Here is a 72,089-nt window from a genome sequence, read left to right on the forward strand (position 1 = left end):
GTAGTTCGTTAACAGGGACAATAGATGCTGGGTAGGAATTCGCGTCGGTTAAAAATATTTACGTTATGTAATTTAAAGTTGATATTTGTTAACTGATACTGTCTAAAATCGAGGTATATCAGTCTCTTTATGCCTAGTCAAGAAAGACTGTTAATTTCCGTCAGCCACGAAATCTTAGACTGCACGACCTGGGTTTGAATCCATATGCAGAACGAGGCGGTTCGTTGTGTCATTTGAAGTTAATACCTATTCTCAACTAGCTGTTTGTGAATAACGTAAATTTTTAATGTGACATTTTGTGTTAAATAACAAGTATGGTATGTTACTTTCAAGAGGAAGTCATGAATTCGACGAACTTATTACGTGCATTACCTATCTGACGTAATAATGAGAGTGCTAACATTTCAGTTATGTCATTAATTGCAATAAATGTGAGCTTACAAGCCTTAAGGACAGTCTTATCTGTGATGAGGTGTTCCCTGATATTTGTAGTATCGTGGTATTACTTTTCATCTTGAGTTATTGCGATACAGAGCAGTGTTTTCTAGTGGTGACTTGATGGAACCATTTTCAATAGTCAAACGACTGTACCAAGGAGCGATCAGAGGACCTACTAGACAGCTGCTTTATGTAGGTTGCATGAGAATCAGGCGAAATGCAATTCAGGTCATTCGGATACTTTTGAGCACGACTGTACATTAAATCAGTAGTTAAGTATCAAATGTTTTCACCAATAGCGAGATGCTGGAAACTTAAATGACGATAGAATTGTTTTTGCCTGACTGGGATTCGAACCCAGCATCTAGCACCGTTGTTTTCTAGCCAGGAACAGACGATAAATAGCTATTGTTGGTTCACCAGCAGCGAGATGGGCGCATGTTTAGCTAGACATCAGCCGACGAAAAGTTCTGTGCTGAATGGAATTCAAACTCCGCACACGTGGTCATGAAGAAACTTGAACTATCAAATTCTTTTCCAATAATAGCTAGGAATGGCATGTTTGTACTTTCAATGATGTGATGGAAAATACTCTGCTGGCTAGAAATTGAATCCGCAACATATCGTTGTTGGTGATCACAACGAACACAACGTCAAACCCAAATCCGTTTTCACCAGTAGGATGGAGAGGAATGTTTGAACTTGAAAAGATGTAAGGAAACGTTTGATCTTGTAACGTTGTGATAAAAAGCTCATCATGTGGCTGTGATTTGAAACGAACACGTTACAGCTGACAACGCACGAAGAGACGTTGAAAATGCAACTATTTTTCACTGTTAGTTCGGAGTGCACATGCTAGGGCTTGAAATGAAATAATGAATATTTTGTGCTGATCAGGATTCGAAACCAGATAGGTACCTTTCGAGGACGCCTAGAAGAGTTTGCAATCCTCGGGACCACAATGAAATCGAAAAATGGTTCAAATGGCTCTGAGCACTATGGGACTTAACATCTATGGTCATCAGTCCCCTAGAACTTAGAACTACTTAAACCTAACTAACCTAAGGACAGCACACAACACCCAGCCATCACGAGGCAGAGAAAATCCCTGACCCCGCCGGGAATCGAACCCGGGAACCCGGGCGTGGGAAGCGAGAACGCTACCGCACGACCACGAGATGCGGGCAATGAAATCGAATTCTAATCGCAGTCCAGCACCACAATTTTCAGCGTCTCAGTTTCAAATAAAGTAAGAGCCTTGTGAACTTACATGACCATTGGTTCATTAAATGAAATACGTTTTCTAGTTTACGACGGCTTGCTGGTGACAGAGTCTCTGCCTTACGGGGTTTCTCCATCTGTCACAGCTCAAACGAATGCCACTCTTCCGCAGTCGGCAGCGAAGGGGTGTTATCTTTATTGCGGATATTGAACTACGGAGCTTACTGGTGAGCTACTTGTGTGTGTTAAAAATCTACGCCTGACGTGAGATGCGAACCTACACGTTTTACCCGTCAATACAAGATTAATCCACCAGACCACAGAACCCCCTGCCAAGCACATAATTTTGAATTGCAGAGTATTCATTTAGATGTAGATGCAGATATCAAGGGACGCGTAATAGGAAGGAGGGCGGGATCTGGGAATGGATGAAGTGCAGAAGTGCAAAATATAAGCGTGAAATGCTTGCAAAGTATTGCTTACTTAGATGTGTGCCACAGTTCATTTTATCTTAGGACCGAGAGATAAGGAAGCACTTTTCTCAGAACGAAGAATGGGTCATAGGGAAGGAGAGATCAAAGAATACGGTTTCATAGGTGTTGAGAGGAATGATAGAGAGTAAAGACAGCAGTAATTAAAAGAGAAAATTTAGCGTCATTGGAAGCAGCTAGATTTGTTTATAAAGTTTTGGGGGAGTGGAATAGAAGGGCACTTGCGGCGATAGTGTCAGAGAGAGAGAGAGTGTGAGAGAGAATAGAGGAGATATTAACAACGAGTAAACATAAATGTTCAAATGTCTGTGAAATCTAATGGGACTAAAGTGCTAAGGTCATCAGTCCCTAAGCTTACACACTACTTAACCTAAATTATCCTAAGGACAAACACACACATCCATGCCCGAGGGAGGGCTCGAACCTCCGCCGGAACCAGCCTCACAGTCCATGACTGCAGCCCCTCAGACCTCTCGGCTAATCCCGCGCGGCGAGTAAACATAATATGAAACCGTTTGTGTATTGTGTGGGGACGGAGGGTGTATTCATGGATGGAGGGGAAGAGAGAGACGTATTTGAAATAACAAAAACTACTGTGACAGAGTCCATCTAAGCTGATTAGTTTGTAAGTATGTAGACAGGGTATAAATGAAATCAAAATAGAATACTTAACAAACTGTATATTCAAAAGAAACCCACTTGAATTAAAAGGGCAACTCCAAGGAAAGCCAACCCCTATTGTATCTTTTCTGTTTCCATGCGATCTTCCAGTAGCTCCCAATGAAGAAAAATGACGAAAAAGAAGACATAACAAAACATTTTATGGACTCTAATATGTTATCCAGAATCCTTCATTATTTTGTACTTCTATCACGCGTCTTGGCATAGAATGTATAAGCCGTCGGACGTAACAGCATGAAGAAGCAACTTCCTCCCGAGCTTTCAGGACGCAGTCCCAAAGAGCGTCCGCAGTAGTTGGTCGGTTTCGTGGCCAGTTCTCTGTTAATGTTCTGGCGACCTCAGCCCACATGTTTTCCATGGAGTTCATATCAGCCGCCCGTGGTGCCAGTCCATGACGTTGACGCCAATTGTGGAGAGCCGCTGCTGTTCAAATGCAGACTTGTAAATGGGAGAACGGTCCTCTTCCAATGTGATGTTTCCTTCTGCGTACAGCATTCGCACTGACGGAAGCACCAAATTTTCCAATATGTGGGCATACTGCACGCTGTCCAGAGTTCCTTCTATCCTTTGAAGAATTCCCGCCCCTCTCGCAGAAATCCAACCCCAGCAGGTAACAGATAGCCGGCCACTTCTTCTCGTCGTGGTTACATTTTCACGTCGATGGCGACTCCCTTGCGGCCTATAAACGATTCGTGGACCGTCGTTATTGGTGGAAAACAACTTCTCATAAGTGAAAATGACGTTGTCCCACGACGCCCTCAGATGGAGCTCCGCAAATGCTAGCCGGCATAAAACGTTGTCTTCGCTGAGCTCTTGTTTCGCGGCGGATCGTCGTGCATGCAGTCCAGCGTCCCTCAGCCTTCGGCGAATCGCGCCACTGGAGCCGGGGAATTTGGTATCCTGCCGCAACTGCTTCGCGTTCAGAAAGGGATTTTCTCTGCTCCTAGACACTAGGTCCCTGTCTTGCTTCTGTACGCTCACTCTCTTCCTGCCTGAGCCAGGAGCCCTGTTAGTGGTGCCTCTTTCAAGGCATATCCTCCACCAACTCGTTGCAGTGGAATGTGGTACGCCATACGGTCTGGCAGCTTCTCTGATGGAACATCCTCCTCTATCCCCTCTATCTCGAATAGACCTCTTCCAATGAGCCATTATGGCAGACAGACTGATCTGTATTTCTGCTTGCCGCTCTTATGCCAGGAGAGGAGGTAAACATATTTACATCAAACGGAGCGGCAGAGGCAGAGGCATGCGGCTCAGCCGTGCTGGCTCGTCCCGGGTTGTTGGCCCACCAACGCCACCGCCAGGTCGCTCACTTCCGTCTCGCCTCCGCCAGCCTGGCTGGCCCGTAGCTCGCGAGCCGCGTCTAGTACAGACCCGGGCCGCATGGCCACGATCACCCCTCGAAGTATCAAAAGTTACACCTAACCTACCCAAGTCTGTAGTATAAACTAACGCAGCTACAGCTATTATGCTATAACATGTGCAGGGACACCTACAGTTGACGATTCATTCAAATATTTGACGAACAATACTTTCAAAAATACATTCATTTTAAACATAGCTACCACAAAATATTTCACCTAGCTAGCAATAGCATGACGCAGGAAATTATACTTTCTTACAAGCGCTGTGCATTAGATGTAGCCTTAAGAAAACCTGTATTCAACCACGACAACTAAGCGGAATGTAAAAGTAAACAGGTTTGGCGGCAGCTTCTCCAAATAATAGTATATACTTAGTATATAATACACGTTTTGTGCGCTTATAACATGTACTCAGTGTGTCTGAAACAATACGTGCTGCACGACGGAAATTACTTTCTGCTGAGGCACTTCATTTACATCTCAATGATACACGACTACTAGAGAACATTGCTCTTTACGGCAGTCAATCCACTTGTAAATTAACATCATGATATCGCGGATATTAGGCAACACGTTACTAGGAATGAGGTAAGCCTTAACGTTTGCAACTAAACATGCTACTCCTAGCTACTTCTGAATATGAAGTTGATTATTAACGTGTCTCCATAACCATGTGTGCGGCGTTCGACTCTCAGTCAGCATAAACGTTTTCGTCACCTTATTTCTAGTTAAACGTGTGCACATCTCACTGATCGTGGACCAACATTTGACATTTCTCATCTGTTCCTGGTTAGACAGCGACGGCGGTAGGCGCCGGGTTCGAATCCCGGTCAGGCAATAGAACTTCAGTCGTCATTTAAGGTTCCAACCCCACTACTGGTGACAAACTATGATTTCTACATTCTGATTTTACGTACTTATTCAACAATCTGATTAGGTCCTGGGTTCACATCCTTGTCCCCAGCATTACGTGATGGCATTTCAATTTCAAACATGTGCATCCTTTGTTCCTTAACAATGCAACACGATACAACGTCTTTCGAGGTTAATGACCAAGAAGGTAATTGTCATGTTAGGGTTCCTGCTTTCGTACAAACATTATCGTCATTTACGTTCAAGTTGAGAACTGATAACTGATACTGGTGCAAACGTCAATATTTGACGTCTCTTTCTGCCTAGTGATCGAGTCTCGATAAGGCACAAAGCTTTGCTTGGTTAAAAATGGTCTTACATTCTGGGTTTGCATCCAGATCCAGAACGAAGACGTTGGTCATGTCATTTAAAGTACAACTTTGTGTACAAGTAACTGTTGATGAGTAATGTGAACAATCAGAATGAGATTTTCACTCTGCAGCGGAGTGTGCGCTGATATGAAACTTCCTGGCAGATTAAAACTGTGTGCCCGACCGAGACTCGAACTCGGGACCTTTGCCTTCCGCGGGCAAGTGCTCTACCAACTGAGCTACCGAAGCACGACTCACGCGCGGTACTCACAGCTTTACTTCTGCCAGTACCTCGTCTCCTACCTTCCAAACTTTACAGAAGCTCTCCTGCGAACCTTGCAGAACTAGCACTCCTGAAAGAAAGGATATTGCGGAGACATGGCTTAGCCACAGCCTGGGGGATGTTTCCAGAATGAGATTTTCACTCTGCAGCGGAGTGTGCGCTGATATGAAACTTCCTGGCAGATTAAAACTGTGTGCCCGACCGAGACTCGAACTCGGGACCTTTGCCTTCTGCGGGCAAGTGCTCTACCAACTGAGCTACCGAAGCACGACTCACGCGCGGTACTCACAGCTTTACTTCTGCCAGTACCTCGTCTCCTACCTTCCAAACTTTACAGAAGCTCTCCTGCGAACCTTGCAGAACTAGCACTCCTGAAAGAAAGGATATTGCGGAGACATGGCTTAGCCACAGCCTGGGGGATGTTTCCAGAATGAGATTTTCACTCTGCAGTGGAGTGTGCGCTGATATGAAACTTCCTGGCAGATTAAAACTGTGTGCCCGACCGAGACTCGAACTCGGGACCTTTGCCTTCCGCGGGCAAGTGCTCTACCAACTGAGCTACCGAAGCACGACTCACGCGCGGTACTCACAGCTTTACTTCTGCCAGTACCTCGTCTCCTACCTTCCAAGCTTTACAGAAGCTCTCCTGCGAACCTTGCAGAACTAGCACTCCTGAAAGAAAGGATATTGCGGAGACATGGCTTAGCCACAGCCTGGGGGATGTTTCCAGAATAAGATTTTCACTCTGCAGCGGAGTGTGCGCTGATATGAAACTTCCTGGCAGATTAAAACTGTGTGCCCGACCGAGACTCGAACTCGGGACCTTTGCCTTCCGCGGGCAAGTGCTCTACCAACTGAGCTACCGAAGCACGACTCACGCGCGGTACTCACAGCTTTACTTCTGCCAGTACCTCGTCTCCTACCTTCCAAACTTTACAGAAGCTCTCCTGCGAACCTTGCAGAACTAGCACTCCTGAAAGAAAGGATATTGCGGAGACATGGCTTAGCCACAGCCTGGGGGATGTTTCCAGAATGAGATTTTCACTCTGCAGCGGAGTGTGCGCTGATATGAAACTTCCTGGCAGATTAAAACTGTGTGCCCGACCGAGACTCGAACTCGGGACCTTTGCCTTCCGCGGGCAAGTGCTCTACCAACTGAGCTACCGAAGCACGACTCACGCGCGGTACTCACAGCTTTACTTCTGCCAGTACCTCGTCTCCTACCTTCCAAACTTTACAGAAGCTCTCCTGCGAACCTTGCAGAACTAGCACTCCTGAAAGAAAGGATATTGCGGAGACATGGCTTAGCCACAGCCTGTGGGATGTTTCCAGAATGAGATTTTCACTCTGCAGCGGATTGTGCGCTGATATGAAACTTCCTGGCAGATTAAAACTGTGTGCCCGACCGAGACTCGAACTCGGGACCTTTGCCTTACGCGGGCAAGTGCTCTACCAACTGAGCTACCGAAGCACGACTCACGCGCGGTACTCACAGCTTTACTTCTGCCAGTACCTCGTCTCCTACCTTCCAAACTTTACAGAAACTCTCCTGCGAACCTTGCAGAACTAGCACTCCTGAAAGAAAGGATATTGCGGAGACATGGCTTAGCCACAGCCTGGGGGATGTTTCCAGAATGAGATTTTCACTCTGCAGCGGAGTGTGCGCTGATATGAAACTTCCTGGCAGATTAAAACTGTGTGCCCGACCGAGACTCGAACTCGGGACCTTTGCCTTCCGTGGGCAAGTGCTCTACCAACTGAGCTACCGAAGCACGACTCACGCGCGGTACTCACAGCTTTACTTCTGCCAGTACCACGTCTCCTACCTTCCAAACTTTACAGAAGCTCTCCTGCGAACCTTGCAGAACTAGCACTCCTGAAAGAAAGGATATTGCGGAGACATGGCTTAGCCACAGCCTGGGGGATGTTTCCAGAATAAGATTTTCACTCTGCAGCGGAGTGTGCGCTGATATGAAACTTCCTGGCAGATTAAAACTGTGTGCCCGACCGAGACTCGAACTCGGGACCTTTGCCTTCCGCGGGCAAGTGCTCTACCAACTGAGCTACCGAAGCACGACTCACGTACTCACAGCTTTACTTCTGCCAGTACCTCGTCTCCTACCTTCCAAACTTTACAGAAGCTCTCCTGCGAACCTTGCAGAACTAGCACTCCTGAAAGAAAGGATATTGCGGAGACATGGCTTAGCCACAGCCTGGGGGATGTTTCCAGAATGAGATTTTCATTCTGCAGCGGAGTGTGCGCTGATATGAAACTTCCTGGCAGATTAAAACTGTGTGCCCGACCGAGACTCGAACTCGGGACCTTTGCCTTCCGCGGGCAAGTGCTCTACCAACTGAGCTACCGAAGCACGACTCACGCGCGGTACTCACAGCTTTACTTCTGCCAGTACCTCGTCTCCTACCTTCCAAACTTTACAGAAGCTCTCCTGCGAACCTTGCAGAACTAGCACTCCTGAAAGAAAGGATATTGCGGAGACATGGCTTAGCCACAGCCTGGGGGATGTTTCCAGAATGAGATTTTCACTCTGCAGCGGAGTGTGCGCTGATATGAAACTTCCTGGCAGATTAAAACTGTGTGCCCGACCGAGACTCGAACTCGGGACCTTTGCCTTCCGCGGGCAAGTGCTCTACCAACTGAGCTACCGAAGCACGACTCACGCGCGGTACTCACAGCTTTACTTCTGCCAGTACCTCGTCTCCTACCTTCCAAACTTTACAGAAGCTCTCCTGCGAACCTTGCAGAACTAGCACTCCTGAAAGAAAGGATATTGCGGAGACATGGCTTAGCCACAGCCTGGGGGATGTTTCCAGAATGAGATTTTCACTCTGCAGCGGAGTGTGCGCTGATATGAAACTTCCTGGCAGATTAAAACTGTGTGCCCGACCGAGACTCGAACTCGGGACCGTTGCCTTCCGCGGGCAAGTGCTCTACCAACTGAGCTACCGAAGCACGACTCACGCGCGGTACTCACAGCTTTACTTCTGCCAGTACCTCGTCTCCTACCTTCCAGACATTACAGAAGCTCTCCTGCGAACCTTGCAGAACTAGCACTCCTGAAAGAAAGGATATTGCGGAGACATGGCTTAGCCACAGCCTGGGGGATGTTTCCAGAATGAGATTTTCACTCTGCAGCGGAGTGTGCGCTGATATGAAACTTCCTGGCAGATTAAAACTGTGTGCCCGAACGAGACTCGAACTCGGGACCTTTGCCTTACGCGGGCAAGTGCTCTACCAACTGAGCTACCGAAGCACGACTCACGCGCGGTACTCACAGCTTTACTTCTGCCAGTACCTCGTCTCCTACCTTCCAAACTTTACAGAAGCTCTCCTGCGAACCTTGCAGAACTAGCACTCCTGAAAGAAAGGATATTGCGGAGACATGGCTTAGCCACAGCCTGTGGGATGTTTCCAGAATGAGATTTTCACTCTGCAGCGGAGTGTGCGCTGATATGAAACTTCTGGCAGATTAAAACTGTGTGCCCGACCGAGACTCGAACTCGGGACCTTTGCAACTCCGCTGCAGAGTGAAAATCTCATTCTGGAAACATCCCCCAGGCTGTGGCTTAGCCATGTCTCCGCAATATCCTTTCTTTCAGGAGTGCTAGTTCTGCAAGGTTCGCAGGAGAGCTTCTGTAAAGTTTGGAAGGTAGGAGACGAGGTACTGGCAGAAGTAAAGCTGTGAGTACCGCGCGTGAGTCGTGCTTCGGTAGCTCAGTTGGTAGAGCACTTGCCCGCGGAAGGCAAAGGTCCCGAGTTCGAGTCTCGGTCGGGCACACAGTTTTAATCTGCCAGGAAGTTTCAATGTGAACAATGATATTACTTGTGATTCGCTGTTAATGTTGGGATTTCCATAGAGTGCTTGTCGCCATTAATCACGTTTCCTTTTAACTGCTTAGTATTACATAAAGCTGATGCGAAACCACTCCCCGTTGAACGTTGAATGACGTTCAGCATGTGTTGGGTAAACCTTTTAGACAGCAAAGAACTTGCTTCCAGTTGCGATACAACGTTATAAATTCATATACTGTCTCAAATATTTAATTGTGCCTAAGGATTACTGAACGATTTATGTGATAAAACTAGTTGTCCCATAACATTTGAAATGTCACTTATTGTAATTAAGTTTAGTTTACAAACGTTAAGGACTGTCTGATCTCTTCTGTAGTATCGTGGTGTTACTTTACATCTGGACGGACTGTCATAAAGACTGGTGTTCTCTAGTGGTCTCTAGCGGTACCCATTGTGTATCTTACAATGACTGTACTGTGGAGGGTTGCGACGGTGTGCAACACAGTTATGCTATGTTGGTAGCATACATTCAGGTGCAGCCTACATGTTGGAATTCAGGCGTGACCCACTTTTTTTGCTGTCGGGTGTACATACAATCTCTGCTCGTCTGTCATATCCTGAGGACGTCGGCTGGTAAGTACTTTTCAATGTATATAGCTGTTGGTGAAGTTTACTGACATTAAAATATACATGTATATGTTCGATGTCGACACACGGATTGTATATGTTTCCGATATATTGGAAGAGAGCGTTGCGGTAAACTCTTATAGTGTTCTCCAGCAGGTGATGCTAGTGAAACTTTTATAGTTCTTAGTTTTACTCCATTAGATATTACAAAAATAAAAGAGAGAGAGAGAGAGAGAGAGTGGACTGTAAACTTTCTTTGATCAGTGTTGTGTAAAGATATATGTAAAAAAAATAACATAGGTTCGACAATGTTCATTTGTAAGGGAGGTGTAGATTTCATGTTGAAACGTCCCCTTTGAACAGTTACAAACGACTGTGCTTAACCTGACACACAATATTTTGTTAGCGCAACGCAATCTGACTTTCAAAATTCCCTGCAAAACAATGGGCCCTGACTAACAGTAAACTACACCTTTCACAAATCACTTACCTCACAAAAATCTTCGCTGCTCAAGCTACTGCAATACAGCGAGCGCCACTACTACCAGCTAAATAAAAGATTCAAACTATGGAAGGCACTAACTACTGATAGGGATAGTTAGCAAATGAAAGATATTAATAGAGAACAAACAATGTATTTACCTTGATATCATCATATATAAATATAGCAGTTCATGACAAATTTCAAAACTCCGCCATCTCTCTCCCCACATCCACCACTGCTGACGGCTCACCTCCAACTATGCAACGCTACGCGCTGTTCACAGCCAGCTGCCTAACACTACAATGGCGAGTATTACAACAATGCAAAGCAGCCACAGACTGCACACAGCACAGCCAGTGATTTTCATATTGAGCGCTACGTAACGTTGCCAACAAGAAAACATAAACAGCCTACTTACATAGAGAAAACATAAACAGCCTACTTAACGTTGCCAACAAGAAAACATAAACAGCCTACTTACACAGAGAAAACATAAACAGCCTACTTACATAGCCCCCATGCTCCCCACAAAAAATTTTACAAATTATTGTGGGCAGTGGCCAATAATGATTTGATAAAATTTTTCATAATTACAATAACAAAGAAATCAAATGCACACACTTATTGATACAATGTTGGTCAAAAGCTAAAATTTTCTCACAGTCCATAAAGATAGTCCTGATCATTCATCATAATAGTAATTACAGGTTTTTTTTCACAAAGTCTCATTAGTAAAAGAAATTGCACACAGAAGTAGTGGATTTCCATGCAGTCTTGAAGAAGTAGTGTTGTCCTTCCAATGGAAAGACAGTGCTGACTCTTGACATGCTGACAGGTAATGGGCCACAATGGAGCAAACCCACAGCAGACTCATTCGAAGTTTTGAAGAATATTGGTAGGTAGGTCATCACAGAGCAGACCCACTGGAGTCCTGGTAGAGATTACGGTATTGGTGGGCCACCAGAGGTGCAGACCCACTGTAGTCCTTGTACAGATGGCCAGCAGCCATCTGTTGCGATTGTGCAGGTGCACAATCACCATCGAAGAGTCTTGCGGAGAATATAGCAAGTCCATAAACCATCACTTGTGCACTCACAAAGTTTTTGGAATTGTCCTTAGAACCAGCAATGCTGTTATCCAGTCCCTTGCTGAATTAGTAACACACGTGCAAACACGAACAGTCCCAACTTCTCACATATTATCCATATACTATGACCAACAGAAACGTGTGCAGTGAAATGTAACTAACAAGTTAATAATATCATGAACTGGTGACAATTACAAATTTATAACATAAGAATACAATAACAAAGGTACAAAATACATCATTAAAAACATAACAATACAGATAACATTTGTAATAATATGGGCTTTACAAAAGAATCGAAATAACATATACATCAGTGTTACAGAAATTACGACATAAGTAAACATATAAAAGATCAGAATAATTATTGAAACATCAACTTCACACATGAGCATTAAAAAAAAACAGAATAAATAATGTGTAAACATCTTTACAAAGTAAATAACATATTATTAATGAAAATTATAATCGAGGATAACAGTATTCCTCATCATAGCTTAGTATTAGAAGAGGAAAAAATTCTATGAAACTACACAGAGACAGGAAGAAAACAAATACACAAGGGTACACAAACACATAGTGGGATAACACAAAAGGAAAGGACAGGGTTTGTTTTCAGTGTAACTTTTGGTACTGCAGTATTTTGTGAACAAATCTTTTTTGTTCTTGGAGATCTCCCTTCGTTCATCATTATTCCCAAAAAGTCCTATCTGTACCTCTTTTCTGTATTCTAACCATATTTCTTTCAAAATAAATATGGCTCATTGTACAATACTCATTTAGGCCCAAATCGTTTTCATATAACTTTCAAAGCATTCTTTCCCTATCCTCCATAGTTAGGTTCTTATATAGTCTACCCCCTCTTAAGCTAACTTAAATCTACTGAGCTCAGATGCTAAACTAAGGGACAAGGCAATGCAGCAGCACATAAAACAATTAATATAAACAGCAATAAAAAAAATGGAAAATCGCAAAGCAAGCTACAGTAAATCTAAATTACCAAGCAATTCAACATTACAACTAATATGAGGCAATGCACAGCAAACAAGAAAAATAAATCTGGCTTAGCAGAGTAACACAAATTGAAATTCAGCAGCACTATGCCTGGCAAACAGCAGCTTATATCTAAACATGACATAGCTCAAGCAGAAAAAATAGTACACTAAAGATAACAATGCAGATAAGGGAAATGTATAATCACATCTTAATGTCTAAGTAATTAAAGTGGTGCACCACAAGAAGTTATTCTACCAAAAACGTTACCAAGTACTTGAAAAGTAAATTATGTATGCAGTTCCTGTTATTAGTCCCTTCTTATTGTTCTCTCCATTCCAAGAGCTCCTTTTTCGAAGAATGTGGATCAGAAAATACTTATTTAATAAATCTGTTGACAGAAAGTGTTCACATTAACAGATGCATTTAAGTTTATTTTATAAAACCAATGCTGCAACACAGCTGGAAACCAGATATTAAACAAAATGAGCAATCTCTTAACTACAAAGACTATAGATGTAAAATGTTTCTAATCATTTCATTAGGCATTTTAGTAAATATCATAAATTACGAACCTACAGTGTAATCATGTTTTCAAGTTTGAGGGTGTCGTATTTACGATGCTTTCTACAAAGGAATGTCGATAGCGAGGATAATGGCCTCCCGCTTTTTTTTTTTTTTCTACCACCTAATGGCTTTTTCTCAAGGCGTCTGGCACACCTGGCCGCTCACAACGAATTACGTCACGGTCACTTACCTTTCTTACCCAAATATTTACGACAGCAGTTTTCGCTACAGTGACAGTCTCATATAAAAATATTTCACCAGTCGAGAATTTGCGTTCAAATGTGTAGAAACAAAATCCTATGAATATAAGAGAGTACAAAAAATTTTCGTCGGCATTGTGATACATTCACACATTTACACACACATTTCATAACTCTTAAAGTACGATTCTTGGTTTCCAACAACCTTTTCATAAATCAGAGTCCCTAACCACTACTCATTATTCCTTACCTTATTACACATATACATATTCGTCGACACTTCTTCAATATTTCATCCTGAGAAACAAGTAGCATAATCAAATTCCTCATATACGGTATCATCATCTTATTGATCATAAACATACCTCAACAGCATAATACATATCGTCATTGTAAAAATAACATCATAACACCTCAGTCAAATCTCAAAATCGTCGTAGCTTGCTGCAATAATGTCAAAACCTAAAGAAAATTCTCTGCTCATTTCAATAGTGTCATCTACCTCAAACGTACTTTAAAATCATGCTCTCATACCAAATACATCATTCAAAGCTCTCATAGTATCACAATGGTTCCGAAAAATGTGAGCATTTCTCAAAGTACAGACAAAATACAATTTCATAAGTGTGAAGTTATCCAACTGTGTAATTGCGTTAACATCTGTCACTGATGTAATAAAAAAAGTTTATCTCTTAGTTACATGATCAGATAGCTGTGTAATTTGTGTGTTAGAGAAATATGGTACCGATGTGTAAAGTTGTATAAGCAAATACCATATTAGCTAGGGTTCCTTGTGGTTGCCACACACATGGTACACAAAGCAAGCGTGTACCCCCCTGAGGATTAATGTAATTATACCCTCAGGTGTTACAGATTACAGCAATGGAATGAAATGTATCATGGAAAACCTTTGTATCATTGTACTCCAAATATCTTTAAAAATAAATATTTTAAGTACAAAATCAATCACTCAAATACGTGTCCTGTAGCGCTAAATGTGCGTCTTGTTGAAAGATAATCACTGTGGAAGTGTCGTAGTTATCGTCCTCCGAAAGCAAAGTTCTGCAGAAGTCAATGTACTTAACTCATGATACACAAAAGTGAAATGCTTTGCGTATAAATGTCTTAGTTATTACGCTTATTGTCGTGATGAGGACAGTACTGTGCTGTAACGTATTGTTGTGCTACGGAAAAGGCAGTCTCATTGTAACTATACCACAAAAGTTACTAATAAAACATGTTTTGCTTTCCAGAAGAATTCAGAAAAACTGTGCAGATATAAAACAGATATAGCGCAAAAGCAACATTGTAAATTGTCACTCATTAGTAGCGTCGTGATAAAATCGTGTATCTGTCAAAGAAACCAAGTGCTAAGTCATCATTAATCCCACAGAAAGTACTTCAAATAAAGAACGTCTTTTCAAGTAAACCAAAATGTTGCATTAAAATCTCATTAGCAGTGCCGGTATATGTTCTAAGTATGTGAGCCTGATAGTTGTTACGTAATCGTGCAACTAACAAGCAAGAATGTACACACACAATAACGCTGTGACGTCTGTTCACTATAACAATGCATTCGTCATTTCTGTTTAAATAAGTTCTCTTGGTTCTTGATTGGATATTTAACTTCAAACACTGTTGCATGTTAACAGATACTAAGTCTGACAAAGCATACTGGTAATGTAAAGTGAAAAGCTATATGGCAAAAACAAAGTTAAAAGCAGATTATCTTTCAATAAACGGTTTTACATGTGAAATGTGGTGTAAACCTTTACTCTTCCTAGTACGCAGAGTTTCAACTGGAACGCAATTATCATGCGGTATACGTCGATAAAGAATACTGGAATTTTTCTCAAGGTTAGCGTCTATGTTATTTTTCTCTGAGCCAGCCGGCGCACGCGGCTGCCTGCGGTGTGAGTCATTGTCTGTCTCTTTGTTGGCGCGCGTTGTTATTGGGATTAGGAGACCGAACTTCTACAAATTCGCCTTGCCGAGAGGGCCCAGCTCTGTTAGAATCCCGCCAGTTCTGATGAAATTCACGTCTGTCGTTATGATTATATCGTCTGTCGTCATGTCGGTAGATTCCACAGTTTCTTTCTTGTCGGTCACATGGTGGAGAATTTCTCCCTGAATCGTAACTGCGCGCTGAACTGTTGCGTCTGAAGTTATTCTGTCTCCCGTGATAATAATAGTTCTGGTTGCCATATTGTCTGTTTCTATGATTGTCTCTGTCAGATTCATTACTACGGAAATGCGAACTTTCTCTGTAACTATTACTCTGCCAGTGGTTGTCATACGGGTGGTGTCTGTTTTGGTCACGATTTGTGTTGTGAGAATAGCCTCGTCGTGTCCAGTTATTATTTCTTTCATCGCGGAATTCCGACGGATATGACCTGTAATCGTTGTGTTCCTGTTTCCGTGTTCCGCGATTGTCAGTGTCGATTTCCAGTTCTTGTAACAGTCCCTGAAAAGCCTCAATGTCTTCTTTGCAACGTCCTGCTAAAATAATATGTCGTAAATGTTCAGGCAATTTGATTAAGCAAATGCGGATGAGTTCTGAGGGGCTGTATGGGTTTGACAGGTACTGATTCTTATGCAACATGTCTTCAAAATATTTCATAAGACTGGAAAATTCAGATTGTTCGAAATGTTTCATCATTATGATGCCATGTTTTACTCGGTCTTGTGTGGCTTGAGACCAATATGCTGAGAGGAAGGCATGGTAAAATTCTCCTTCACTGTGGCAATCGTGAATGACCGATCGCATTCTTACAGCTGGTTCATTCTCTAAGTAGCCACACATAAATTCTAATCTGTGTTCTAACGACCAGTTGGGAGGAAAACAATGAGAGAATTGATGGAGCCATGCTTGTGGATGAATGTCGTTGCCAGAATTCTTAAATGTTTTGAATTTACGTGTAGTAATGAACAGCTTATAATCAAAATCGTCATGTCGGCGAGTCGCATGTCGGTCATTGTTACTTCGTTTCGGCGGTTCCGTCTCAAAATCCAATGCGCCTTGCCAATTTCTTTCATAATTTCTGAAGTGTCCTGTGTTATTATTTTGTGGTTGTTCCGTATTTCTATGTCCCTCTTCCCGTATTGGAGCGCGAGAGTCCTCTGAAATACGTAATTCTTGTATTACCTGCGTCAACTGATCTTGTACTTCCCGGATTTCTCTTTTGTACTGTGTATTGATGTGATTTTGATTTTGTTTGAATTTTCTAATTTGTTCATACTCTTCTGTGTCAGTGAAGGCTACGGGTCTTGTGTCATTCAGATCATCATCTACCTTTGTAGATAAGTTAGTGACCTGATCCGAAAGTTCGGCTACTTTCTCCGATAGTGTACTTATTTCCTCCATGTTTCTTTCTGAACCAATTTTCAGGGTATCTACTGTGTCCTTTAAGTTTTCCTGAGTTCTTGCAAGTTGCGTAACTGAATCAGTAGATGCAACTGAGTCAATTTTAGCTTGCAAGGTCTCATGATTTTCATGAACAATAGTTTGCAGTTCTTTTATGGCTGCTTCGTGATTCTGTAATACATTTTCATGACGCGAAAAAATAGGTTGGAAATGCTCACAAATTTGTGTTTTTACGTCATTACAGACCTTTTGACATTTCGATTCGATGTTATGTAACTCAGTGGTTAAATCTTCACGTGTTTGATCAAGTGTAGTGTCTAACTTTTTGAGATTTTGTTCCACTGTGTCTAACTTTTTGAGATTTTGTTCCACTGTGTCTAACTGTTGCTGTGTTTGTCTCTGGTGTTGTTCCATTGTGTCTAACTTTTCAAGCTTTTGTCCCATTTGTTGCATTAATTGTAATAACAATGCACTGGTGTCTGAAACATGTTCCTCAGTGCTTTTTGGCAGTGAAGTTGCACCGGAAACATTCACATTTTGACAAGCAGAAAATGTGTCTTGACTTATTTGAGAAAACTGTGAGGATCCAAAACCTGAATCTACCGTATTTGCGAGATCGTGTCGTGTCATTTCGGCTTCCTGAGGCGAGCTATTGCCGACCGATCGATCGATAATGCTTCCCTCTTCACTAATTGTTTCACTGTCCACGCCATTATTTGCCGCCCACTCCATTTCCCTATGCACAATTACCAAATTACTACTTTGAACATCAGTTAATTCATTACTCGGTGGCGCTAACACACTGCTTTCATTTTCACCGTCATTTCTCAGTTTACTTTGGAGCCTAGTATTACGTTTTTCACACGCCATAATTGTCACAATATTTCACACGATAACACAGAAAAGCACAATTTGAAGAGCAAAAATAGGTGAACACATTAACATAGCACTGAAAATAATATTTAGTTAATTGCAAGCGCAGCTGCGAAAAACTTGCTGCAAATCTACATGCATGCCACAACTGTTTTACTGTACAACAATGAAAAACTACAACTACAAAGGAAATTCTTTCTATAATTACACGCTAGAAATAAACAAAATCTACACTAATTACACAAACTACAAGAAAAAATCAGAAGATTCCAGTGAGGTATCCTGGCAGGGTCGCCATATGAAACGTCCCCTTTGAACAGTTACAAATGACTGTGCTTAACCTGACACACAATATTTTGTTAGCGCAACGCAATCTGACTTTCAAAATTCCCTACAAAACAATGGGCCCTGACTAACAGTAAACTACACCTTTCACAAATCACTTACCTCACAAAAATCTTCGCTGCTCAAGCTACTGCAATACAGCGAGCGCCACTACTACCAGCTAAATAAAAGATTCAAACTATGGAAGGCACTAACTACTGATAGGGATAGTTAGCAAATGAAAGATATTAATAGAGAACAAACAATGTATTTACCTTGATATCATCATATATAAATATAGCAGTTCATGACAAATTTCAAAACTCTGCCATCTCTCTCCCCACATCCACCACTGCTGGCGGCTCACCTCCAACTATGCAACGCTACGCGCTGTTCACAGCCAGCTGCCTAACACTACAATGGCGAGTATTACAACAATGCAAAGCAGCCACAGACTGCACACAGCACAGCCAGTGATTTTCATATTGAGCGCTACGTAACGTTGCTAACAAGAAAACATAAACAGCCTACTTACATAGAGAAAACATAAACAGCCTACTTAACGTTGCCAACAAGAAAACATAAACAGCCTACTTACACAGAGAAAACATAAACAGCCTACTTACAATGTGAAAGATTGTTTCATCCCTTCGTTAGCTGTAAGTGATGTGAAAGATTTTACGTGGAGAATTATGTCTGATATGAGCTGTAGCGAGTCGTTTCATCTTCCCATTATCGATAGCTTCTAATTGCGCCTCATCAGGTGGCGCGTATTACTCCCTTGTGCGGTTATCGCTACCCCGGCTAGGTTTCAAAAGTGGTCGCCAGAGCGATGTTGTGGGGTTCTTCGAAATGTGCAGTGTAGGTAGCTTACGTGTAGCCTTTCGTGCAGCATGGAGCTGGGGCCAGCAGCAGTGTTTGGAGCAAGGGATGTGCGATGCGGACTGATACAATGTCTTTTCCAGGTCGTTTTTCACTATTCTTCGCGGAGACTGGGTAGCAGGCAAAAGTTTCGGCTCGCCTATGCCATGAGTAATGGGTTGGTGAGCTCTGTGCACCGATTTCCCGCTTCGCAAGCCGTTTGGGCAGGTGCTCGTGTTTATATTCATTGATACGTTAGGCATGCCTTTGTTGTTTGATTCTATGTGATTCTTGGTCTTATTTATTTCCCTGAGTACTCTGTGTATTTTTGAAGTGATATGTGTTAATCTGCTGACTAGTTCTCCAAAATAAATGTCGTGGTTAATGTTCTTATGGCTATGTTATGTGCCTAGCTTTCATGGATATTTGTATCAGAGTCCCATGAATTATCGAGTTTTTATTTAATTTCGTGTTTGGTTTTAAATTCTATAATGCAGGAGAAAAAATAGTTCCATAATTTTAATAATTGTTTTCACTATGTTTTAGAAGCTTAAGTGCTCTCTGATGTTACTATTATGCTGCCCTTTAAATTTTTTTTCTTGTGATCTCCAGCTAACTGTAAGACCTTAGCAAGTTGTTATTTCTAATCCTCACTTGAACTATTTACAGCTCCCTTTCAGTAGTACTCTTTCACAGCTTACATTTTTAGCGGTGCTCATTTCCTAGGGCGAATGACCTTGTTGGAAAGGGTTGTGACATTACAGCCTTTATCACTGCGATTTTTAACATGTAAAAGTTTGTTTTCTGTATTCGCGTCAGTATGTGCGAACTTTTAACATATACCAATGAATGTTGTAACCAGATATCTTTGCCGCGCTCCTGAAAAGCGCAGAATATCACGACAGCTATAAACTGTTATACGCTGCTATCGATCAGTAAAAAAAAAAACGATGCACTTATGTTTAAAAATAACAATTGCCAATTTTTACTTCTGCAGGGAGCCGCGCCGCTCTCTAGCTGTTCTTCTGTGAATGTGTTGCGAGTCGGACGCAAAAGAATTGTGCTCCATACTGATATAATCATTTTATTGTAAATTTAAGAGTTTAAGTGATTAAAAATATATGTAGCCACAAACAAGCGAAAAGGTATATCGTGAAAATTCGCTCCACCGCCACAATGGGTGGCCATGTTAATGTAAGTTTCCGTTTCATAATATAATACTTGAAGCCTTGAAGTTTATTTAATTTCAAAGAAAATCTCTCAACCTTATTTTCATTAATTATACTTGTGATAATCTTTTCTGTTTAAAAGATTTATGCAGCTTATGATCCAGCGTGTGTTCTGTCGGAACAGGAGGCTGTCGTGACGACATCGTTATAGTATTTATTCCAAGTTTTTTCAGTTCCGTTTATATGTTCGTACAAATCCAATTAGTTGGTCCCTTAGGTTTCTTTCATGTAACTTCTGTCTGTTTTCTCCGCGCGATCTTCCTCCGAAAAAAAATTTCTGTTCATTTTTTTAGTAATTTTCGATATCGCGAATGAGAAAAGACAGCCGCCTCCTGCTCCGAACGGAACACCACGACTTTTCTAACGTCGGAGAGAACCGCACGAATTTTCCCCTAAAAGGTAATAGAATTTCTTAAAGCTGGATCAATTACACATGTTGCTGCTGTTCTCCGACAAATCTGGTGTGATTAATAGTAATTTATTCTGTCACGACAAAAAGAACCAATTTTATTTTTACCAAAGCAACAAAGCTTTCAATTAAATTACTAAAAAAATCATACCAGATCTGGCGCCCGAACAGGGACTTGACTAAAATATTGAAAGTGTCACGGTACTAATATATGATTGTCTTATTTCATGTATCGCTCTTTGGAACCCAATGCTGCATAAAATTACGATTGAGCAATAAATATACGCAACATTGAAGGACGCGGTATTTACACAAATATCTTGGGATTTAATAAGACGCAGATTTGCAGTTTTGAAGACAACGCCGAGTGAATACCAAATTTTCGTTTCCCTTAGTTCTGTCTAAAGAGTAGCTCATTTGACCTTCAAATTCGACCTCACTCTATCCTTTCTGTAGCTTAACGTAAAAAACCACTTTTTTTTCTACATAAATATTTGAACATTTTCTGTAGCCTTTTGCTTGGACTATTTGTTTTATACTGTAGTTAGTATTCTCGTGTAAGTTCAAGATGGATGCCATTTCAGTCTTTTCTGTGTAACAGCGTTGGCAATCAATTGTTTCAACGGCGTTGACTCCATCTTGTCTTTTGCTACAGACGTGTGTCAGTTATTACCCAGACATTTGACGAACGCGCCGCGACTTTAACTTGCGCGGCAAGAATAATTGACAATCAGAATTTCAGTTGGCAGTACCCATTTTAAGTTGGCAATAGTTGAATTTCATTATGGCGGACGGACAATCGAGCGCGAACTCTGCAGACGAAAGCGACGGCACTGTTAACAAACATTACCGACTCCGCTCACGCGGAACGACGGCCAGGACAGACAAGAGGTAGCTAACGTGGACGACACTCAGCAGGAAACACCCACCTCCCCGATAACGGTATCAATTGGCATTGTCAAAATGTTACAGGAATTGATACTAGACAAACAGGAGAGGGAACAACGTGAGAAAGACAGAGACAAGTTTTTATCAGAGTTGAAAACGGATATGACAACACAGATTGACTCAGTTAGGAATGACGTAAATACCACCATTGATGCGAAAGTAGGTACCCTCACTACGCAAGTAGGCTCTCTCACAGCGAAAGTAGGTACCCTCACTACGCAAGTAGGCTCTCTCACAGCACAGATAGATTCGGTTAAGGGTGACGTCACGGCGCAAGTAACCACTTTGACGACACAGATAAGCACTCTGAATAATAAAATTGATAACATTGGTCAGAATCTCACAACTCAAATCGAAGCGTGTCGCAAAGAAACCGATTCGGTAAAACTTGCGTATAAAACAGTTGCACGACAGGTAGACGAGTTAGCGACAGCGGTAGCCACTGTAGAATCAAAAGTAAGTGCAATGGCGAATGACATTTCGGACCGAACTATTGAGGAAAGAGTTAGCAGTAGTGTTGCTTCGCACACTAAAGCACTTACCGAACATTACAAAGAATGGATTGATGTACAAGAGAAGCTTGTTGAGGAGAAGGTTACACGTGACTTGAAAGATGTTGTTAAATCCGCAACCTTAGACATATTATCTGCACCCGGCAGTTCAGGAGACACTGTTTGTACTGAACTAGGCCAAATTAGACGAGTGTTTACCCGGGATTTGCCGGAATGGCGGAAGCAAGTAACAGATGAGATATCCGACCTGGAACAGCAAATTCAAACACTCTAGTATGATAACCAGATTGACGGGAATCACTCACTACCTTCTGAGCCAGATGAACATCAATATCAGACAACACAACACACCACAGTACATTCCGCGACCGAAAAATGAATTTAACGATCCACACAACAACACTGAACAATTGACACTCACAACCCTCATGAAAGAGGAGAGTGTATTGAAACACAGAGTTTTTCAACCATTCCAACCGGAAAAGCGAAATATTCATCCAGTCGTTTTCCTAAAGAACTTTTCAGGAGTCTTTCCAGCTGCCTGAAATGACAAACAGAGAATACAATTCATTACCGGATATATACAAAGAGAAAGTGCTATATGGGGAACCGAGATGGTTGATAAGTGCAAAACATTTAGCGAGTTTGAGAAGAACTTTTTAAGCAAATTTTGGAGCGCAGATGTTCAGCAACGCCTACGCAAAGAGGTCTACAACGCCGAACCTTTACATTCGAACAGTGGCGGACTTCGCCGGTACTTTGAAAAGTACTTGAGAAAGATACAATATTGGGACACTCCCATAACAACAAAAGATGTTATTATGGTTCTTAAGTCAAAACTACCCATTTCCATACGCGAAAAATTAGTGAACGTGTCAGAGGAAGATCAGGACGCATTTCTATCCGTCCTTGACTCGCTCGATCTTATACACGAAGACGCGCGTGCGAATGCTAACCGTAAGAACAACGACGCAGGCACGTATTCGAATGGAAACGGTAGTAATGGAAATGGTTCACACGAAACACAATACGGAAACAAACAGTACAATAACCGCAATAGAGGCCGAAACAATGGTTACCGTAATGATAAACACAAAAACAAGCATTACGGCAACCAACGGTACAATCCAATATACAACACGCAACAACAGTATTACGGGAATGCCCCATACCAATCAAACAATAACGGTAGTAACTTCTACCAGAATGGGAACAAATACAAGGGTAAACGTTGCAACAATCAATATTGCGGAGGTCAGCTACCTCCACCACAACCCTATGGGCAGCCACAACACCAGAAACAACAGCAATACACGCCTCAGCAACAACCATTCATGCAACAAGAACAGTACACGCCACCACAACAGGACTTTAGATACAATAACAATAGACCAAGAAAACAATACAATCCACCGGTATATTTTACGCAGGCAAGTAATGTACCGATTTTCAGCCTGGTAGCCAAGTGCAGTACCAACATGGGTTTGATACAAATCAACACACGCAATGGGTAAAAAACCAGCGAGAATGGTCAAGTGATGTGACAGAAGAATCAAATCAGTCGCATCACAAGAAAGCGGCAAACTAAAGGCAGCACCTTTTCGCCTCCTTGGGGATGCTGCGGGACATAATGGGGGCAAACTCGACCTTGAACGACTTAACGTAATACGTTATGATCGCGACACTGACTTGAGAGACGATTTGTTGCAGGAAAATATTGAGACAGACTTGAATGACGTATGGGAAGACGAAGTACAAGCAATGACTAAAATTTACATAGCCAATACACCAATAGATACTATTATTGAGACTGGTGCAAACGTAAATGCTTTATCACTATGTATGTTTAAGAAAGTTTCTGCAGGGATGCAAATTTTAACGTTACCAGTACAAGGTTGTTCAGTAACAGGAGCGGTAGGATCTTTATCACAGCGAGTCAATTTGCAAGCTCAGGTACCGATAAGGGTTAATTCTACTTCTTTCATGTGTGTATTTCTAGTAGTTAAGAATTTGTCAGTGTCATGCTTATTAGGACTGGAGTTCCTGAGGAAGAATAAGGCAGTGATTGACATAGAAAAGGGTATCTGTACAATCCGAGTAGGTGAACAGGAGGTAACGCTGCAATTGTTGCGCGGCAAGGTCAAAAGAGTCAACACTGAGCACAAAGTTAAGGTACGCAGACTGGTACAGCGAATGTTTTTGAACCAAGCACACATGACAAGACAGGGTAACAGTTGGACGGATTTTGATACTGATGACGGACTTCCGACTAGAGAAGAGATTTTGAATAAAGTAAGCGAATCAAGTGAACTTGATTACATACAAAGGCAAGATTTACTGCACTTACTTATGAGGTATCTTCATGTCTTTTCTTCGAAACCTGGAGTAATACGTGACTACGAATATGACATGAAGGTCGCTCCCCATTCTACTTTTTGCAAGACAACGTACTCTGTCCCGTATGCAAGGCGCGAGGCTGTGAAAAATGAAATACGTAAAATGCTTAAGTGGGAGATCATTGTACCGTCAGACTCACCTTACAGTAGTCCGTCATTGCCAGTTTTGAAGCAGGATGGTAGTGTACGTATAGTTTTGGATGCAAGAAACATAACTAAAATAATTATTCCAGTAAGAACTCGACCTGAGGCTATGGATGAACAAATACAAAGGTTTCATGGAGTAAAATTCTTCACATCGGTAGACTTGAGATCGAGCTACTGGCAGGTCAAGATGACATCACAGTCTCGAAAATATACAGCGTTTATATTTTCAGGTAGATCATACCAATTCAAAGTAGTTCCATTTGGTTTGAATGTGAGTTCAGGCGTATTCATAGCTGCACTTGATCATGTATTAGGACCTGAACTGTTGGATCGAGTAACAGTGTATGTTGATGACTTACTGATTGCTACGAAATCTTGGGAAGAACATTTAGACATAATAAGCAAAGTTTTCCAGAGGTTTGTTGACTATGGAGTCACAGCTAATCTACATAAGTCTAAATTTGGTAAAAGCGAGATTAAATTTTTAGGACATCTTGTATCATCACAGGGAATTACCCCAGATCCAGACAAACTAGCAGCTATTAAAAACTTTCCTGTGCCCTCTTCTAAACGCCAGTTGAAAGGCTTCCTCGGAATGACTTCCTTTTTCAGAAAGTTTATTTCGGACCAGTCGATGAACAGTCAAGCATTGCATGATCTTCTAAAGAAAAATACTCACTGGCATTGGACGCCAGAGTGTCAGGCAGATTTTGATCGCATTAAACAAGCACTTCTTAACAGCAATATTTTGTTCCATCCAGACATGGATACAGAATTCTGTATTTCGTCAGATGCTTCATTTCAGGGGCTTGGTTCTTGTTTGTTTCAAATAGAAGTAATTGATGGAAAAGAAGAGATAAGAGTTATCAGCTTTGCAAGAGGTCATACTCGGTGACAGAGTTGGAGGCTCTGGCCATTGTATGGTCCTTTAAAAGGTTCAATTACTACATCCATGGTCGGAAAATTAAGGTCTTTTCTGATCACCAAGCTCTTAGTTTCTTGCTCTCGTGTAAACTTCTTCATCCTCGTCTTACACGATGGAGTCTCTTCTTGCAAGAGTATGATTTCTAAATAGTATACATCAAGGGTAAAAACAACATTATCGCGGATGCTTTGTCACTCATGCCGCAAGGACTTCACGAGTCCAGTGAACTTATCGAGCAGATGTCTAACTACCGAATTCTTCTAATGAAAGACCCATTACATAGAAAGTATTTCCTTCAGCTCTGCAAGCAGATGCGTATACTCCAAGAAACAGATCCCAAATGGCGTAAGGTCAAACAACTTCTTCTAACAAAACCCGATCACCACTTGTCCAAATTTTATAAACTACACAACGATGTTTTATTCCATCGAACTTCTCTCCTCTCTGGTAGATGGTGTGTGTGTATACCACACGCATACGTTGAACACCTTATCTGGTACACACATCTTTCCTGTGGTCATTATGGACCTGAAAAATGCAAACGAAAGATTTCTGCGTATTGCTATGTACCAAACTTGCACCATCGAATCCACAAGTTGTTAAGTACATGTCTTATCTGCCAGAAGGCAAAACCCTTCAACCATTCGAACCTAATTCCTCTGAATCCAATTATTACTGAGAGACCAAATCAAGTTCTGGCCCTTGATCTCGCCGGCCCCCTGCCGCAAGGGAGGGGAGGGGTGAAATACCTAGTCGCATTGTTGGATCTTTTCACAAAACATGTGAGACTTCATGCAGTGAAATCATCCAGTGCACTTCCGATCATCCGTCGAATCGAACAAGACTATTTTCCTCGATTTGGCAAGCCGGAGGCCATACTATCAGATAATGCATCGAATTTCACTGGCAGACAATGGCGCAATTTTCTTGCCAGACATGGCATCAAACAAATACTTATATCTCGTTTCAGACCGCAATCTAATCCCACCGAACGTATCTTCAAAGAGTTCAATAGATTCATTCGAACCTACATACCTAATCGACAAACCCGTTGGATTGACTTTGTATTTTCATTCGAGCAGATTGTCAACAATCTTCCACACTTCTCAACTGGATTTACACCTGCGGAATTAATGACGAGTCATCGGGAAAGAAATGAATGGTTAGATCCCATACCTAAAATTGTAGAACCAGAATTAGATTTAGATGCAAAACTTAGGCAACCATTGGTATCCTTAGCTGTACAGGCGAATCTACGCAAGAAGTCTTATGACAAGAAAGTATCTAAGGCTCTTACATATGATGTTAATGAAAAGGTGCTTTTACGGACACATTTTAAGCCATCGAAGTTGTTGAAAAGAAATCGGAAATGGATGCTATTGTACGACGGACCATTTGTAGTAATTAGAAAACCACATACAGTAATTAGAAAACCACATATCTAATAGCGGATCCAGCATCTGGCAGAATTAAAGGATTGTATCACCACCAGGATCTCAAGAAGTATAACGAGGCAAAGTAACAAGCAAAGGAACATTAGCCTAAGGTTTAATCTGTGAAACACTTCCGTATTCAAACACACCAATACGAGTACTCACACTTTGGCGAAAAACTATGGAGGTAATTGAAGATTTGATTTATTATGGCGTACGAAAAGGAAAGCACATTCCATTTGAGAGGACAGATTCTCAGTTAGTTTTAAGTTAGTCATAGGTGTAAGCAGTCCAAGTTGGCTGTTGGCATTGAGGAATGCCGTTATTGGTGAAAGGAGATACGGAAGGAAGTAGCAGATTGCCACCTTCCAACTCCAATGAATATATATGTATGTGAAATATTAGGTTAAGCAATTTCTTTTTCAGCCCTCAAGATGGAATGTTAGTCTTTAAGTGTACAGAGTACAGCCTATTGCGTGTAAACTGTGCGTTATTGTAACACCGCCATGAGCTATACCTTTTGTTAGCGCGATCTTCAGAATTAAAAAGATTTGTGTAGCCAAGTGTTTGAACTGTCAAAAGCAGTAAATAACAGAGAGAGAGAGAGAGTATCACGTAGTATTTGATAGTTTTCAGGAGATTCAATCTCAGATTCAAAGTATCATCTACGAACAGTAACCCTCATAAAGATTTAATAGCTAAGCAACAAAGCATTTCCTTTATTCTGTTTTACAACAGCTGTTAGGTCATGTAGTCGAGGGTGCCACTACATGGAAACATATACGTCGTACTGACAAGTCTGAAGTATTCCTGATGGTAAACGTTTCTTCTTCAAACATGTAAGATGCACTAAAGTAATTAGCTATTTCACAGCCAAGCCCGATAATCGCCCAGAAGGAAGCGTGAGAAACTAGAAAGCTGTCACCAGATATGACTCACATTATAATAATAAAACGAAGATCTGATATTAGATTAAAGAATAGCCACTTGAAGGCACACGTGATGCATGTCATGCATCTAAGGTCACAAAAATATCCTAGTGTAGTTGTGCTAGAATTTGTATATGTATATAGTGTATTTATGTTCATATTTGAAACTCTCCTCTTCCATTTCCCCATCCTATCACATTAAAAAAAAGTGAGGATTAGAATTTGACAGGCTCATCTGAGTGCTCTTCAGACGGTTGAAGTGGAAACGAAATTTGTGGGAGAGATCCGTTAGCGAAAGTTTTGTTCCAATCGCGTATCGCGAGTAGCAATGTTGAGAGATTATAATACATTCCGCGAGTAGTACTTGCAGCCAGTAACTTTATGAAGCATGAATCTTCCGGAGAGAAATGCATGAGTATGCTCGACCAGTAGAGACAGAATTTGTTCAATCTGTGCTCTACATAAACAGTGACACTAAATTTTGAAGAGAAACGAAATAACAAGCTGCTTAAAAGATTTGTTTTAAAAAAAAAATTTACCTTTGTAAAAGGGAGAGAGAATAGCCGAAATAATCGTGCCTTGATGCACAAGTAGTGGTATTCAATACGCTAATCCGGCGTGGCGTGACTGAAAAGGTTAACAGAATTTTGTGACTGTAAGCAAACTTAAGAAATGTATGTATGTATGTATGTAATTTATGGACATTGTTTAATCTTGTAATGTATTTACCTGTGAGTAACTTGAACTGTGAACTTTGAAATCACAATGTGAGATGGGAGATGTGAATTTGCAGACACTCTAAGACGTTCTAAATAAAATGCGAGTGATAAAGTGTACAAAATACGTGTGCAGTGACATGTGTACACGCAAGTGCAGGTAGTGACAGCGATCACAGCAAAACATTTTGCAAACTATATGTAAAACGTTGGCTTCACTTACCTGTGTGTAAGCAGCATGGCAGGTCGCAGGGACTGTCGTGTGAAATCCTCGAAACAGACGGTGGTATTTTCTACCCAAGTTTCGATACGCCGATCGACGATGGAGAAAGGACACTAGACGTGTGTTTTCCGCGTGTTCTCATTTTAGCAGAGCGCGAGTGACACACGTTAAACTTCATACGAGCATACACGAGCGCGTGTTGCACTGGACTAGAACCGGCAACAGCGCGGAGCTGCTTGCAGTTGGACTCAACAATTAACATTTGAAACACAACCGACGCGCGCGCTGTGGAGGCGTGTCATTGACCTTAGAATGTTTTCCGTCTCACAACTACGCAAGAGACATTGCTAAAGCTATCACAGTGAAACTTAATTATGAACTTTATTTATTCTGTAAAAAGAGAAGTCTTAGCTTCAAATTAATTTCCATTTAATCAGTCACGTCGGATATTTTGCGATAGATAGTTAAATAAAGACAAGGCATTACTGAGCACTGAAACGTTAACTGGAGGGGAAGGTTATCAATCCTGTCCAGAATCCTATAAAACCTTTACCTGTAAGTCTACATTATAGCACGAACCTAACACAGGTTTCTTTCTGTTTATTTGCATGTAAACGACATGACGCTTGATGCGAGACACTAGAGAGGCAACACGAGCGAACACAAAAAAGACGCTACCCAGGGTCGTGACCTCTCGGACGACGCCGCTCACCGAACGAGAATAGACGTTGCAGACTCCGGTTAAGTGAGCGCGTGACAAATAAAAGTGTACAGTGTAGTGTCAAGTGAAACGTCCTGATTAACAACGACATTCTAAAAGAATCTAATGAAACGGATAAAAAAACATTACGAGACCAAACAGGTCACAGACAATTTTAGAGGACTGTTTAAGTAATTATTTCAATGTATCTGTGTATGTCTGTCTACTGACATGTTTTGTTTTCTATATAGAGTATTATTCATTTATCTTTGTGTGTGTTAGACTTAAGATTGTTTTTTGTCATATTTTGTTTCACAGTAACCGCAATTAAGATAACAGTGCAAGGACACCTTACAATGAACTGAGAGAAGTGCCAAAGTGCACAAAAGACACTGAAAGACTATTTGTTTTCATAACTGTACTGGAAGCATAAAATAACTAGATGACAAACTCATTCCAATTTTATGTTAGAGCGAAAGTAAACAGATGATAAAACACAGTAATGTCTTGAAACTACATGTGAGTCCTGATGATCCTTCCGGAATCATCATGCCTCACATGGGAGGCATTGTGACATTACAGCCTTTATCACTGCGATTTTTAACATGTAAAAGTTTTTTTTCTGTATTCGCGTCAGTATGTGCAAACTTTTAACATATACCAATGTATGTTGTAACCAGATATCTTTGCCGCGCTCCTGAAAAGCGCAGAATATCACGACAGCTATAAACTGTTATACGCTGCTATCGATCAGTAAAAAAAAAAAAAAAAAAACGATGCACTTATGTTTAAAAATAACAATTGCCAATTTTTACTTCTGCAGGGAGCCGCGCCGCTCTCTAGCTGTTCTTCTGTGAATGTGTTGCGAGTCGGACGCAAAAGTATTGTGCTCCATACTGATATAATCATTTTATTGTAAATTTAAGAGTTTAAGTGATTAAAAATATATGTAGCCACAAACAAGCGAGAATGTATATCGTGAAAATTCGCTCCACCGCCACAATGGGTGGCCATGTTAATGTAAGTTTCCGTTTCATAATATAATACTTGAAGCCTTGAAGTTTATTTAATTTTAAAGAAAATCTCTCAACCTTATTTTCATTAATTATACTTGTGATAATCTTTTCTGTTTAAAAGATTTATGCAGCTTATGATCCAGCGTGTGTTCTGTCGGAACAGGAGGCTGTCGTGACGACATCGTTATAGTATTTATTCCAAGTTTTTTCAGTTCCGTTTATATGTTCGTACAAATCCAATTAGTTGGTCCCTTAGGTTTCTTTCATGTAACTTCTGTCTGTTTTCTCCGCGCGATCTTCCTCCGAAAAAAAAAATTTCTGTTCATTTTTTTAGTAATTTTCGATATCGCGAATGAGAAAAGACAGCCGCCTCCTGCTCCGAACGGAACACCACGACTTTTCTAACGTCGGAGAGTACCGCACGAATTTTCCGCTGAAAGGTAATAGAATTTCTTAAAGCTGGATCAATTACACATGTTGCTGCTGTTCTCCGACAAATCTGGTGTGATTAATAGTAATTTATTCTGTCACGACAAAAAGAACCAATTTTATTTTTACCAAAGCAACAAATCTTTCAATTAAATTACTAAAAAAATCATACCAGAGGGTCCATTAAGTGCTGTCACAGTTAAACAATAACCTTCATTGTTTCACTAGCGTCTTTCAGGGTGTTACAAAAAGGTACGGCCAAACTTTCAGGAAACATTCCTCACACACAAAGAAACAAAATATGTTATGTGGACATGTGTCCGGAAACGCTTACTTTCCATGTTAGAGCTCATTTTATTATTTCTCTTCAAGTCACATTAATCATGGAATGGAAACACACAGCAACAGAACGTACCAGCGTGACTTCAAACACTTTGTTACAGGAAATGTTCAAAATGTCCTCCGTTAGCGAGGATACATGCATCCACCCTCCGTCGCATGGAATCCCTGATGCGCTGTTGCAGCCCTGGAGAATGGCGTATTGTATCACAGCCGTCCACAATACGAGCACGAAGAGTCTCTATATTTGGTACCGGAGTTGCGTAGACAAGCGCTTTCAAATGCCCCCATAAATGAAAGTTAAGACGGTTGAGTTCAGGAGAGCGTGGAGGCCATGGAATTGGTCCGCATCTACCAATCCATCGGTCACCGAATCTGTTGTTGAGAAGCGTACGAACACTTTGACTGAAATGTGCAGGAGCTCCATCGTGCATGAACCACATGTTGTGTCGTAAAGGCACATGTTCTAACAGCACAGGTAGAGTATCCCGTATTAAATCATGATAACGTGCTCCATTGAGCGCAGGTGGAAGAACATGGGGCCCAAACGTTCACAGAAAATCTGTGTTGAAGACGTGATTGCACAATTGCGTGCGGATTCTCGTCAGCCCAGACATGTTGATTGTGAAAATTTACAATTTGATCACGTTGGAATGAAGCCTCATCTGTAAAGAGAACATTCGCACTGAAATGAGGATTGACACATTGTTGGATGAACCATTCGCAGAAGTGTACCCGTGGAGGCCAATCAGCTGCTGATAGTGCCTGCACATGCTGTACAAGGTACGGAAACAACTGGTTCTCCCGTAGCACTCACCACACAGTGACGTGGTCAACGTTACCTTGTACAGCAGCAACTTCTCTGACGCTGACATTAGGGTTATCGTCAACTGCACGAAGAATTGCCTCGTCCATTGGAGGTGTCCTCGTCGTTCTAGGTCTTCCCCAGTCGCGAGTCATAGGCTGGAATGTTCCGTGCTCCCTAAGACGCCGATCAATTGCTTCGAACGTCTTCCTGTCGGGACACCTTCGTTCTGGAAATCTGTCTCGATACAAACGTACCGCGCCACAGCTATTGCCCCGTGCTAATCCATACATCAAATGGGCATCTGCCAACTCGGCATTTGTAAACATTGAACTGACTGCAAAACCACGTTCGTGATGAACACTAACCTGTTGATGCTACGTACTGATGTACTTGATGCTAGTTCTGTAGAGCAATGAGTCGCATGTCAACACAACCACCGAAGTCAACATTACCTTCCTTCAATTGGGCCAACTCGCGGTGAATCGAGGAAGTACAGTGCATACTGACGAAACTAAAATGAGCTCTAACATGGAAATTAAGCGTTTCCAGACACATGTCCACATAAGATGTTTTCTTTATTCGTGTGTGAGGAATGTTTCCTGAAAGTTTGGCTGTACCTTTTTGTAGCACCCTGTATTTGATGTTTGTTAAAAACCTTCTAAGTTGCTGGAAGAGTGTTCCATGTCGGCAGCTTCTTGTTCCGTGGATCCGACTTGCTTGCGACTGTGTAGACAGCTCATGGACATTTATTAGCATGGCTTGCTAGTTTCTTGCAGTTACACATCCTAACTGTCTGCTCTCACGTTGAGTACCTTATGTCATCTGTCTTTCACTGGAAATGAAATTTTAGTGTCGGCCAAGAGTACTTTGATTAGCTGATTTTGCACACAGAATTTTCCCTTTAATGTTATTGTTCGGTTTACTACCTGTTATAACTTTGTTCTAAATTTAATTGCAAATTATCTGGTGTATACTTTTTGGGTAAGATGTAAAGGCATATTGTTATGTCTTGTTAACTCATTAATATTTATCTTCTGGGAGCTTCCCTATTGTCTTCGATTTGAGTTCGCTTGAAGAACTTTATCTGAAACTAAATTATAATAATTTTTATTGCATGTTTTATAAAAATCTTTTATTTAAATTGTTTTAAAGGTATTTATTGTTAAAGTCTTTGTTTGAGGCCATTCATCATTCACGCTTTTAAAATCCTTCAGGTCAGTAAATTGAAAATGGCAAATGAACTAGGAATTTTCCTACTTGTTTTTCATAGAGGGGACCTGCTGTTCCTTGAAAAAAAATTAATCATTGTTGACAAAGGATAAATAATGATTATTAAAAGGGCCTAGTCCTTCCATGTAATTTCCCTGATCATGATAAATCCCAATTTTACTGTCATATGGAGGATACAGATTTATTTGGGAAATAGAAGTTTGCAGAGGCACAGTTATCAAGAGGAGGTGTTTCTGCTACTTTGCTGTTTGTCCTGTGTCACAAGACTGGTGGTGTGATCGTAATATTTAGTCGTAATCACACTGACAATTGTGTGGCTCGTTTCCTAGGACGAATCTGCTGGGTGTGCAGGTGCATTGCAGATTTACCCAGTGGCCAGAATGAATAGACATTTCTGGCTTCTTCCTGGTGTAGCAGAGAGAATCAACTTGGGAACTCTATAGTGATTTAAAAAAAGCACTTAGCAGACATGTAGGCGGCCAGGATTTACACAACATTGACAGCATAACTTCCAGCCGAAATCTAAAATTATAGCTACAATTTTATGCAAACTGCTTCCAAATGCGATGTTAAATCGCTGATTGATAATTTTATTGTTTCCAATAACGTTATTGAGAGCACACTCCAATCACCCTTCTGTGCTGTCTCCTCCAAATTGTTTAACGACATAGTGTGTTGTAGTACATGGTAAGAAGTGATTGGAAGGCTTTTTAGTGGGCTACAGCTTGTGGCGGTGGATGATCATGCATGGACTTTAGACAAATCTTTTTCCTGCAAATTACAATACTCCAATCGATGAATTTGGTGGGAGACATCCTGTTAAAAATGTAAGCAATCATTCAAGAGTGCCTCGATATCTTTGGGAAACCAATGCATTTTGACCTAACTACACCAGTATCCACCTATAGGATGTGAGGTGATACTGTAAGAATGGATACACCACAAATGCATTTTGCCACCAGGGAGAAGCCTTGCCTCCTGCAGACTGATTAAATAAAAATTATTCAGTAATGTTGTTGTTGTGGTCTTCAGTCCTGAGACTGGTTTGATGCAGCTCTCCATGCTACTCTATCCTGTGCAAGCCTCTTCATCTCCCAGTACTTACTGCAACCTACATCCTTCTGAATCTGCTTAGTGTATTCATCTCTTGGTCTCCCCCTACGATTATTACCCTCCACGCTGCCCTCCAATACTAAATTGGTGATCCCTTGATGCCTCAGAACATGTCCTACCAACCGATCCCTTCTTCTGGTCAAGTTGTGCCACAAACTTCTCTTCTCCCCAATCCTATTCAATACTTCCTCATTAGTTATGTGATCTACCCATCTAATCTTCAGCATTCTTCTGTAGCACCACATTTCGAAAGCTTCTATTCTCTTCTTGTCCAAACTATTTATCGTCCATGTTTCACTTCCATACATGGCTACACTCCATACGAATACTTTCAGAAATGACTTCCTGACACTTAAATCAATACTGGATGTTAACAAATTTCTCTTCTTCAGAAACGCTTTCCTCGCCATTGCCAGCCTACATTTTATATCCTCTCTACTTCGACCATCATCAGTTATTTTGCTCCCCAAATAGCAAAACTCCTTTACTACTTTAAGTGCCTCATTTCCTAATCTAATTCCCTCAGCATCACCTGACTTAATTAGACTACATTCCATTATCCTTGTTTTGCTTTTGTTGATGTTCATCTTATATCCTCCTTTCAAGACACTGTCCATTCCATTCAACTGCTCTTCCAAGTCCTTTGATGTCTCTGACAGAATTACAATGTCATCGGCGAACCTCAAAGTTTTTATTTCTTCTCCATGAATTTTAATACCCACTCCGAATTTTTCTTTTGTTTCCTTTACTGCTTGCTCAATATACATATTGAACAACATCGGGGACAGGCTACAACCCTGTCTTACTCCCTTCCCAACCACTGCTTCCCTTTCATGTCCCTCGACTCTTATAACTGCCATCTGGTTTCTGTACAAATTGTAAATAGCCTTTTGCTCCCTGTATTTTACCCCTGCCACCTTTAGAATTTGAAAGAGAGTATTCCAGTCAACATTGTCAAAAGCTTTCTCTAAGTCTACAAATGCTAGAAACGTAGGTTTGCCTTTCCTTAATCTTTCTTCTAAGATAAGTCGTAAGGTCAGTATTGCCTCACGTGTTCCAGTAATATAGTATGGTAATTGATTTGAATTTCATGTCATAAGGTACTTCTTCTCCAGCACAGACTGAGTCCCTTTCCCACCAAATTTCCAGATGGCAGAGAGGAGTAGGAAAGTTGGGGGATTAGAGGATGTGGGATTTCCCAGTGGAGATGGTTAGTTAAGTCATCCTTCTAACTGATTAGTAAATTATTTTAGTATCAAAAATGCGCTTGTATTAAGTAGGGGAGGAGGGAAAGGTTGCAGATTTCCCACAAGGGTGGAAGAGGAGGGGGAGGGGTGGGGGTGTTTTAGAATTATTGATTGTTCTGAGGGGGTCATACATCGACTAGTATAATAATAGGTTAAGGTGGAAGGAAAGGGGATAGTTTGGCATCGACCGTTTGCCTGCCGCTGAATGCATGAAACCCACACAAATAAAATGGCTCAGAAGCGCAATTACCCTACTACTGTCAGGGAATATGGAAGCACTGTGGTACATCTCTCCAGCACATTCGATGTGTGCACGTTGGGACTTAAGTCGGGTGAATGAGCAGGTTATTCATTGGCCAAATATCCTGTTGTTCCAAGAGCTGCACCATCTGTGCAGTCTGATGCAGTCCATCCATAAAAATGAAGTCTAACAGGAGCAGATCATCAAAATAACATAGACGAGTAGGTGCATTATGTTCAGAGATATCAAAGTGAGTGCTGCCATTCAATAGTATGCCTCCCCATAAACCTCGATCACCAAAACGATATTCATCGACAATGTTCCTGCAGGAGTTACGTGTTACCACCTGTCGCTAAGTGAAGGTAGGTCCTGCATTGTCAAATATGATAGTTTTGATGATCCAAGTGGGGAAGCGTAACGTTGCATGGGTTTATGAACCTCTAAAGGTTTGAGCATGGCACAGTCATCAGTCAAGATTACTGTTACCCCATACTCCTCCTCATGTCAATTTTTTCAGTCGCACATTGGGCCCTGACTTTATGACAATATGCGACCACATCGAACTGTGTAGTTAGAGGAACTCTAGGTATGACATGCTATTCAGTGAATGGATGGTCCTGCCCATTCCCCTCACTTAAATCCCATGAACCACTTATGGAGTGTGTTCAGAACATCTATTGCAACATGTCTATAAGCACCAACGACCATGCAGCACTTGTTACAAGAACTCGGTACCAAAATTGTGGCAATGATGGCAGCACATTGCAGAACATGCACTGACATCCATGACCATCAGACCTTGCATTAGGTACCATGTCCCACCTTTTTTCAAAATGTTCAAATATGTGTGAATTTGTAAGGGACCAAACTACTTAAAGTAACTTATGCTAAGAACATACACCCACAGACCCATGCCCATGCGCTGTCAGTGACATGGCGCCTCTAACTGCGCGGCCACTCTGCATGGCCCACCTTTTTTAATATCCTGGTATGAGGTGGTGTGGTTGTGTTTTTAGTAGTGCATACCCTTGAGATGCAAAGTTAAAGCCCCTGTGATTGGAAAATGAAGCCCCCAATGCAAGCATGTGAAATTACTTCTAACAGGTAATGAAACCAATTGTGCAATAGATGATGTCTTAGTAAATCTGAATTTAAAAGTAGTAGGCCCACCTTTATAAGTTAACAGTCATGCATGAAATACACATGTCAACCATCAAACGATACCAAGTATGAATTAAAGAAGACATCTAACTACTGAATGAAAATGCATGCTTGTAGAAGTTGCTATTTATTTCCCTTGATGTGCATTCAAGTGGAGAAAACCTATACGAAAGTGACAATGTATGCAAGGCTACAGCAATAGTTTTGTTTCACTCTCTTCTTGATAGTAGTTTTTGGGATCGTGCAATGAATATTGCCAATGGACAAGCGTAAAGCATACCAGAAAGTGGCAACGGAAATTGAACTTGTAAGAGCAAACACCGTTCAAAGATGCAAAATGGATCCGGCAGCACAAACTACTATGGTTATCAATTATCGAAACGACTCACTCAGCGAATTTAATCAATACTGCGCTCTCCACTTCCCCACCTTCCCTTACTGCCTCCCCCCCCCCCCCCCCCCCCTTCCGAATTACTGCACAGAAATGTATTGCTGCCAGAATCTCACCAGACAGCTTGCAGTATCTATTGTTCACAAAATAACTGTGGCTTTACAGGCGACGCTCAGAGCAGCGTAACTTGCAATCTGTGCACTTCTCCCTCTCTAATTGCTCTTCAGGTAAAACTTCCATCCAGCAGTTAGTGCTGTTCTGCTTTTCTGACTACAGAGGATATTTGCTGCCTCCTGGTGCTTGTGTGGCGTCTTTCGTCTGCGGCAATTAGAACACAGTGGCAGCGTTCAAGGTACTTATACGTTTAGAGTTGCAGGTCAGGTAGCGGTAACACTTGAATGTTCGTAAACTCGAACAGTAAACCGATGAGAAGACCACTCCAAACATAATGGAAACTGAGGACGTCACACAATGGCAACAGGCAGCAAAGATGAATATAGGAATTAGATAGAAAGTCCGGAAGCTAAGTGGAAAAGAGACTCACGTGCATCCATATCCCAAAGGTAGTGTGAGAACGAGAGTGGAGATAATTTAAAAAATCAAAGTCCCGACCAGAATGGCTACGGAATAGGACATAACTGCCTAATTCGAAAGAGAAAAACCCAACGAAGTGTGTAAGAATGCTCACTTGGAAGCTTTAGACTCCTTTCTACATTTTGTTCTTCAGAGCGCTGAATCCCGTATTGTTTCGTACCGTCATTGGCAGGCTAATTTTTCAGTGCCACCTCATGAAAGACCGACACTGCGTGATCCACACTGGTGTCACGTTTTACAGGTGTTTATCGTTTTCCAGTTAGCAGCCCCGTGGTAGGGGGCCGTAACGGTAGCTCGGCGTGTTCGGTCTGTAAAACGTCCTCGGTACTGAGTTAGAAACCCGTCACTGCTTAAATTTTGATTAATAATCAGCATTGGCAGCCAAAGACCTCCGGCATAAGAAGTCACCCTCGGCCTCGTCAAAAAGGACACTGCAGCGGACAGTTGTTCATGGCACTCTCTTCTCCTAGTTGTGGCAAAGCGACCCTAAAAGCGAAAACTATGCAATGATCAACGGAATGAGGATTCAGAAGGCAATGGAAACCAGTGAATTAAACATACGTGATATGTCACCGGTAATTGAAAAGTGTCATGATGATCTCGAAATTGGCGAAAGATTCCCGAATAGTCCCGCATTCGGATCTCAAGAAGACCTGCGAAGGGGGAGATGACCATGAGAAAAAGACTGAATAATTAACGAAAGGATAACGTTCTACGATTCGTTCATGGAATGTCAGAAGCTTGAACGGGGTAGGGAAGCTAGAAAATCTGAAAAGGGAAATGCAAAGGTTCACTCTAGATATAGTAGGTGCCAGTAAAGTAAAACGGAAAGAAGACAAGTACTTCTCATCAGATGAGTATAAGGCCATATCAACAACAGCAGAAAACAGTATAACGGGAGCAGGATTCGTTATGAATTGGAAGGTAGGACAGAGAGTGTGTTACTGTGAACAGTTCAGTGATATGATTGTTCTTATCAGAACTGGCAGCAAGCTAACACTGACAACAATAGTTCAGGTACACATGCCGACGTTGCAAGCTGGAGATGAAAGAGAGAAAGTATATGAGGATACTGATAGGGTAATACAGTAAGTAAAGGAAGATGAAAATATAATAGTGATGGGGGGACTGGAATGCAGTTGTAGGGGAAGGAGTAGAAGAAAAGGTTACAGGAGAATATGGGATTGGGACAAGGAATGAGAGGGGAGAAAGGCTAACTGACTTCTGTAATAAATTTCAGCTGGTAATAGCGAATACTCTGCTCGAAAATCACAAGAAGAGGAGGTATACTTGAAAAAACTTCGGGTGTGGGAAGATTTCATAAAGATTACATCATGGTCAGAAATTTCGAAATCAGATACTGGATTGTAAGACGTACCCAGGAGTAGGTATAAACTCAGATTACGATGCAGTATTGATGAAGAGTATATTGAAGTTTAAGACATTAGTCAGGAAGAGTCAATACGCAAATAAGTGGGATACGGAGGTGCTAAGGAATGATGACATACGCTTGAAGTTGTTTAAGGCTATGGATACAGCAATAAGGAATAGCTCAATAGTCAGTACAGTTGAAGAGCAATCGACATCTCTACAAAGGGCTATACAGACGTTGGAAAGAAAACCATAGGTACAAAGAAGGTAACTGCAAAGAAATCAAGGTAACAGAAGATACACTTCAGTTCATCGAAGAAAAGAGGAAGTAAAAAAATGTTCCAGGAAACTCAGGAACACAGAAATAGAAGTCTCTGAGGAATGAAGTGAATAGGAAGTGCGGGGAGGTTAAGACGAAATGGATGAATGAAAAATGTGAAGAAATCGAAAAATAAATGATTGTTGGAAGGACAGACTCGACATACAGGAAATTGAAAACGACCTTCGATGATATTAAAAGTAACTGTGGTAACATTAAGAGTGCAACGCGATCTCCTTTGTTAAATGCAGAGGAGAGAGTGGATAGGTGGAAAGAATACACTGAAAGCCTCTATGAGGAAGAAGATTTGTCTGATGTGTTAGAAGAAGAACCATGAGTCGATTTAGAAGATTTAGGGGATCCAGTATTAGAATCAGAATTTAAAAGAGCTTTGAAATAATTAGGGGAAGCGGCAACAAAACGACCGTTCACGTTGGTGTGTATAATGTAAGAGACTGGCGATATACCATCTGACTTTCGGAAAATATCGTCCACATAATTCCAAAGTCTGCAATAGCTGACAAGTGTGAGAGTTATGGTACAATCAGCTTAACAGATCATGCATCCAAGTTTTTGACAAGAATAATAGACAGAGCAATGGAAAAGGAAATTGAGGAAAAGTTAGATGACAATCAGTTGGCTTTAGAAAATGTAAAGGCACTAGAGAGGCTATTCGACGTTGCGGTTGATAATGGAAACAAAACTAAAGAAAAATCGAGACCCGTTCATGGGATTTGTGGACCTGGAAGAATCGTTCGACAACGTAAAATGTTGCAAGATACTCGAAATTCTGAGAGAAATAACGGCAAGTATAGGGAGAGATGGGTAATACACAATGTGTACGAGAGACAAGAGGTAATAATAAGAGTGGAAGATCAAGAACGAAGTGCTCGGATTAAAAAGGGTGTAAGACAGGGATATAGTCTTTCGCCCCTACTGTTCAATCTGTACATCGAAGAAGCAATTATGAAAATAAAAGAAACGTTCAGAAGTGGAATTAAAATTCAGGTTGAAAGGATAGTAATGATATGATTCGCATATGACATTGCTATCCTGCGTGAATGTGAAGAATGATTACATTATCTGATGAATGGAATGAACAATTTAATGAGTACGAAATATGGACTGATAGTAAACCGAAGACAGAAGGAATTCTGCTACCTGTGCAGTAAAATAGCCAATGACGGACGGAGCAAGGAGGACATCAAAAGTAGACTAGTAGTGGCAAGAAGGGCAGTCCTGGCCAAGAGAAGTCTACTAGTATCAAATATAGGCCTTCATTTGATGACGAAATTTCTGATAACGTACAGCATTTTATAGTAGTGAAACATGTACTGTGGGAAAACTGGAACAGAAGACAATCGAAGCATTGGAGATGTGGTGTTACAGTCGAATGTTCAAAATTGGTTTGATAAGGAAAGGAATATACTCAAAACGCTGAGATAAAGAGTCATGATCTTCGGACGTCTGTTAAAGCATAGGGAATAACTGTGTAGAGTAAAAACTGTAGAGGAAGGAAGAGATTGGAAAAGAAGTAGCAAGTAATTGAGGACGTTGGTTTCAAGTGCTACTCTGAAAGGAAGAGGAATGCGTGACGAGTCGTATCAAACCAGTCAGAAGACTGATGTAATGGAAGAGCCTATTCTTGGGGCCTACAGTGCACTTTCTACTACCTAAAAATCCTTGGTCTAGTTATAACTACTTTTGTTTTATTTTCTATAAGAATGCTTTATCCGAACATAATCATGTTCCCTCACACCTGTGAGTTAGAAAACTGATCGTTCACCGATACATTTGTTTACCTTAATTACTTCAGAAAAAATTGAATTTAGCCTCCATATTAACAGACTTCTTGTATTACTGTGTATCATTTTCATAATGCTGCAAGGTACTAACACGTTCATTATGATATTTGTCACCTGAATTTAACTGATTGTAAATCATCTTTTATTGGTTTCATAAACACTTTGTAATTCGTATTTATTCAAAATGCACAGTTAATAAATGTTGGTGAAAAGAAAAGTTTTAAATCGTACAAACACTGTGTTACGCTGTAACGTCGCAGGTATTTACACGGCTGCAGAGTTTTGAAGTAAGTTTTATTCCGTTAGGTCAAGCTGTATTGGAGGCTGGCAATGAAGCCTCCAGCCCCGGCCGTTGTGTAGTCGGCTGCTGGAGTCATAATGCCATCTGTCGCGGTGTGCGGACCATGAGGACTGCTCTGTGTGGAGCGTACTAATATCACTTACTCATCTCACATAAGAAGCTAAATAACTATAATAAATATGATCTGTTTGTTTTCAAATTTGGTATAGGAAGTTTTGTAATTTAGAAGAACAGTGTGTAACATTTTCACGTGGATAACGTTAATAGTTTTGGAAATATAAAAAACCTATTAAAAAAGTACTTAACCGACACTTAGTAAGGTAAATTCCGATAGGAATCATGACAGTTTAAGTTTCTTTGTCATTTGAAAACGATAACAGCACTATCAGTGCAGACACGTTATTTTTAAGGAATTTGGATTCTAAACTTGTAATAATTTTGCTTTCGTGATGGAAATAATAGTTTAAAAGTTGATGTTTATATTTTGTGTCAGGGTTCGAGTAGATGAGAGTGAATGTGAGTGTCTATGTGGGGACATACGTCAAATTTCAATTTTATAATGTATTACAATATCTGTAAATAGGAAGTGTTAAGTAACAGGTTGTCCTGAAAACGGTGAATTCCCCTAACTGGAGGATGACCTATGTCGTAGCGTTTGCTTTAGTAATAAGGCAGCCAGAAAGATAGTAAGAGGATACTTAGTTCTGAGGTATATTTCAAGCATAGTTTTCTTTGGATTTTTGTTTCGATTGGTTTTGTGGAACATTTTGTGAAATTTTGCAATATGAAATGATGTAGATGCATCTGCGAATGCTGGCTGGAGTAAAGCGGTTTGCGGGCGAAATTGATCATGAAAGGTTAATCTGACTGGATGATCATTTTGATCAACCAGTGAGAGAAAAGTCTTTCTCGTGTAATTGAATGAGTTATATTGCCCTGTGAGCAGCGGCATTCAGGCAGTCGTGGAGTCGCTGTCGGACAAGAAGGTCATGTTAAATGTGTCCGAAAAAAATATCTGTATGTTGAAGAAAGGACGGTTGAATCGCGCTCGGTTTATATTGCAGAGCTAGCAGATGCAATTACGGACATTTCGGCGAAGTTTTGAGACGTTTTGGTATGTTAGTTGCAGAAAAAACCGCGTGTGAAACTGTCAGCCTTTGTGTATAATTCTGCGTAGCGTGTTCCGTGTGCATGTACAGAACATTTTGGCGAGCATTTTCTTTCGAAGAATCCACTGAAAAAGACCGAATGTGAACTCGTTTTGTAACAGTGTATTGCCTGTGAGAATCTCGTAATATTTCGGGTTGGACCTAGCACATTTCTGGCTGTGTGATGTAAACTGCACGAACTAGTAGTAGATGTGCTGCCAACGTAAATTTGGGCTTGGTGACACCATAAATGAAAAGAACCGTAATAAAACCAGTATCTACAGTCAAACATTTTCAATGAATGGAGGAAGCACCCACTTTGTTCGCTTTGTTCGTTCTTAATAGAGATTTACAGGTTTATCTTGTTACTTGAGTTACGCGGACTTTGTAATCGTAAGTATGGACGGTGGTTTTCTTCAACGCTGCTTTTCTCATCGTCTACATAGTACCTACGAATGCAGATCAACGGGTGGTGAATGGACGCTATACTGAGATAGGTGGAGATTAATAAATAAATCGCAACGCGGCACACCAACCCCGCCCCGCCGCAACGCGTTTAGGTACAGATATTGTGATGGTACATTAAGATGTACAGTGTGTTACCTGTGTTTTTCTCTAACAGTCTTCCAGAAAACGCTTCATAGAATTTACTACCTGAAGTTTTCTGCACGATCGTAACTGCACCGTGAAGTGGATAAACCTGTCAGTAGAGACTTTCTGTTTTGTGTCAATGCATCTGCGTTTTAATACCTGTTATATTGTCTAGCGGATAACAGTCATTAGTGTCTTGCTTGTGTCTTGCATACTTGGAGGTTCTAGCTAACGTAAGAAACATGCTGCTACTAATAGTTGTAATTATCAGTTTGTAAATGAAGTAAGTACTGATGTAACACTCTTCAGTATAGGTCCTCAGTCAACAACATACATATCTGCAGTTATACCACTAACATCCTGCTGGAACCGCGCGACCGCTACGGCCACAGGTTCGAATCCTGCCTCGGGCATGGATGTGTGTGATGTCCTTGGGTTAGTTAGGTTTAAGTAGTTCTAAATTCTAGGGGACTGATGACCTCAGAAGTTAAGTCCCATAGTGCTCAGAGTCATTTGAACAATTTGAACTAACATCCCTGTATTGAGAATATCAGTTCTGTTCCCATTTAATGTCATTCATATTCTATTTTCAGTTAATTATCGACTGTTAAATATTAATATTTTGCTCTAAAATACAGTCCATAGTGGAGTCGCAAATAGTCTGATATTATTTGATATCTAACTTTTTAATTCCAACTTCTGTTTGATATTTTTTTATTAATTTTTCAGTGGTGTTTCATCAGACGGTGTTTGCATCGAGAATCCATATTATCTAACACAGCTGCAGGCGTTCAATACCTGAACTGAGCAGAGGAGGTGCTCGTGAGGCTTCGCATGAGACAGCCAAGTGTACCAGCGAGCCGCGGCCCTTAACGAGCATCGCCACAAGTTCCTCTTCGATCGGCTTCTGCTAAATACGTTACGCCACCGCAGCAGCCGATGAAACGGTGAGCGGAATATTGTGAAGCTGAGGCACGGACGAGAAACTGGTTTTCGGTGTTACTTGCTGGCTTTACGGAATGAACGACTGAAAAAAGGGAAAAAAGAATCACAAGCATCTTTTTAGTCAGAAAATGCAGAGGCGACACTGATTGGCGAATATTTTCTGTCGCCCTGTAGGATTTCCTTATGTACGTTTGTCAGTAGTATATTGCAAACCAAATTGAAATGAAGCAATTCTTATGCTTCACATGATCGATTTTTAAGGCTTGTCCAAGAATAATCAGTACATTCTAGACACTTTATCGTATGTCACGTAGAGGAGGTTCCGGAGAAACGCCGCTTGGGGTAAAAACCTATCGCCGATATTTTGAATTGTCTGCCTCAAGTCAGAAGTTGACCACTGTGTGGTGGGTTCTTCTGATCGTAACTTATTCATAAACGAAAGTTCTTCATGGTAGACCGCTCCTAAGGTGAGGAGATGAGGTATATCCGTATTTTTGGCTCTGTGTCACTTTTCTGGCGTTTTACTTGAACACATTATTATGTAGTGTTTGAAAGGGACGATCAAGAAATTACTCGTTTACACTACTGGCTTTAAGATTCACTTTCGAGAGAGAAAAATGGTTCCAAATGGTCCCCAAAATCAACAATAACGCATTCGTCAGAAAATGGCGAATAGGACAAATTACCACAGAAATATTTTGGGGGAAATTCCCGCAACTACGAAAGTTATTCAGTGATACACCACGGCAGTTATTCAATGATACACCAGCAAATGATGACGCTAACCACACACTGCGTGAGGTTATCTCACCCTAAGATATTATTCCGCTGTCTAAAAGAAAGATTGAGGGGAAACTTCCTTGCAAAGCATCGAAACTATGCTTTTAAGTGCGACACCTCATAAAGAACGAATGGTAGGAGGTTGCATGGGAAAAGAAAGGCTTGCTACTGAGATGGAAACACGTGCCAAAGAAAAGAAAAAAGGGTGCTATAGGAACATAACGATGTACAGTAGATATCATTCCACCAATGTCAACGAAAAAGGAATGAAACAGATCAAACAGCCAGTTGATTGTTCTGCAGAGTCATGCTTCACACATCACAAAGAAACTCTCATTTAGACGGCGAATAAGTACCCGAAGAAGAACAAAAACAAAAAAATGGGACCTTAAGGAAGAGTGAGAAGACTTAACAAAGTGCCCTGTTTACTAGATTCTTAGACAGCTTAGCTTCAGTAACTGAACTCCTTCCGGTTGCCCTACTAATCCCCCTTCCGTGGAGATGAAAGTGCTATTTTTGTACAAGTTATTTTTAAGTATTGTATTGAAATTTAAGAGACGGTTCAATATTGTGTTGTGTAACTCGACTGCAGTACAACAATAATACAAATGTTTATTTCAAGTGCTATTGTTATCGAGTCATTCATTTTTATCCACTGTTATCTCAAAGGAGGCTTACATCTGCACTGCGGGGTTTCATCCCATTTTGTTTCAACTAAATTGTAAATTTCTCCAGAACTGTTAATGAGACAGAGCTGGAATTAGGATGGGTATTAATAATCCAGCTAATGTGTTGTCAATAAAAGGGAGGGATTCTCATGACTTTTCGCATGTGATACGGCACACCTACGGATTGCAGTGCGAAGATGTGAAGAAGGCAACGCTTCACACCCTGTCTTGTCAGCAGCACGTGCTCTAGGATTCAGTCTATGCATCGCTGCTACTTCAACATCTACATCTACATTGATGCAAATCACACTTACGTGCCTGGTAGAGGCTTCATTAAACCACCTTAACAATAATTCTTTATTATTCCAATCTCGAACAAGGCGCGGAAAAAACAAACACGTGTATCTTTCCGTGCGAACTATTACCTCCCTTATTTTATACTGATGATCGTTTCTCCCTATGTAGTTCTGCGTCAACAAAATATTTTCGCATTCGGAGGAGAAAGTTGGTGATTGAAATTTCGTGAGAAGATTCCGCCGCAACGGAAATCGCCTTTGCTTTAATGGTGTCCATTCCAAAACCTGTATCATCTCAGCGACACTCTCTCCGCAATTTCACGGTAATACAAACCGTGCTGCCCCTCTTTGAACTTTCTCGATGTACTCCGTCGGTCCTATCTGCTAAGGATCCCACACCGCGCACCAGTACCCTAAAAGAGGATCGACAAGTGTGCTGTAGGCGGTATCTTTAGTAGATCTGTTACGTACTCTAAGTGTCCTATCAATAAAACTCAGTCTTTGGTTAGCCTTCCCCATAACATTTTTTATTTGTTCCTTCCAATTTAAGCCGTTTGTAATTGAAATTCCTAGGTATTTAGTTGAATTTACGGCTTTTATATTTGACTGATATATCGAGTAATCGCAGTTTAACGGATTCCTTTTAGCACTCACATGGATGACTTCACACTTTTCGTTATTTAGGGTCAATTGGCAATTTTTAAACCATACAGATATCTTTTCTAAATCATTTTGCAATTTGTTTTGATCTTATGATGACTTTACTAATCGATGAACGATAGCATCCGTTGCAAACAATCTAAGACGGCTGCTCAGATTGTCTCCGAAATCGTTTGTATAGATATAGAAGTAACAGCAGAGGGACAATGATACTATCTTGTAGAACACCAGAAATCTTTTTTTGCTTTATTCGGTGAAGTTTCGTCAGTTACTACGAATAGTGACCTCCATGACAAAAAATCAGCAATCCACTCACATAACTGAGACGATATTCCTTAAGCACGTAATTTCACTAAAAGTTTGTGTGATACAGTGTCAAAAGCCTTCTGGAAATCTAGAAATACAGAGTCAATTTGAAATTCCTGGTAAAGCACTAAACACTTCATGTGAGTGAGGAGCTAGTTGTGTCCCTATCCATACTGAAGACCGTGGAAAACTACACTACTAAGACAAACGGAATATCGACACGTGCAATGGAACTCTAGACTAAATAACTTTCCCCTGATTAAGAACTTCTAGTACAGGGACAAAACAGAGCAAGGCCACTCGCTGATACGATACACTGCAACAGGTGCTGAGGAAGTTATCTAATTTACGCTCTTAAACATTTTTACAGGTTAATATGCACGCAATAGAGCTTACTTTTTTTGGGGTGGGGGGTGGGGGTGGGGGGGGGGGATGAGGGAAAAGCGTGCCAGAAGTTAAACGAAATCGTTCCAGTCGCCCATGTTCTGACCAAAGTTTGCTACAGCCGTAAGTCTTTCTTTTCACTGTAAGACCAATAATTTAATCGGTAAAGCCATCTCAAATATGCCGATTGAGAAACCTTACACCTACTCCTAGTCTGCTGGGATTTTGCTTAGGCGTACAACGGCTGCTTATTAACCAGCCAGTATTTTTCCGGATAGGGAATTAAAAGACTGACATAAATAGTTCAGAACGATAGAGAGCAGCAATCAGTCGTCATTTCCTTTCTAGCTTTATTAAAGCAGATACAGATTTCGGCTAGTAAGTAGCCATTATCAGCACAGTTTTTCGGAATTTTTAAGCATGCGCAAGTACGTATACAGATGTTGTTCGGGCTTCTGTCCGGTCCACACTGAAGAGATTAATTTTCTGAGCAACAGAATAACATCTCTCTCTCTCTCTCTCTCTCTCTCTCTTTCTCTCTCCCTGTCTCACTCTCTCTCCACATGCATATATAGCCGTGTGCTTTTCTCATCACCAGCAAGCGTCACTTTTCAGCTGGTCTGATTGATAGAATTTGGTTATTGTGGGGTCTACAGACTCAGTATGTTTTACGATATGGTTTTAATAGGCTGTCTTATATTTATTGTCCGTGTTATCAGATAATTTCGACGCATAGACATTTTCAAGCACCTGAACTCCATGCACAAGTATGGTAACCAAGGTTTACACATAGTCTTTCTACATGAAACATTTCGTGTGCTTACATACTTCATAAACAAAGTTTCTTACTTATCACGAGCCTCAAGCTTCACATCACATTTCACAAAATAGCCAGTATATATGCAAAGGCACACATCGCTTTCATGTGCAAGAGAAGCGCAAATACAATTCAATAGCGCGCCAGATTACGTCCATCGCTAATACGCGTACAGAAAGCCGCCGTATCATAACACAGGACAGCTGTTATGGTGCAGATATATAAATCTAGAACTATATCTATGGATAGTCGATGGGACCATGTAAGATTGTAGTGCAATATTATCGGGCGCGTTATGGTTGTTACACTTAAACTTGGCAAGTAGGGCTATGACACAGTATATGGTACAGTAAGAAAATACAAACTTATTGAGACAGGGAGCATTCTGTCCTATGCTTACCTCCTGTCTGTCCGACATATAAGCGGTGTTCCGTGTTGTTTACTAGTCTGTTCTTACATACTCGAAAGTTTCAGCAGCCAGAGAATTACGAAATCGCACGAGTACACCAGGGGGTGGGGGGTTAATTTGGTTTCATTCATGGGGCAGTTCATCCGGTAACACGCTTGCGACACCGATGCACGTGACACACGTCATTATATCTAAGCAAAAAGCACTGAGTTCGTGAGAATGAAGACACAGTTCTACTGGATCCGGTCGAGTAATTAATCATCACCTAAAATTTTGGATTTTGTCGTGCGAGGCATATAGAATGGGAGAGAAATCCATCGTGCTTAAGGCGCTTCGGTTGTACTTCTGCCAGGTTAACTTTTTCCGTAATTGTTCAGTGATCGTTTACTTATTAATGTAGTGCTCTGCAATGTATGTCCCTGTTGGTATCATGAGCTATACTAGAAGCCGGAGTGTAAGTTTCAAAACAACAGCTACGTATGCACATATCATTGCCCCGATTACAAGTGCTCACATTCATCACCACTTTACATTGTAAAGCTCCTGCTAAATACAAAGATGTTTAACTACTATATGTACAACGTAAGTGGCAAATAAACAACAGTGAAACATGCAAATATCAGCAGGGAAATGCATAAATGCTTAGTGAGCAAGTAATTCTTATAAACTCAGGTCCGGAAACCACTGCATTCCCCGATATGACTTATACACGAGAGCAGTAATGCCTATATTACAAAACTAAATTATATTTGGATTAGCTTCCTTTTGGTAAAAAGATGCGTAAGTTGTACATGTATGATGGCGTACCGGTACACCCTCAGGTGGCTGTTCGGGGATATGTATCACGAAACATCGATAAACACAGTATCGGTCTAATCTCACCACTATCATAGCTTTCCAGGTCCCCTGATATATGGGGAATACATAACAGCTTTTGGGATATACCTGTCGTGTTGCTAGTGACGATGAACTAGGAGAACGAATTGCAGTTTGTTGTCATTCTGTTAGAAAGACACCAGGGATGAACTGTAGCCACGTGGAATACTTGTAAAATTATTTTCCCGTGGTACATATTTACAGTCTGGATCCTCCAGGACTGTGTATAAGCTGTTCGCAAATTCAGTCCCAATACGTCCTATTGGGGACTTCATTTGTTTCCGGAACCTTGTTTTCTCATTCTCCTTCTTCACTTTTACCGCAAACACTGAAAAACCCTGTACAATCAATAACGTTGGTATGAAGGAAGAAGAATAAATTATAGCAATTTTACATTTGATGTAGCCAAAAGTATGTGTTACATTATATCAAAATCAGTCTTTATTACGTGAAAACTGGATTACGATTTACAGAGACCTTTTCTTTTGAACCTATGTATTAGTAGATAAAGTCTTCTCGGGTTGACAGCCGAGTCAATGCGTCGTTCTCCGGCAACGTTTCAGCAAGTTTCTTACTTGCCATCTTCAGCCGAAATGTCGTGTTCACGTCTCGTCCGGATCTTCATAGCCGCTAAACCACACGTTTCTCTGCATCCTCCGCACCGGTAGGGCCAGTCAGGCGCCTGACTGCATTGGTTGTCAATCGAGTGCTTGAAACCGGTATCTGAACATTCACTGCTAAGTTTCACCTTCCTTTGGAAACAGCTCTATACATTTTCTATGCTATTAGGCGCAGGGAATTTTGTGGATGAGTCGAGAAGCGAAAGGGTGCCTGAGTGTTCATCGAACCAAAACGGTGAGGTGTCTCCTGTACAGACAGCTGTGTCATTTGCGAAGATGGGAGTTTCCACAACACACTCATCACAAAGACGTAGAGGAAAGGCGACAGTTGTTACAAGCTGATTCATATCCATGGTTACCCAAGTGAATGGCCCAAAGTCATGGTATGAAAAATGCCAACAAAACGGCCTGGAATACGCTCTCCACGCGCTAAGCTCCTCATTTCCCCGTCCCATCGGTTCAGTACCGATAATTTCCAAAAACCTGCTGAAAGGGTCCTGCAGTCCCCTTTCATTATCATTTTATTTACTTTCCAGTGATACAAAACTCTGGCAGGCGTGAGTGAATGAATGTGGTGTGTTTCATGTTGCTATACGGTGGTTTAGTCTGCTGCAGAGAATCAACGGTAGTCGTACAGAATGGCCAACCCCTGTAGTTTTCAGGCAGGCAAAGACGTTTGCTCCCCTTGTGTTAAAGTTACCGGTGTTAGGTTGGTGGGTGAAGCCTCATCTCTGGGTTTTCCTGGCAACGGAATCGCGTGGGAGACGTTGGAGTGGGTGAGACGGTCAGTCTGCTTCCAGGGCGCCCAGGGTCTGAGCCGATCTCTCTTCGAAGGACGGTGAGCTGGTTTAACCGCATGGCGCGTTGTCTCGTAACGAGAGGGGAGCTTTTAGCTTTTGGTCTCGAGTCTCGTCTTATAAAGATTGGTTAGCCTTGTCGGAGTAAGGAATGCAATGATTCTGCAACCTCCAGTTTAATTCCTAATGCAGACTTTGATCCGTATGAAGAACGTAACACAAAGGTGTTGCATATGTAAGACGTGCGCCTTCGGTTCAGTGTGTATGTTTGTCAGCCTGCAGCTGCGTCTCTATACTTCCTAATCTTTACTGCACCTTAATAACTTTGCCTCTTCGTGAATTTTCTTTGTCTCATTTACCTTATGTTCTTTGGAAGCCATCCACGTGGTTTAATATTAGAGTTTATTGGCCCACTGCCATCACGTTTTGTCCATTCAAATGTGTCTTCTGATAAATATTAATTGTTCGCGGCTGCGTGGTTTAATGTGGTTAAAACTTGACCACGGTATTTAGAAATTGTGTCTCCGCAAATCACGTGGGCAAACGAGTGTGTCGTGAAACGTGTACCGTTTCAAAAGAAATTGTACTTAGTTACCAGGCAACAGCAGCTGTGTAGATGCATTACATCAATATTTTAAGGAATAAATAATTTTGCTACCAATCTTATCCTGTGTACCGATGTTACGTCTCTATTACCTACGCCATTTCCCTGGTAGCTTCCTTGTTAGCCCCTCCATAGCGTCTCCATGCGCACAGGCCCAAGTAGTGTTACCTTTTTATTTAAAACTAATTCTTTAGAATACATGTTTTCAGGACTGCTGCTGCTAGCTGCTCTTATGCACAGTGTTCACGCATTATTTACTTTATTTTAATATATGATTCACGTGAACAATGACTGGACCAAACTAGTAATTACATCCCATTCTTTATGAGTGATAGTACAATAAATGTTCTTTTATGAGTTTTTTTTCTTAGGATTAAATTAGTTAATTTTCCGATTCAGTCGAATCCTTTATTTGTCGTGTGGCTAGAGTGGGTGGCGACGCAATCCTTTACGTTGATTTCTATATCAGATAGCATTTTCTTATTCAAAGTGAGTTTGACGCAACTTACACATAACACCATTTTTTTTTATTGCTACTTACTAATAGTAATCATGACGCAAGCTAACTTACACTGCATACGAAAATGATATTTTTCAACCGGTCATTCTATTGATCCCAGAGACCAGGGATCAAATGCTGTGGATAGCACATGGCCTAGCTAACATTTCTATATCTATTAGAGAACGGGTGTTCCGTATCTATCCTGCAGTACAGCGTCCAAATTTTGAGGCTACTCAGTTTTTACTGCCCAGGGCAATTGAACAAATTGTTTGGTTCTCTGTATTAGGTGTGGTCCAGGCTGGACCTTACGTGGTTTATAAAAGCACCATTTGTTCACACACAGTTCCAGAGGAAACCCTGAAACACCATGGCTCAAATGGCTCTGAGCACTATGGGACTTAACATCTGAGGTCATCAGTCCCCCAGAACTTAGATCTACTTAAACCTAACTAACCTAAGGACATCACACACATCCATGCCCGAGGCAGAATTCGAACCTGCGACCGTAGCGGTCGCGCGGTTCCAGACTGAAGCTCCTACAACCGCTCGTCTTCTCCGGCCGGCGAAACACCATGATTTTTGGTTACGAGAAGTACTAGTTGTGGGGATGGTCAGTGCTATAATTTTTATTCAGAGTAGACCGTCAAAGTTTCTACCATATGTTCTTAGGCTGATGTTTCGAGGAATCTCGAAACATTTTTTGACATCATTCTCCGTTACAGAGATCCAGACGCTCAAAGTTACCATACTTATGCACGCAAAATATACATATAATATCCGGTCTGAAACGTTATGTTTTATCGAAATCAATCCTTATTACGTGAAAACTGGATTACAATTAACAATGAACTTTTCTTCTGAATGAATGTATTAGTTGATAAAATCTTCTCGGCTTGACAGCCGAATCAACGCGTCGTTCTCCGACAACGTTTCAGCAAATTTCTTACTTGCCATCTTCAGGCGAAATATCGTGTCACGTCTCGTGTAGTTTTAACTACATTTACATAGTTACTCCGCAAGCCACCGTGGTGGCAGAGTATACCATGTACTACTACTAGTCGTTCCCTCCCCTGTTCCACTCACAGACAGAGGGAGGGAAAGACGACTGTCGGTATGCCTCCGTATGAGCACTAATTTCTCCTATCTTCTCGGTCCTTACGTGCATTGTATGTTCGCGGCAGTGGAATCGTTTGGCAGTCAGCTTCAAATGCCGGTTTTCTAAATTTTCTCAATAATGTTCCTGGAAAAGATTGTCGCCTTTCTTCCAGGATTTCTCATTTGACTTCCCGAAGTGTCTCCGTCACACTTACGTGTTATTCGAACCTAACGGTAACAAGTCAAGCAGCCCGCCTCTTAATAGCTGACGTGATGAACACACGGAAAGTGTTCTAGGATCATTGCAGTGATTCTGAGGTTAGCTGATTATGTTTTTAGTCTGCATTATTTCAAATGGTTCAAATGGCTCTCAGCACAATGGGACTCAACTGCTGAGGTCATTAGTCCCCTAGAACTTAGAACTAGTTAAACCTAACTAACCTAAGGACAGCACAAACATCCATGCCCGAGGCAGGATTCGAACCTGCGACCGTAGCGGTCTTGCGGTTCCAGACTGCAGCGCCTTTAACCGCACGGCCACTTCGGCCGGCTGCATTATTTCACCAGTAAAGCCTATGACACCCTGTCGCTGTATAATGGGCAGTCCGTGGCTATATAAATATTTCCAAGTGACACTGCTGTGACAAAAGATGTAGAAGAAACGATTTTAACATGCCAGAAAATAAATTTAACTGACTATTAAAAATTGTGCGAAATTGGAAAGACTGTAAATACAGTAAAATATTTCTTAATAACACCTTTCTGCGTCGTCTGATAAGCAGCAAACTTGTCCGACCACAAGACTCAAGTCATGTACTGTTGTCACACTGAAGTCGCACACATACCAGGTGTAGAAGTGTCAACTGGAATTTTCCTATATATGGTGCCAGCCGTCAGTGTAGGGCTCGTGAAATCGCGTCTGCAGCGCCATCTGCTTCCTGTAACGGCTGACGATGAATGTCAACACACAGTAGCCCAAGTTCCACACATCGGTAACAGTTTCAAAACTGTAAACATGTCGAGTTTTGTGCCTACGAACTACGATTTGCAGACAGAATTCGTTTTCTGTTATCATTTCAAGAAAAATGCTACAGAATCGCATAGAATGCTTGTCTAAGTATTCGGCGAGGATGCCCTTGGGAAAACACAGTGTTTCGAATGGTTCAAAAAATTCAAAAGTGGTGATTTTGACGTGCGAAATGACGAGCGCGGGAAACCACCAAAATAGTTGGAAAACAACGAATTGCATGCCTTTTTGTATGAAGGTGATACTCAAACTCAACAGGAACTCGCGGAACAATCGAATATGAAGCAGAAAGCCATTTCTCTTCGGTTCAAAACTTTTGGAAAGGTGCAGAAAGTGCGAAAATGGATTGAGCATGAACTGAATGAAAGACAGCAAGAAAATCGAAAGGCCACTTGTGAAATTCTGCTCGCCAGATACAAATGAATGTCGTTTCTCCATCGAATAGTAAAAGATGATGAATAATGGATATATTTAGAGAGTCGTAAATCATTGGTGAATCCGGGAAAACCATCAACATCCACTGCACGACCACATCCCTTTGGAAAGAAGAAAATGCTCTAAATTTGTCGGTATGAAAAGTGTGTCATCTACTATGAGCTGCTGAACCCTACTGAAATGGTTAACACCGATCGCTACCAACAGCAAATGAACCATTTTAATCGTGCATTACGTGAAGAATGACCGCGATATTAAAAGGGAACACAAAGCCACATTGCTCTATGATCACACACAGCAAAACGGGTCAGGGAAACGATCGAGGCGTTTCAGATGGGAAATACTAGGGCATGCGGCTTATTTTACAGACTTGGCTCCGTCCGATTATCATCTATTTGTATCACTGGGATACATTCTCTCTGAACAACGCTTCAACTCGTATGAAAATATACAAAAATGGCTCGCCGACTGGTTCGCTTCAAAAGCAGAACTGGTTTTTTTTTTTTCGTGTCATTCATAGCCTGCCGAAGAGGTGGTATAAGTGTATAAACAGCAGCAGAGATATTTTTGAATATAATATATTGTTTGTCAATTTCAAACAACAGAGGTGTAATTATTGCAACCAAATTTCGGTTTCATATTTCTACACCTGCTACATGTGACGCTGTGGGTCACGTCCTTTTACAATGTATCCGCTTCTAAATACTCACTGGATGTAGTTCCTTTCGCAAAAGTAGTTGAGATGGATTGGATTTACTGACAGTAGCAGTTCGCAATTGAAATCGATTGTCACTGGAAAGGCGGGTCATCGTCTCCGTCCAATGTCGGATAGGATGCTTTTTACATGGCAGCTAGTGGTACGCCATTCCTGGTAGACACGTTGGACAGTCACTCATTGCATGGTAATGTCACTTCCAGAAGCGATAGTTGTTTTCTCCCAATCTGTCAAGTCCTCGAGATGAACCATCATAGTGCAGCAGCTCCATACAACCGACTGTCACATACAGAACAGTTTTCACTGTCATGACTTACGTAGCGAGTGGAGGATACCAGTCCATTCATGCGCCCTTTCTAAGTGGCCCGCCAGGTTGGCGGCGCGGTCTAACGACCGCCGGCGCGATAGCTCAGCGTGTTCCGTCCGAGGGTTAGCTGCCCTCTGTAATAAAAAAAAAACTGAGTGACTGGATCAAAGACGAACTTCGACGGGTGTCATGGGACGTCCGCACCGAACAAATGGAACGAACGATAAAGAACAAAAAGAAATTTCAAAAAAAAAAAAAAAAAAAAAAAAGTAAAAGAAAAACGCACAACTTCCCGAGCGGGAACGGGAAGGCGCGCCGTTCCCCGGCACGAATCCGACGGGCGGATTAGTGTCGAGGTCCGGTGTGCCGGCCAGCCTATGGATGGTTTTTAAGGCGATTTTCCATCTACCTCGGTGAATGCTGGCTGGTTCTCCTTATTCCGCCTCACTTACAATGTGTCGGCGTTTGCTGCGCTAACACCGTTTCCACGTACGCATACACCGTAATTGCTCTACCACGCAAACACTTGGGGTTACACTCGTCTGGTCTAAGACATTCCCGGGGGCCTCCAGCGGGGGCCGAATTGAACAATAACCTTGGGTTCGGTGTGGAGCGGCAGTGGTGTGGGTGAACTGCTGTGGCCTGTTGTGGGGTTGTGAACCACTGAGGACTACGGCGGGACGAAGCCTCTCCATCGTTTCTAGGTCCCCGGTTTAATGCAACACAATACTTCTAAGTGACCAATGTTCTCTTGTAATAGGCAGACCAATATTTTGCCCGAAAAGACTAGTATAATGAGAGATGGTCCATTGGTAAGTTGTTATGAGCTGACTTGTGTACAGACCCTCAGATGTTGCCAGCAAAGCTGACGAATTATCCAACTATGATGACTGGAAAATTTTCAAATTACGAAACGTAATTTCGAGAATTTAACAGAGCTGTCAACATCGCAGTCCGCTAGCTGACCCGAGGTGGCGGTTATCAGCTGACAGAGTTAATGGCCTCCCCCAAGCCGACACCGACAGCGCAACCGTCAACGTCGGCAGCCACACACGTCGCGGTAATTAGGGCCGCCAACCCGCGGGATTACTGGAAACAGGGCTTTATAGTGCCGATAATTACGCCATTAAACTGTGCTGCAGAGAATAACACTCGCACTGCGCCGTCCGCTTAGTCCATTTGCAAATTTACCGTATGAAAACGCCTACTCTCGTCTCACAATGTTTGCATCACAGTCTATTTCCTTTTCCTTTTTTTTTATTTTTTTTTAGTTTCAGCGTCTCATTCCTTTCCTTTCACGCCAACTTTCAACATTCTTTCATCTTATCCATGCTTTGTCCTTTATTTTCTCCCATACATATCGGAGGTGCTGTGGTAATTAGACTCAAGCTAACCGATACCGGTCTTCTTGTGTAGCTTCCGTTGTGCCTTACACCATGTGTTACAGAGAACAAACGATCGACGTACACAAGTTCTGTTTAACGTTGTTTGTTTGTGTGTGTATGTGTTCAAAAACGTTCAAATGTGTGTGAATTTCTAAGGGACCAAACTGCTGAGATCATCGGTCCCTAGACTTTTTTTTTTTTGTCATCAGTCTACTGACTGGTTTGATGCGGCCCGCCACGAATTCCTTTCCTGTGTTAAACTCTTCATCTCAGAGTAGCACTTGCAACCTACGTCCTCAATTATTTGCTTGACGTATACCAATCTCTGTCTTCCTCTACAGTTTTTGCCCTCTGCAGCTCCCTCTAGTACCATGGAAGTCATTCCCTCATGTCTTAGCAGATATCCTATCATCATGTCCCTTCTCCTTATCAGTATTTTCCTCATATTTCTTTCCTCTCCGATTCTGCGTAGAACCTCCTCATTCCTTACCTTATCAGTCCACCTAATTTTCAACATTCGTCTATAGCACCACATGTCAGATGCTTAGATTCTCTTCTGTTCCGGTTTTCCCACAGTCCAGGTTTCACTGCCATACAATGTTGTACTCCAGACGTACATCCTCAGAAATTTCTTCCTCAAATTAAGGCCGGTATTTGATATTAGTAGACTTCTCTTGGCCAGAAATGCCTTTTTTGCCATAACGAGTTTGCTTATGATGTCCTCCTTGCTCCGTCCGTCATTGGTTATTTTACTGCCTAGGTAGCATAATTCCTTAACTTCATTGACTTTGTGACCATCAATCCTGATATTAAGTTTCTCGCTGTTCTCATTTCTACTACTTCTCATTACCTTCGTCTTTCTCCGATTTACTCTCAAACCATACTGTGTACTCATTAGAGCCGGCCGTGGTGGTCGTGCGGTTCTAGGCGCTCCAGTCCGGAGCCGCGCTGCTGCTACGGTCGCAGGTTCGAATCCTGCCTCGGGCATGGATGTGTGTGATGTCCTTAGGTTAGTTAGGTTTAATTAGTTCTAAGTTCTAGGGGACTGATGACCACAGCAGTTGAGTCCCATAGTGCTCAGAGCCATTTGAACCATACTCATTAGACTGTTCATTCCGTTCAGCAGATCATTTAATTCTTCTTCACTTTCACTCAGGATAGCAATGTCATCAGCGAATCGTATCATTTATATTCTTTCACCTTGTATTTTAATTCCACTCCTGAACCTTTCTTTTATTTCCATCATTGCTTCCTCGATGTACAGATTGAAGCGTAGGGGCGAAAGGCTACAGCCTTGTCTTACACCCTTCTTAATACGAGCACTTCGTTCTTGATCGTCCACTCTTATTATTCCCTCTTGGTTGTTGTACACATTGTATATGATCCGTCTCTCCCTATAGCTTACCCCTACTTTTTTCAGAATCTCGAACAGCTTGCACCATTTTATATTGTCGAACGCTTTTTCCAGGTCGACAAATCCTATGAAAGTGGCTTGATTTTTCTTTAGCCTTGCTTCCATTATTAGCCGTAACGTCAGAATTGCCTCTCTCGTCCCTTTACTTTTCCTAAAGCCTAACTGATCGTCACCTAGCGCATTCTCAATTTTCTTTTCCATTCTTCTGTATATTATTCTTGTAAGCAGCTTCGATGCATGAGCTGTTAAGCTGATTGTGCCATAATTCTCGCACTTGTCAGCTCTTGCCGTCTTCGGAATTGTGTGGATGATGCTTTTCCGAAAGTCAGATGGTACATCACCAGACTCATATATTCTACACACCAACGGTAATAGTCGTTTTGTTGCCACTTCCCCCAATGATTTTAGAAATTATGATGGAATGTTATCTATCCCTTCTGCCTTATTTGACCGTAAGTCCTCCAAAGCTCTTTTAAATTCCGATTCTAATACTGGATCCCCTATCTCTTCTAAATCGACTCCTGTTTCTTCTTCTATCACATCAGACAAATCTTCACCCTCATAGAGGCTTTCAATGTATTCTTTCCACCTATCTGCTCTCTCCTCTGCATTTAACAGTGGAATTCCCGTTGCACTCTTAATGTTACCACCGTTGCTTTTAATGTCACCAAAGGTTGTTTTGACTTTCCTGTATGCTGAGTCTATCCTTCCGACAATCATATCTTTTTCGATGTCCTCACATTTTTCCTGCAGCCATTTCGTCTTAGCTTCCCTGCACTTCCTATTTATTTCATTCCTCAGTGACTTGTATTTCTGTATTCCTGATTTTCCCGGAACATGTTTGTACTTCCTCCTTTCATCAATCAACTGAAGTATTTCTTCTGTTACCCATGGTTTCTTCGCAGCTACCTTCATTGTACCCATGTTTTCCTTCCCAACTTCTGTGATGGCCCTTTTTAGAGATGCCCATTCCTCTTCAACTGTACTGCCTACTGCGCTATTCCTTATTGCTGTATCTATAGCGTTAGACAATTTCAAACGTATGTCGTCATTCCCTAGTACTTCCGTATCCCACTTCTTTGCGTATTAATTCTTCCTGACTAATGTCTTGAACTTCAGCCTACTCTTCATCACTACTATATTGTGATCTGAGTCTATATCTGCTCCTGGGTACGCCTTACAATCCAGTATCTGATTTCGGAATCTCTGTCTGACAATGATGTAATCTAATTGAAATCTTCTCGTATCTCCCGGCCTTTTCCAAGTATACCTCCTCCTCTTGTGATTCTTGAACAGGGTATTCGCTATTACTAGCTGAAACTTGTTACAGAACTCAATTAGTCTTTCTCCTCTTTCATTCCTTGTCCCAAGCCCATATTCTCCTGTAACCTTTCCTTCTACTCCTTCCCCTACAACTGCATTCCAGTCGCCCATGACTATTAGATTTTCGTCCCCCTTTACATACTGCATTACCCTTTCAACATCCTCATACACTTTCTCTATCTGTTCATCTTCAGCTTGCGACGTTGGCATGTATACCTGAACTATCGTTGTCGGTGTTGGTCTGCTGTCGATTCTGATTAGAACAACCCGGTCACTGAACTGTTCACAGTAACACACCCTCTGCCCTACCTTCCTATTCATAACGAATCCTACACCTGTTATACCATTTTCTGCTGCTGTTGGTATTACCCGATACTCATCTGACCAGAAATCCTTGTCGTCCTTTCACCCCACTTCACTGACCCCTACTATATCTAGATTGATATCTATTATTAGAATCTCTTTTTTTTAAAAAAAAAAAGAAAAATCTGTTAAAATTGACATAAAATGTATTTTTAAAATTTTCTTAAAAATTCTCGGAAAAATCGAAATTTTTAAAAAATGTTTAAGTATACGTGGAGTATTTTGGTCATACATTATGTGATCAAAAGTATCTGGGGACTTAGCCGAAAATGACTTACGAGTTCGTGGCACCCTCCATAGGTAACGCTGGAATTCATTATGGTGTTGGCTCACCCTTAGCCTTCATGAAAGCTTCCACTCTCGCAGGCATACGTTCAATCAGGTCATGGAAGGTATCTTGGGGGACGGTAGCCCATTCTTCACCGAGTGCTGCACTGAGGAGAGGTATCGACGTCGGTCGGTGAGGCCTCGTTTGAAGTCGGCGTTCCAAAACATCCAAAAGCTGTTCTGTAAGATTCAGGTCAGGACTCTGTGGAGACCAGTCCATTACAGGAATGTTACTGCCGTGCAACCACTCCGCCACAGGCCGTGCCTTACGAACAAGTAATTCAACGTGTTGAAAGGTGCAGTCATCATCCCCGAATTGCAGTGGGAAGCAAGAAGGCGCTTGAAACATCAGTGTACGCCTGTGTTGCGATAGTGGCACGCAAAACAACAAGGGGTGCCGGCCCTCTCCATGAAAAACGCGACCACATCATAACATCACGCCTCCGAATTTTACTGTTGGCACTACACACGCTGGCAGATGACGTCCACGGGCATTAGCCATACCTACAGCCTGCCATCGGATCGCCACATTGTATATCGTGATTCGTCACTTTACACAACGTTTTTCCACTGTTCAATCGTCCAATGTTTACGCTCCTTACACCAAGCGAGGCATCGTTTGGCACTTATCGGCGTGACGTGTGGCCTATGAGCAGCCGCTCGACCATGAAATACAATTTTTGTCACCTTCCGCCTAACTGTCATAGTACTTGCAGTGGATCCTGATGCAGTTTGGAATTCCTGTGTGATGGTCTGGATAAATGACTGCCTATAACACACTAAGACCCTCATCAACTATTGGCGGTCTCTGGCAGTCAACAGACGAGGTCGGCCTGTTTGCTATTGTTCTGTGTGCATCCACTTCACTATCACATCGGAAACAGTGGAACTAGGTTTGTTTAGGAGTGTGGAAATCTCGCGTACAGACGTATGATACAAGTGACACCCAATCACATGACCACATTGGAAGACCTTGAGGTCCACCGAGCGTCCAATTCTGCTCTCTCGCGATGTCTAATGACTGATATGTAGTACCTGGCAGTAGGTGGCAGCACAATGAATCTATGAAAATCGTATGTTCGGATACTTTTGATCACATAGTGTATGTATACATGGGATTCTTTCCTTCTTACTTAGTTCACCTGAAGATGCTGTTTTAGTGCAATCGAAATCAAAAAATGGTTCAAATGGCTCTGAGCACTATGGGACTTAACATCTGAGGTCATCAGTCCCCTAGAACTTAGAACTACTTAAACCTAACTAACCTAAGGACATCACACACATCCATGCCCGAGGCAGGATTCGAACCTGCGACCGTAGTAGTCGCGCGGTTCCGAACTGAGCGCCTAGAACCGCTAGACCACCGCGGCCGGCAAGCGAAATCAATTGTGACAGTTAAGAAATCACCAATTACACCAATTACAGAGGACTACACAGAAGTGAATCATGGACTGTGGGAAAATGAGAAATGAGGAGAAACGAAGCAGTTGAGACATTATGTTACAGAAGAATGCTGAGTATGAGAAGGGACTGGTAAAACATGCTTAGGTGTTTCATAGAATCGGCGACGTACGGAATACAGGGTGATCGAAAACCTCCTTTCCGAACTTGTAGGACTTGCAGAGGGGAGTGAGTGTATAACGTACTGAACTGGAACCCACGTCCGTTCTACGATGATTTTAATTCAGATGTGTAACGCGTCCACGTGTATTAACCTGTGGGCAGGTCTTCTGGACGATCGTGTGATTGGGTTATACCTTCTTCCACTCAAGCTAACTGGTCCTGAATACTCAGTCTTTCTAGAAAACGTATTGGATCTGTTCTTGGTGTCTGTGAATATCTGCCAGGAAATGTGGCTTCAGCATGATGGTGCACCACCTCACTTCACATGTGTGGTTCGGATACATTTCAACAGAAGATATGATTAAAGATGGATAGGTCAAGGTAGTCGACTAGCGTGACTGCCATGATCGTTGGATTTAACTCCTACTACTTCTGGTGGGGTGGTAAGCAAAATTTCATTTACGATACTCCTGTGGAGACAGAGGTATATATTCTGGCACGAGTTCTGGCTGTTACATTCGAAACTGAAGGGACACCATGTAGGATGGAGAGCGCGTTCCAGAACACCCTTCGTAGGTACAATGTCTGTAACAACATTGATGGTCGTCACGTCGAGCCGATGTCGTAAGGTATCAGTACTTTTCTGTGAGTCACACTGCTGGGTTCTTTTTTGTTTTGGAGTAATACAAACACGTAATGTTTATGTGTTAACACAAACAGATGTGCTTCAGTGATGAAGGACTGTTTTGTTACGTTTACTTTCCAATTATTATCTAATAATTATACTATGTCACACCTAAACTAGTTTCTCAAATAGAAGCGGTAGAATTAAACACCTGAATTGTAACCGTCTTCCAACGGAAACGATACGTTTCCGGAGATGAGTTCCTATTTAGAAAATTATGTACTCACTCTCTTCTAGAAGTCAAAAAAATGGCACTAAGCACTATGGGACTTAACATCTAAGGTCATCAATCCCCTAAAACTTAGAAATACTTAAACCTAACTAACCTAAGGACATCATACACATCCATGCCCGAGGTAGGATTCGAACCTGCGACCGTAGCGGTCGCGCAGTTCCAGACTGTAGCGCCTAGAGCCGCTCGGCAATCCTGGTCATAACCTAAATCTGAATACCTAAAGTGACGTCTGCATGTTGAATAAAGTGTCAGCACGCCGTAGTTTGTAACTAATTTACGTTTTTTTCAAATATTTCAGTAATTGGCATCCTGTATTTTTATCATGGTAATAATATCTCGCACTCTCTAACTTTGCCATAATTTATCATATTTGCAATAATAAACAAACTTTCAGTATAATTATTACAGCTTCACAAATAAGGCAGTTCATAGAAGTGAGGTAAAGGTTTTCCAATGTGAGATAGCAAGCTTTTTTTTTAATTACTGAATAATATGTCATACGAGCATACACTATTTACATCTTCTGTTGTCCTTCTGTCATTTCAGTTTATTTGTGTTTATTTTTATAACACTGCGTGTACACAAAACTGCCTTCCTCGACACCGCAATCTTCTTGAGTTCTGGAATAGCATTTCGTGCATTATGCCTATTTTCCCTGTGTTTGTCGTCAGAAAAGCACCCTGTACGCAAGTGGCAATCTACGTAATCGTCCTTACTGCTGTCTCAGTCACCACTCTCGTCAAGATAGGCATTGGAAGCAGTGTCGCCAGACATCCGTCTCGCTCTGAAAATTTTCCACTCTTCTTCCCGAATAGATTTTCGTCTGTTTTATTCTTAGCTTGTGCTGATGGTTTCTTCTGTTGAGATTCTTGTGGTCGCTTCATATAAGGAAATGATGTTATTAACTCATCAGAAAACGAATGTTGTGTTACTTGAACGCTTGGACCTTCAGATAGTTTTGCGATCTGTGTAAGATATCTGACATCTGTGTTGACGACAGTTTGATCAATACCACTATGACTGGTTTCGCTTTCGACATCCTTTCCTTAATAAACTGAAAAGTCGTGCCCTGTAAATACGTTTCTGTTGCCTGGGGTGAGACCTGTTTTCCCTAAGGCATTCACAGACGCTTTCATTGGTGATGTTCGGTTGTAAGTTGCTCCAAATAACTTTGGTATTAATAATGTGGTTGTAACACGAACTGGGTTACTTACCAGCGACGTTTCTATCCCTCGGGCATTTGAGGTTATTAAGGACCCCATAAATCCCATAAAATCTATCAGAAACAGCGTTCAGAACACTTCACTTACTTGATTTTGCTTGTTACATTAATTGTTATTAGTACTGTGAGCTGCGGCACTTTGAATTTGAGGGAATAGTGATTACCTTATGGACAAAATGCTGCTCTAATAGAAAGGCTCGGAAAACTTACTAAGTTTCCACTCATAGGAGTACTCAATTAATCCTCGTTGATGGTAACTTAATGAAATAAACATAAAGTCAGATGTTATTATTTTACTACATTAAACTGTGAAATATTATCGACTTATGATATTATTGTATAAATTACTTATAACAAACTGTGAAAGAAAGATTACCCCATTTGCGACAGATAGCTTAAAATGCGACACAATCGGCTATTTTGACACCCATGCTTTGGTAAAGTAGGAATCTCGGTATCTTGCACAAAGAGTAACAGTCATAGAATTGCAGAATGAGCCTACCAATTATAGATTATTCCATTACAAATCAGAGCCATGACAGAATGCAGTAATATCAGTTGACCATTAATCAAAAACACTAACTTAGCACGAATGTCAGAGAAAGTCTAAACACTGTAAATTTTATAACAGCCTCTACTCACCCTGCAAGGCTCATCCATAACATCCCCACTGCTGTGGCATCCTCAGACATGTCAGACACCTATTCAAGAAATCCTCTTCCAGAGTTCAGCACCAAACTATGAGCATAGTCGAGGTCTCACACATTAGGGAACAATGTTATCTCTTTAAAAAAAAAAGAAGGAAGAAATACAGTAAATTCGTCTGAATTGCGTAAAATGGTGCTATCTTCAAAAACAGACTTTCCAATGCTACAGTACATCCAAAAATATGGACTGTGCGGCCCCTACCGCTGGAGGTTCGAATCCTTCCTCGGGCATGGGTGTGTGTGTCCTGTTCTTAGCATAAGTTAGTTTAAGTTAGTTTAACTAGTGTGTAAGTCTAGATATCTAGATACACTCCTGGAAATGGAAAAAAGAACACATTGACACCGGTGTGTCAGACCCACCATACTTGCTCCGGACACTGCGAGAGGGCTGTACAAGCAATGATCACACGCACGGCACAGCGGACACACTAGGAACCGCGGTGTTGGCCGTCGAATGGCGCCAGCTGCGCAGCATTTGTGCACCGCCGCCGTCAGTGTCAGCCAGTTTGCCGTGGCATACGGAGCTCCATCGCAGTCTTTAACACTGGTAGCATGCCGCGACAGCGTGGACGTGAACCGTATGTGCAGTTGACGGACTTTGAGCGAGGGCGTATAGTGGGCATGCGGGAGGCCGGGTGGACGTACCGCCGAATTGCTCAACACGTGGGGCGTGAGGTCTCCACAGTACATCGATGTTGTCGCCAGTGGTCGGCGGAAGGTGCACGTGCCCGTCGACCTGGGACCGGACCGCAGCGACGCACGGATGCACGCCAAGACCGTAGGATCCTACGCAGTGCCGTAGGGGACCGCACCGCCACTTCCCAGCAAATTAGGGACACTGTTGCTCCTGGGGTATCGGCGAGGACCATTCGCAACCGTCTCCATGAAGCTGGGCTACGGTCCCGCACACCGTTAGGCCGTCTTCCGCTCACGCCCCAACATCGTGCAGCCCGCCTCCAGTGGTGTCGCGACAGGCGTGAATGGAGGGACGAATGGAGACGTGTCGTCTTCAGCGATGAGAGTCGCTTCTGCCTTGGTGCCAATGATGGTCGTATGCGTGTTTGGCGCCGTGCAGGTGAGCGCCACAATCAGGACTGCATACGACCGAGGCACACAGGGCCAACACCCGGCATCATGGTGTGGGGAGCGATCTCCTACACTGGCCGTACACCACTGGTGATCGTCGAGGGGACGCTGAATAGTGCACGGTACATCCAAACCGTCATCGAACCCATCGTTCTACCATTCCTAGACCGGCAAGGGAACTTGCTGTTCCAACAGGACAATGCACGTCCGCATGTATCCCGTGCCACCCAACGTGCTCTAGAAGGTGTACGTCAACTACCCTGGCCAGCAAGATCTCCGGATCTGTCCCCCATTGAGCATGTTTGGGACTGGATGAAGCGTCGTCTCACGCGGTCTGCACGTCCAGCACGAACGCTGGTCCAACTGAGGCGCCAGGTGGAAATGGCATGGCAAGCCGTTCCACAGGACTACATGCAGCATCTCTACGATCGTCTCCATGGGAGAATAGCAGCCTGCATTGCTGCGAAAGGTGGATATACACTGTACTAGTGCCGACATTGTGCATGCTCTGTTGCCTGTGTCTATGTGCCTGTGGTTCTGTCAGTGTGATCATGTGATGTATCTGACCCCAGGAATGTGTCAATAAAGTTTCCCCTTCCTGGGACAATGAATTCACGGTGTTCTTATTTCAATTTCCAGGAGTGTATATAATGGGAATCTCCCCACCATGTCATGTCTGTGTCACCCAGTACGGGTTCAGCCAATCACTGTATCATTAGAAGTGAATTTTATTTTCCTTACCAGGTCACAGCCTAGACCTATTAAAGCCGTCCAGCCACTTACCTCGATCCCACTCGTATTTACCTTAAAAGGAATAATATATTGTTCTAGCCTTATCCCTTTCTGTGCTGATTCTCGCCGTTCCCTTGTTAAGTGGGGTTTTCAAATGCCATTAACGACCTGTTCGGTTTGTCTCCCAAATGCATTTCGCTTAAACTTGTTTATTCCTTCCCCTGTCCATATATTGGTAGATATTGTTTTGTTAGTTTTTGGTACATGAGATTACTGCAATTGTCTTGTGTTAATATAATATAATTATTATTTCCTGAGGATCGCGTACTGTATTGTACTGTCATTATGGATCAAGCTCATGTAAGGTCCATAAACTCCGGATGCCTTACAACTGTGAATGCGTAAAAAAGTACAAAAAATTAGCAACACTGCCATATGCCTCTTTTGACTCTAATGATCGCGTTGTTCGGCCACTTGTTTTGCAAAGTGAGTGTCCGAAATACACTGTCGTATTACACTAAAGATCTACACCTCCAATCCCAATCTGCGCATTACATTGAGTAAAAAATGGTGTATAACTCCATCGTACACTTTGTCAGATTAATTACTAGCACAAACTTTGCTTTGGTGACCTACACCACTGGCCATTAAAATTGCTACAGCACGAAGATGACGTACTACAGACGCGAAATTTAACCAACAGGAAGAAGATGCTGTGATGTGCAAATGAGTAGCTTTTCAGAGCATTCACACAAGGTTGACGCCGGTGGCGACATCTACAACGTGCTGACATGAGGAAAGTTTCCAACCGATTTCTCATACACAAACAGCAGTTGACCGGCGTTGTCTGCTGAAACGTTGTTGTGATGCCTCGCGTAAGGAGGAGAAATGCGTACCATCATGTTTCCGACTTTGATAAAGGTCGGATTGTAGCCTATCGCGATTGCTATTTATCGTATCGCGACACTGCTGCTCGCGTTGGTCGAGATCCAATGACTGTTAGCAGAATATGGAATCGGTGGGTTCAGGAGGGTAATACGGAACGCCGTGCTGGATCCTAACGGCCTCGTATCACTAGCAGTCGAGATGACAGGCATCTTATCCGCATGGCTGTAACGGATTGTGCAGCCACATCTCGATCTCTGAGTCAACAGGTGGGGACGTTTGCAAGACAACATCCATCTGCACGAACAGTTCGACGACGTTTACAGCAGCATGGACTATCAGCGCGGAGACCACGGCTGCGGTTACCCTTGACGCTGCATCACAAACAGGAGCGCCTGTGATGGTGTACTCAACGATGAACATGGGTGCACGAATGGCAAAACGTCGTTTTTTCGTATAAATCCAGGTTCTGTTTACAGCATCATGATGGTCGTATCCGTGTTTGGCAACATCGCTGTGAACGCACATTGGAAGCGTGTATTCGTCATCGGCATACTGGCGTATCACCCGGCGTGATGGTATGGGGTGCCACTGGTTACACGTCTCGGTTACCTCTTGTTTTCATCGACGGCACTTTGAACAGTGGACATTACATTTCAGATGTGTTACGACCCGTAGCTCTACCGTTCATTCGATCCCTGCGAAACCCTACATCTCAGCAGTACAATGAACGACCGCATGTTGCAGATCCTGTACGGGCCTTTCTGGATACAGAAAATGTTCGACTGCTGTCCTGGCCAGCACATTCTCCAGATCTCTCACCAATTGACAACATGTGGTCAATGGTAACCGTACAACTGACTCGTCACAATACGCCAGTAACTACTCTTGATGAACTGTGGTATCGTGTTGAAGCTGCATGGGCAGCTGTACCTGTACACGCCATCCAAGCTCTGTTTGATTCAATGTCCAGGTGTATCAAGGCATTATTACGTCCAGAGGTGGTTATTCTGGGTACTGATTTCTCAGGATCTATTCGTGCAAATTGCGTGAAAATGTAATCACATATCAGTTCTAGTATAATATATTTGTCAATGAATATCCGTTCATCATCTGCGTTTCTTCTTGGTGTAGCTATTTTAATGGCCAGTAGTGTATGTTTGGCATGTTATATCCCGATATTCGGCTAAGCTCACGGACGTGGAAGTCTTTTATCGCACTTGTTTGACGTTAACTGAGTATCTCAAGAATTACTTTTACCCTTTCGTTCAACAGCCATGTTCATATTATAAAGTTATCACAGAATAATTTTGTTGGCCGATGATTACGAAGTTTAATGGTGATGGATCTTATTTGTACCAACATCAACAGTTCTTCTGCAGAGGATGAAGGTAGATTGTCACGAGTTTATTATCTCCGTGTACATTCTTGACATTTTCAAGCCGATAAAGTATAAGAAAAGTAATTAAAACTCGATAGGTATGCCATTCAAACCTGCTTTCTTTTTTGTTAACTCCTTAAGTATTGTTTGCAATTTAAATAGAGTTATCACTTCTAATATAGCTTTGCTGTCTTCCTGATTAATGATGGTTGTCATGTCTGATACGAAAAGCTCTTGGGTGTTAACGTTTGTTTCTCTTTTTTGGCGTTTATATCTATGAAATGCTGTATTATGTAGGTTTTGATCGACTTTTGCACGTCATATACGTTGCCTTGGTCGTCTGTTAACTTATAAAGGTTGTCGTGTTAGCTAGCGCCATTCGACGGCCAACATCGCGGTTCCTGGTGTGTCCGCTGTGCCGTGCGTGTGATCATTGCTTGTACAGCCCTCTCGCAGTGTCCGGAGCAAGTATGGTGGGTCTGACACACCGGTGTCAATGTGTTCTTTTTTCCATTTCCAGGAGTGTAGAAGAATTTTGAGAACTAAAATTTCTAGATATCTCTCATCTCGTGACAGACTGCAAAAGTGTGTGGAAAATATGGAGAGCATTGAGAGCTTTGCTTTCTGTGAATTGTGGACGATACGCTTTCTGTATCTTGGCGACAGATAGGAAAGAGGTATTTATTACTGCAGGAATTTTTATGGGCAAAGAAATTGTGCACGTCGCACCAATCTTTAGCAAATGTGCAACAGCTGTTATTTCTACTAGGAGAAAATTAACGTTCTACGGAATGCAAGAAAGTTGAGACTGAGTGAATTCAGTCCAGGCCAGAGTAGGGAGTTAGCATTTCAGATCCAGCACAGAGACAACACCATTGCAGATGCCACTTGGTAAAGTACCATCACACATTATGCCATTGTAAATGTTGAGTCGAGATTTTGCTCAATCCAGCTTGTGAATGCTTTGGCCATTGAATATCAAAAGCTATGATATTAACCTACCCTCACATTGAGTACAGGGTTATTACAAATGATTGAAGTGATTTCACAGCTCTACAATAACTTTATTATTTGAGATATTTTCACAATGCTTTGCACACACATACAAAAACTCAAAAAGTTTTTTTAGGCTTTCACAAATGTTCGATATGTGCCCCTTTAGTGATCCGGCAGACATCAAGCCGATAATCAAGTTCCTCCCACATTCGGCGTAGCATGTCCCCATCAATGAGTTCGAAAGCATCGTTGATGCGAGCTCGCAGTTCTGGCACATTTCTTGGTAGAGGAGGTTTAAACACTGAATCTTTCACATAACCCCACAGAAAGAAATCGCATGGGGTTAAGTCGGGAGAGCGTGGAGGCCATGACATGAATTGCTGATCATGATCTCCACCACGACCGATCCATCGGTTTTCCAATCTCCTGTTTAAGAAATGGCGAACATCATGATGGAAGTGCGGTGGAGCACCATCCTGTTGAAAGATGAAGTCGGCGCCGTCGGTCTCCAGTTGTGGCATGAGCCAATTTTCCAGCATGTCTAGATACACGTGTCCTGTAACGTTTTTTTCGCAGAAGAAAAAGGGGCCGTAAACTTTAAACCGTGAGATTGCACAAAACACGTTAACTTTTGGTGAACTGCGAATTTGCTGCACGAATGCGTGAGGATTCTCTACCGCCCAGATTCGCACATTGTGTCTGCTCACTTCACCATTAAGAAAAAATGTTGCTTCATCACTGGAAACAAGTTTCGCACTGAACGCATCCTCTTCCATGAGCTGTTGCAACCGCGCCGAAAATTCAAAGCGTTTGACTTTGTCAATGGGTGTCAGGGCTTGTAGCAATTGTAAACGGTAAGGCTTCTGCTTTAGCCTTTTCCGTAAGATTTTCCAAACCGTCGGCTGTGGTACGTTTAGCTCCCTGCTTGCTTTATTCGTCGACTTCCGCGGGCTACGCGTGAAACTTGCCCGCACGCGTTCAACCGTTTCTTCGCTCACTGCAGGCCGACCCGTTGATTTCCCCTTACAGAGGCATCCAGAAGCTTTAAACTGCGCATACCATCACCGAATGGAGTTAGCAGTTGGTGGATCTTTGTTGAACTTCGTCCTGAAGTGTCGTTGCACTGTTATGACTGACTGATGTGAGTGCATTTCAAGCACGACATACGCTTTCTCGGCTCCTGTCGCCATTTTGTCTCACTGCGCTCTCGAGCGCTCTGGCAGCAGAAACCTGAAGTGCGGCTTCAGCCGAACAAAACTTTATGAGTTTTTCTACGTATCTGTAGTATGTCGTGACTATATGTCAATGAATGGAGCTACAGTGAATTTATGAAATCGCTTCAATCATTTGTAATAGCCCTGTACATGAGAGTTTTTTCATTGGTTTAAAAAATAAATTTCTTCTAGAGCAACTCAATGCACTGACCGCTTATGACATCGTAGATGTAAATGAGCTGATGAAGATTTTAACCATTTTTCCTGTGATAAAATTTTTTTCATATGTAAAGATAATGATTTTAATAATCATCAATTCAATGTCCAAGACTGAAATATTTTGTTATTGAGTGTTGAAAGTAATTAAACATGATTGTTGTGCACCACTTGACCCCTGACAGCACAGTTGATAAATTATATGTAGAGTCAATGTGGTGCCAGTGCCATAGAGACTCGCCACTTGGGCGAGTTTCACTAGCGCCACAGGTGGCGCTGGGGATGAAGATAACGACTTCACCTAGCCAATTGCCAGCCGAGCACAATCCACCAATGACCGTACGACAACGGACAGAAGCCTACTCAAAGATACAAGACCAGCTCTCACCCACCTGGTTATAGATCATCGTCCAGGGCTGACTTATACAGAGAAAGTCGTTTAGTGAACTCGTAGAAGTGAACAGACAGTTGTTGTAAATTGCATATGAACATTAGCACATAGCCATAGAGGGCCTTTTTTGTGTTGTATTACATGTAGTGTTGGAGACT

At 42.0% G+C, this 72,089-nt stretch overlaps 11 non-coding genes across 11 annotated transcripts; 1 reads left to right on the forward strand and 10 right to left on the reverse strand.

Annotated features, from left to right (window-relative positions):
- Positions 1 to 5,593: 5,593 nt before the first annotated feature.
- Positions 5,594 to 5,668, reverse strand: Trnap-cgg (transfer RNA proline (anticodon CGG)). Its single transcript has one exon. It is a non-coding gene; the product is annotated as a tRNA-Pro (tRNA).
- Positions 5,669 to 5,894: 226 nt separating this feature from the next.
- Positions 5,895 to 5,969, reverse strand: Trnal-cag (transfer RNA leucine (anticodon CAG)). Its single transcript has one exon. It is a non-coding gene; the product is annotated as a tRNA-Leu (tRNA).
- A 226-nt stretch (positions 5,970 to 6,195) lies between these two features.
- Positions 6,196 to 6,270, reverse strand: Trnap-cgg (transfer RNA proline (anticodon CGG)). The gene has a single exon. It is a non-coding gene; the product is annotated as a tRNA-Pro (tRNA).
- Positions 6,271 to 6,496: 226 nt separating this feature from the next.
- Trnap-cgg (transfer RNA proline (anticodon CGG)) lies at positions 6,497 to 6,571 on the reverse strand. The gene has a single exon. It is a non-coding gene; the product is annotated as a tRNA-Pro (tRNA).
- A 226-nt stretch (positions 6,572 to 6,797) lies between these two features.
- Trnap-cgg (transfer RNA proline (anticodon CGG)) lies at positions 6,798 to 6,872 on the reverse strand. The gene has a single exon. It is a non-coding gene; the product is annotated as a tRNA-Pro (tRNA).
- Positions 6,873 to 7,098: 226 nt separating this feature from the next.
- Positions 7,099 to 7,173, reverse strand: Trnat-cgu (transfer RNA threonine (anticodon CGU)). The gene has a single exon. It is a non-coding gene; the product is annotated as a tRNA-Thr (tRNA).
- A 226-nt stretch (positions 7,174 to 7,399) lies between these two features.
- On the reverse strand, positions 7,400 to 7,474 carry Trnap-cgg (transfer RNA proline (anticodon CGG)). Its single transcript has one exon. It is a non-coding gene; the product is annotated as a tRNA-Pro (tRNA).
- A 226-nt stretch (positions 7,475 to 7,700) lies between these two features.
- Trnap-cgg (transfer RNA proline (anticodon CGG)) lies at positions 7,701 to 7,775 on the reverse strand. Its single transcript has one exon. It is a non-coding gene; the product is annotated as a tRNA-Pro (tRNA).
- A 221-nt stretch (positions 7,776 to 7,996) lies between these two features.
- Positions 7,997 to 8,071, reverse strand: Trnap-cgg (transfer RNA proline (anticodon CGG)). The gene has a single exon. It is a non-coding gene; the product is annotated as a tRNA-Pro (tRNA).
- A 226-nt stretch (positions 8,072 to 8,297) lies between these two features.
- On the reverse strand, positions 8,298 to 8,372 carry Trnap-cgg (transfer RNA proline (anticodon CGG)). Its single transcript has one exon. It is a non-coding gene; the product is annotated as a tRNA-Pro (tRNA).
- A 1,050-nt stretch (positions 8,373 to 9,422) lies between these two features.
- Trnap-cgg (transfer RNA proline (anticodon CGG)) lies at positions 9,423 to 9,497 on the forward strand. Its single transcript has one exon. It is a non-coding gene; the product is annotated as a tRNA-Pro (tRNA).
- Positions 9,498 to 72,089: the final 62,592 nt, after the last annotated feature.

This window comes from Schistocerca serialis, chromosome 1 (genome assembly GCF_023864345.2).
Source record: "Schistocerca serialis cubense isolate TAMUIC-IGC-003099 chromosome 1, iqSchSeri2.2, whole genome shotgun sequence".
Classification (NCBI taxonomy): Eukaryota; Metazoa; Arthropoda; class Insecta; order Orthoptera; family Acrididae; genus Schistocerca; species Schistocerca serialis.